Raw genomic sequence first — 72,089 nt, forward strand, 5'->3', positions numbered from 1 at the left:
GTGTTTACTTGGGACCAAGCAGCTGTGGGAAGCAGGTGGCAGAGATTCGTCCGGACCAGGGGCCAGGCAGGACCAGAGAAACTTTTGGCTACATTTGGCCACCCAATGTGGGGCAAGAGTTTCCACCTAAAACCTGAGAGAACTTAAAAAGAAATTCTAAAACTGAGCTAAGAACAGCTTCCTAGTTCTTATGTCTCATGTGGGCTGTAGTACAGAGACAGCGTGGTACAGAGACACCGTGGTACAGAGACACTGCAGCATTCGAGCTTGAGCACAGCATGGCAGATTCAGAGATGTCTCCAAACCATGCAGCACACTGCATGGTGGATTTAGTTTTTGCTAGTACAGACAAAAAAAAATATTTCTGGGCTACACACTGCTTGATGGAAGCATAGACCCACTGCTTCCCAGAGTTGGCGGTGAGCATGGTTCTCAGAGCTGGCAGTAAATGTACCTCTGCCCTGTTGTGTCCCAACAGGGCAGAATCAACAGCCTAAGTCGCCACACAGCTTAACAGTTTAAAATCTCTCCTAGGCAGAAAAGGATTATAGATTCACAATAACACAGATTCAGACAGAATAAAACTCTAAATGGTTTACAGTATATGTAAAAGGTATGTAAGCTTGAGAGAGAGAAGAGAAAGGATATACATAGTCATAACAATAAAATAAAGTCTTAATGTAGAGATGGAAATTACGCAGAGTCTGGATTGTGTTGTCTTTGGGATTTTTAACTGGAGAGAGACATTTGATTGTAAAGGCTGCTGAGTTAAACCAATATATATATATTTTAAAGGTACTTTGACTGCAAAATTTGGGTTTAAGGATATGTTGCTTTGGAAAGGAGGCTCTGCTTTTGTTTCCACAGGAAGCAAGAGGCTGTGGATTTGTTCCAGGTTAAGATGGACCAGATTTGATCAAGTGAGACCTCCTGAACCTTGACAGATGGTATCTATCAACAAAGGTTATAGCTGGTCTTCCCAGGACTTAACCACTATCTTGAAATTTCTCAGGATCCCCATAAGATTAAAAGCACCTCCAAACAGCAGGAAGTAGCCTAGAGGACTACACCCACATTCCCCCCCAAAAATGGATTATGGATATTTGTCATTGTTTAGGGGGTTGGTTACAAATTGTTATTGGTAATAGTCAATCTCTTTTTAAAAGAAGAAAGGGATATATGATATAAAAATGTAGGATATAGATATAACATAGGATAAAAGGGTAGATTATTGAATTTACTTTTAAAAAGCAAAAAAATTTTTTTTGAGACAGGGTTTCTCTGTATAGTTTTGGAGCCTGTCCTGGAACTTGTTCTGTAGACCAGTCAGGCCTTGAACTCACAGAGATCCACCTGCCTCTGCCTCCTGAGTGCTGGGATTAAAGGCATGCACCACCACTGCCCAGCTTCATTGGAAATATTTTACATTGCTATAGATTTTAGTTTATTAATACAAATTTAATGTCAATTTTGCTATACTGAATGTATATTTCTACTCTTATTTAAGGTATTATGTTTATGCAACTCATTTAAAATTGTAATATATAATCAAGAAATACAGATTAATAATTAGTCATCTATGATAATTAAACTCATAGTCATGTTAGTTAAGTTTTTTAGGTATACAAAGGTATATTTCAATTAGGTAGGTAATCTTCAAACACTTCAAAGACCTACAGAATATGGCATTTAAAATGTTTTAAGAACTTAGACTTTTCTGGACATTGAGACATGTCTGCTTCTGGCAGCACCAATCTACTTCAGAGAAGATGATGGGCATCGAAGAAACTCCACATGTAGTTTACTTTCTTTATGGAAAAAGTTAGCCATTTGGGCAAGAAACTCCTTTTTCCTCAGCTTCTTGACAGGATGCTGTAAAAACTGGACATGCAGGACCCATAGGAAAGTGACCACTGAACTTTGCAAGGCGAGATGGTCCTTCAGGTTCCTGCTTTGCAGAAGAAACTGCCAGACATTCTACAGGACACAGGGAGAAGTGATTGATGAACTTTGCCAGAATGGGTGGAACAGTCCCTAAAATTTCCTGCTTCACTGAAAGCTATGCCAGAGACTCTGAAGATAGATACTCCAACGTTACAGAGGAACTTTGGATGACTGTCCAGGTAGCCATATGTCTCTGTCATTTCTAGAATTATGGAAGTTGCTTGCAATGCAGACCCTGTTTACTCAGGTAATATATCCTTCTGGGATCTTTGATAGAGTTGAAGACTAGATAGTTATAGTTTTCCTTAGTCATGATAAAAAAATAAATTAGATATAAAACTTTAGACTCACAAAAATAAGGATAGATGATAAAATATTTTCTTTAATTTTGCCAAATACAAATAGACTAGATACTGTAAGTGTAATTCTTGCTTGATAACTGTTTTTGTTATATATAATTTTACTGTGTTAAAGTTAAAACCTTCCTTTTGGATTAGACAGAAAAGAGGAAGTGCTGTGGGATGTCTTTCTGTATGCTGTGAATATGTGTGCCTCCCATTAGATAATAAATAAAGCTGTTTTGGCCTATGGCAAGAAAGCTTACAGCCAGGTAGGTGATCCAAACAGAGACACAGAGAGAAGAAGAATGGAGTCAGGAGACTCAAGCCTGCCTCCAAAGGAGCAACAAGATGACAGGAGACTGGTAACGCCACAGCCACATGGCAACATATAGATTAATAGGAATGGGTTAATTTAAGATGAAAGAGCCAACTAGCAAGAAGCTAAAGCCACAGGCCATACAGTTTGTAATTAATATAAGTCTCTGAGTGATTATAAGTGGCTCCAGGACTTCAGGGCCAGGTGGGATTGGAGAAACTTCTGACTAGAGTGTATCACTGAGGACGGCCAAGGCAGAAACTGAAGCAGAATCCATGGAGGCACGCTGCTTACCTGCTTGCTCCTCGTGGCTAGCTCAGCCTGCTTTCTTATCTAACAACCTGCCCTTGGTAGCACCTCTCTGCCCCCCGGCTGAGCCCAATCACATCAATAATTAAACAAGAAAAAGACCTGTAGACTTACAGGCAATCTGATGTAGCATTTTCTCAATTGAGGGTCCTCTTCCCAAATAACTCTAGCTGTGTCAAGCTGACAAGAAACCAACCCAGACAACTCTGAAGAGGAGACGGGGCTGTGGTGGTGCAGCTGCAGTGAGGAGGAGGCTAAAGAGTTCCTGAGAGCAACAGGCAGAGATGACAAAGGATGGAGGAAGTATACATGTGGTAGTTTGAATGTATTTGGCCCCCATAAGCTCATGGGGAATGTCATTATCAGGAGATGAGGCCTTGTTGGAAGAAGTGTGGTCCTTTTGGAGGAGGCTGGATGACATATGCCTTTAATCCAGACCTTGAGGCAGGAGGGCATACCTCTAATCTGGCCCACACCTTCTGGAGGAAGTGTGTCTGCTTTAGAACAATCTTTGTACACTGTAAATATGTATTACTCTCATTGGTTAATAAAGAACTGACTGGCCCATAGCTGGGCAGGAGAGTCAGACTAGGGGAATTCTTGGAAGAAGAAGGGTAGAATCAGAGAGCTGCCAGCCAGACACAGAGGAAGCAGGATGTGTACGAAATGAGGTAGCAAGCCATGAGCCATGTGGTAGAACTTAGTTAAGACATATGGGTTAATTTAAGTTGTAAGAGCTAATTAGTAATAAGCCTGAGCTATCAGCCGAGCATTTATAATTTATATTAAGTGTCTGTATTGGCTATTTGGGAACTGGTGAGTGGGAAAGAAAAGTCCATCCACATGTGTCACTTTGAGGTTTCATATATTCAGGATACTGCCCAGTGACTCAATCGACTTCCTGTTGCCTGCAAGATGTAGGACACTTGGTTATTTCTCCAGCACCATGCCTGCCTGCATGCCACCATGCTCTCCACCATGAGGGACTAAACCTCTGAACTGGAATTGAGCCACCACAATTAAATGTTTCTTTTATAAGAGTTGCCATGGTCATGGTATCTCTTCACAGCAATGAAAACCCTAACTAAGACCATACAGAAGACGAAAAGTTGAGTTGCTGAAGATGAGAGGTTGGGAGTCCTGGTCACCAGAAGAGTTCCAGGCAGCTGGCAAACCTTAAGACTGAGGAGACCCATATCAAAGGCTTAGGAACCGTAACACTGGCTGCTGGGGACTGACTGTTGCTGCTGCTGCAAACCAAGGGCTTCATTAGATACTGAGTACATGGCCTTTGACAATCAAAACGCAGAGCATTAAGCCTCCAACATGAGCAACCAGGGCTCTCAGTCTCAGACATATAGTGCCTGGCTCTAGAAATAAGTCTCTAGTTCTCAGAACTCGGCGGTTTATGTCTCTGAGTCTGGCAGGCTAGCCCACCAGCCTTTGATATTCAATGGCCTGGGACTACCAACATTGGAAATACCATTCCTTGCTTTTGCCTGAGCAAAGGACCCCAGCCAGCTTCTGATAACAGAACAACATGGAAACTGTGTACATTTTATTAAAGTTGAAAATAAGCGATTCAACGAACATACATGAAATTATCCTAATTTTGAAGTTCTTCCCTCTGTATAGGTGCTTTCCTGGTTTCAGTTTTCTTATCTATAAATGAAAATATCTACCTTCGAAACAGTTGTATGGTTTGGGTTAGCAGTTTCACATTCGTTAGTGTAGATATGAGTCATCTGGAATGCTGCCAAAGGGGGATTTCGCTACAGTTTGTCTGAGATGGACCCAAGAGCCTGCTTACTCAGGTGCTCCTAGATATTGGTGGTGCTGATGTTAGATCATGCTTTGACTAGCAAGGGACTGAGGACAACATTTGAAAGATCTCAGCACAAATGCCCCATTGTTTCTAGTGGACCTACTGTGTAGACAAACCTTTCTCAGAAAACTGCTGATAGAGGTCCACTCACATGGACTTTAACCCATGCCTGTCTCTCCACTTTATCTTAACTTCTTTCTGTTCAAGCACTTCGTTTTGTTTTGTTTTGTTTTTTAAATCTAGCAATAGGTATCTGTGCTTCCGTTGTTTGTCTTTCTTTCTTTTTTTTTTTCCGAGACAGGGTTTCTCCGTGTAGCTTTGCACTTTTCCTGGAACTCACTTGGTAGCCCAGGCTGGCCTCGAACTCACAGAGATCCACCTGGCTCTGCCTCCCGAGTGCTGGGATTAAAGGCGTGTGCCACCACCGCCTGGCTTGTCTTTCTTTTTAAGAGTTATTTACTTACTTATTTAGTGTGTGTACATGTGTACCTCTGCCTTCAAAGGCCAGAGTAGCGTGGCAGATCTTTTGGACCTGAAGTTAACAGTGTTTGTGAGCTGCCCAGTGTGGGTGCTGGGATGCAAATCCCATGCTCTGAAAGAGCAATAAGTGCTCTCAACCACTGGGCCATCTCTCCAGCCTCGAGGTTTACCTTTTTTAACCATAATAATTAATATACTATAAGTATATTAAAGTATATGATGAATAATAATATATAAACACATCTATAAAACCACCATCAAACTCTAAATAATTAACAGCTTTCACCACCAACACTTCCTCCTGCTTCTGATGTTCCTTCTGTCCCCTGGAACACCCACCTGTTTTCTGTCACTACAGACTAGTGTATCATTTGTAAGTTCTATATAAGCAAACTCATACAGAGTACATTATTCCATCTGGCTTCTTCCAGAATTATTAATTTGATTCATGCTCTTGCATCAATTTTTCTTGTTTGTTCTTAATAGTATTCCATTGACAGATCTACACCACTGTGTATCTATCCATTCACCTGTTGGTGGCTGTCTGGATTATTTCTGGTTTACAGCTTTTACAAAGCTCCGGTGAACATTCATGTACAAGTCATTGTATAACATATGCTTTTGTTTTCTTCCTGGAAAACACCTGAGTGCAGAGACTAGGTCTTATGGTCCATTGTGTTTAATTAAAAAGAAACAACAACCTTTTCCAGACTGACGTACGTTGCTCTGTTTGTAAGGACATTTTGTCTGTATGCTTGTATGTGCACCATGTGCATGCCTGTTGGATCCTCTGAAACTGGGATTAAGAGTTGAGAACTACCATACGGGTGCTAGAAATTGAACCCCAGTCCTCTGCAAGAGTGACTATTGCTGTTAACCACTGACCCATCTCTCTAGCTTCCAAACTTTGTTGTTTTCAATAAAATTATTATGTTGTTTTCCAAAGTACTTATACCATTTACACTGCTACCAGGAATACATAAAAATTCTAGTTCTTTTGAAATAATTCTTGCCAATATTTACCATTTTGAAGTATTGACTGCAAAAACCTTTTTAGGCAATCACATAGAAGAAAAAAAGAAAGAAAGAAAGAAAGAAAAGCCACCAGTTCACCAGTTAATTAGTCTCCTGGGAGATAATACTATTAAATTGTCATGTTTATAGATTTCAAAGTTGGTCCCCTTGGACACACAGGGCTCTTTTCTTTTCTTTTTTCTTTTATTTATTTGTTGACTGAGGGGTGTGTGTGTGTGTGTGTGTGTGTGTGTGTGTGTGTGTGTGTAGAGGTCAGAGGACAACTTGCAGAGCTGGTTCTCTCCATTCACCATGTGGGTCCCAGGGATTGAAGTTGGGTTGTCAGGTTTGATGGCAACCTCACCAGCACTCTTAATATTTAAACAATTGTTTTCTTTTCCTTTCATTATTATCCAGATATGTCATAAATGGCAGTTCGAGAAAACACAGAAGTCCCCACATGCAAAAAACTGAAAATACTTCTCCATCTTCTGGCTCTTCCTTGAGATGAGACCTTCTTGTCTAGACTGGTCTCGAACTTGTGGCCTGAGCAATCCTTCTCTCAGCTTCCCCAGTACCCGGTCTGGAGTGTGTACCCGATCTCAGCTTCCCCACTGTGGCTTCTTTCTTTCTGATTTTAAATTGGGTTTATACGTGAATAGAAAAGACCCTACCTTTAATGATATAGTAAACTAGGAACAAAACAAAACAAAAGCCCTGTAGTTTTCTATTTTCCTAAAGCATTTTTCTAGTACAATTCAACACTAACTGTGTTTAGTATAATTTAACATTAATATTTCAGGTCTTAAATGTGTTAAAGAGTTTTTTTTTAACTAAACGGAAGAAAGTATCTTAATTCATGCCTTTATGCTTAACAATTATTCTTATATTTCAGAGTTACAGAAAGGGATGAGAAAATAACATTAATAATTATGATCCTTAAACATTACTGGATAAAAATACTATGTAGGCACTGTAGGAGTGGATATCTGTTTATTATCTCATTAAGGTCCGTGGAGAATATTCTGTTTTCTCTAGTTTAGACACGGGCTCCAAACTAGAGATTGTTAATAGCTTTAAAAACATGTCAAAGAAACCCAGAAATTATGTTGTTGTGCTCCTTGGGGAAGCCCAGCCCAAAGTCGCTACGGTGATTTCCAAGATCTCCCTCCATGTCACTATGCTCCACTTCCGCTTCCTACTGTTCACTAACGCTGCCATGAACTTGGCTACTTGTGGGGGTAGTGTCTCCAGAACCCCGGCGGTCACTGCTTTTCTCTGTCACGAGCTTCTGGCCAGGAGTTTAACTTCCTTGATGGACCCTCAGCTGATGTTATACACATTCTGAATAAAACTGCCTTTGTCTTCCAAGCGGATAAAGCAGGAACCCCAGGGTTATGCCTCTCTCCCCTATCCAGAAAAATAATTTATTCGTGGATTCACATCACTTGTTCAGTTAGTTTACCAATGGCACTGTTCTAGTGCGGTACTATTAAGAGAATGGTCTGGAAACTCAGAGCTGTAAGCCGTTGTCTTTTCCCCACACCCACAAACGGAACAGAAATTTACCTAAATTTAGCAAGCGTGCCCGAGGAAGTTCTCCACCCAAAGCTCTCAAAAGAGAAACCTTCGAGAAGGGAGAAGGGAGCAAGATTCGCCGAGCTACCCTTAGGGCAGGAGGGTCCTTGCACAGGGAATCCTGAAACCGCCTTCTTATTCCTGGGTTGGGGTTATAATCCAAGGTCTGAGTTCTGCCAGTTAATGCTCTTAATTGTTCTGGCTTTACTTTTCAAGAATGAAAACTTCAGGTCCTAAGCCCTTCTCTGACTGGCATTAGAACGAATGGAGGTCCTTCCTAGGATGAAGGACCAGGTACACCAAGCTCAGAAGCGCCCCTGATCGCAGGGTACGGAGGGTCCCGCCCAGGCTGTTCCAAGCACCACGGGACTTTATAAGAACATGAAACTGAAAATAGGAAAGTCCCTTTTTAACCTAGTTCAGCGTCACCATCTAGGAGACTGGTGACGGCCTCCCGATCTGGATCCCGATTGGCTGCCAGAGTGGGGACTATAAGAGTGCGCCCAGCCCCGGCCGTACTCATTTCGCTCCGACCGGCGCGCAACGATGGCTCGCTCTGTGGCCGTGGTCTTTCTGATGCTTGCCTCACTGGCCTGCTTGGATGCCATCCAGCGTGAGTGTCTCTTCCTCCTCTCCCGGCGTTAATTCTGATTTCTCCTTAGTTCTCCTTCCCGACGGGATTGGCCAGGGCTGGGTCTCCCGGGGAAGAGGTGAGAGTCCCGCCGCCCCCTCTTGCTGCTTCCAGGCAGCAGTGTAGACGCGGTTTGCGACTGTGTAGACGGACTGTCAGCGCTGGAGGTGGGGAAAGCTTCTCTCCTGCTCTTTGCTTGCCGGAGTCCCGCTGGACTCTCCCAGCGCGGGAGAGTGGGTCTGCTCCGAAGGTGCGGAGAAGAGGGCCTTGAACTAGACCCGGGGAACCCAGGAAGTCAGACCGCCGCCGCCCAGCTGCCTTTGCACTTTCTGAGCGCCTGGGGTCCAATGGAGCCAAAGTCTAGAGAAATGGGCGTGGGTCCTAGGCTCTGCTGTTTCCAAAGTTTTTCCGACCGTTAATTTACCTTGTCTCATTAATGCTTTTAGTAATCATCATAAAGGCGGCGGGGTATGACAGTTTACTGTAATGCTGAGGACGCTGCGTGGTTTATAACTTGGAAACTGAGCCTATGATGTAAACATTATGGTTCCTTTTGTCTCTCAGATGGGGAACCCGAGGCATTGGGATTTTAAGTAACTTATTCACACAAGGATTAATGGCAGTCGGGATTGGAATTGAGGCCGATTTTGCCATTTGGGGTAAAAGTAGGCCTTTTGGATGTAACCCCATTTGTTTCTAGAAGTGCCCCTGGCCTTCCGGGATCATAGTCTGTAAAGCAGGCTGGGCTGTCTTGGGCCCTTGGTACTTCTCACAGGCTTTCCTTTTTGGCACGCCGCCTGGTTCTGTTTTACAAGATAGAGCATCTACTTTCGGTTTCGGAAACTGCAAGTTTGTCGAAGTCAGGGAAGTTGTGAATTCTGGGGCAAAGATAATTCAGTATAGTTACCAAGACTCTTAAGGATAAATAATTCAAGAAGTCATAGAGGTAGAAAAGTGGCGGAGCCCAGATTCAAACCTGGCCCAACACTTGTCTAAATTGTGTAAGAAGGGATCATTCTTTCCCAGAGGATTCCAGGCAGGATGAACCTGGCCTCTGAACTCTGTGGCATTTAATGTTCTTGTTACTAAAACCTCAAATGCAAGGAGCTTTCTGGCGTATCTTCACTTTAACTTTACAGGAGAAAAAACCCAAGGCTTCATTGAAACCTTAACTGTAGTTCTTGACCGAGCTAGTAACCTTTCCTCCAGTGCTTCTAGATACATAGAGTTGGCCAGAGCTGGCCGCAGTTCCCAGATGCCTTTCCTTCTCCCTACCGTCTTCTACATGAGAATAAGTAGCTGCCCTTTAGAGACCATGTACCCTGAATATATGTGTATTTGGAAGTATATTATAAGCCAGGTGTGGCGACTCATGCCTGTAATCTCAGCCCTGGAGAGGCTGAGACAAGAGTTTGAGGCCAGTCTGCAGACATAGCAAAACTTTATCTCAGATAGATGGATGGATGGATGGATGGATGGATGGATGGATGGATGGATGGATGGGGAAAACACAAGAGAGCCAATGAATTGGCTCAGCAGAGACACTAAGCCTGAGTTTGAGCTCAGATGCCACTTGGTGGGTGGAGAGAACTGACTCTTAAATCCACACAAGAGCTATGGTGCTCATATACGCATGCACACACGCATGCAGGCCTCTATATTGTGAGGTAATTATTCCCAACATGTTTAGTTAGGGCAGCCATTTGAAAGCGCTGACTAGAAATACTATCCTACTCCTGCATACATTGCTCCACTTAGTTCTAGCGGAGTATATTCTTTCTCATTCGTCACAGCCCTCACTTCTCCCTACTGGGTTTATCTGTCCTAACCCAACCACTTAAAAGTTTTGCTAGCTCCTGTCGCTATTTAGATGTTGTTTGTTTTCTAGTTCATGAAACCAGAGCTTTGCTTTGGCCTGTTAACTCTGGGCTGGAACAGAAAGATTGTACCTGGCAGGATTGGACCCTGGAATGACTTGCATAGGAACCGAAGGAGGGAGGAAATAATACTAACCCTGCCACCTGAGGGGCAAGGCTCAGCTTTCAGCTCTGTAGCAGACAATACATGTTAGGAAGTCTAGGGGGGAACATTAAGTAAAAAGGAAGGGGATAAAAATAAGAAAGAAAGTGATTGGGGCTGGCACAGCATACAAGGATGTGGGTACTATGATACGGATACTGCATAGGGTGTGCGGAATGAGACATGAGATTTGGAAAGTAGGTGGGCCATGACATTAATTAAGGGAAGGGATGGATATAGTTCTTGAGAGCCTCCAATGAAAGCTTCTTAAAAATCCAGCAGTCTCTAGTGACAGAAGACACTGCTTACAAGCCAGGTAGGGAAAACCAAAGGCCTGTGTACAGGATTTCGAGGAAAAGATACTAAGTCATGATGTGGTTCTCAAAATGTAGGTAGCCGTTTGGGGAAGCAGAAGATCACCTGTCCAGAGCAGAAATGGAAGTGGGAGAACTAGCTGACCAAGTGTGACATGGGGCATGGTGCAGACTGTGATGCAGTTAGCTCCAAGGAAAAAGCCCCAGCAGTTGTCATTTGTCTTTCTCTGTGACCCTTAGGTGCCCCACATGTGCAAGTATACACCCGCCACCCGCCAGAGGATGGCAAACCGAACTTCCTGAACTGCTACGTGTCGCAGTTTCACCCACCCCACATTAACATCGAGCTGCTGAAGAACGGAGAGAAGATAGAAAAAGTGGAGTACACAGATCTGTCCTTCAACAAGGACTGGTCCTTCTATCTCCTGGCTCATACTGAATTCACACCCACTGCGACTGATAAGTACGCCTGCAGAGTTTCACACACCACTCTGAAAGAGCCCAAGGTTGTCACCTGGGGTGAGTCTTCAAGTTCTTCCTTAGTTTCTGAAAGCTCTATCTGTGTCAAGTCACAGCCTAAAACTGCTTTGCTATTTCAAAAATCTGCACACTGAGATTGTTAGGGAATGCCCCCAAAGCACTGATCAGTGGAGCCTTCTGAGTAGTTCGCTGCTGTGAGAGCAGGGAACAGCAGCATCTATTGTCCCAGACTTCTTCCTGTGGCTTCCTCCAGTTTTCCTGGCAGCCTGATGCACACCAAGTGCCAAAGAGCATGTCGGGAAGGCACAGGTCTTGGCTTGCAATCCCTGCCCTCATGTATCTACAATTCTGGATGTTCCAGTACCTTGGCTAGGTACTGGAGATTGTAGACAGGGGTGGGTCTCTGGGTAGTTCTCAACAAGTTCTCAAGGCTAGCAACAACAACCTATTTATTCTACTGGTCTTATTGTAACACTTTGGGATGTCTGTTAGTACTTAGTAGAATAAAAGTAAAAATATTTTTCCCCATTTTCTTTTTTCATAGATCGAAACCTGTGATTAAGCATCATGGAGGTAAGTTTCTTGACCTTAAGAAATGGGCCTTTGGGGGTAAAGCACATGCCTAGCATGCATAAGGCCTTGAGTTCAGGGTAGCTTGTCAGTAGCCACAGAAGAATCCTTTGGGGTTACATTCCTTTATCCTGTGGATTGGCAGGAAGGAGGCACGTAACTACAGGTCTGGCTCTGCCACCATCACTAACCCTCTAAAGGGAGCACTGGGCCTGCTAGTATGTGGTCAAGAGAGACGGGCAGGGTTTGGTTGTTCTTCTGTTTTCTCCTTGGACAATGAACCACTTGCTTTCTTCGTGTGGCAGTGGCCTTGCTCTTCAGCCAGAAGAGTGGGGTGACAGAGTTTCATCACCCCTCAGTCTCTTGTTCTGTTTCATTTGGTAGGCACTAGGTTTACCTTCTAGAGGCTTCCAGACCACTCTAGGAAAGAAATGGATATAGAATATTAATATTGTAAGTCCATGTAAAGGCACCATCATAGCTGTCTGAGAAGGAAGTCTAGAAGCACAAGACAGGAGAGCTCAGGCTTCTGTGTTAGATGTGGTCTAGTGGTAGCAAATCCAGATTTTCAGTGAAATCCTACTGTCCAGGGACCTTGGGGCCCAAATCTCATTCGATCTTGTATGATTTTATTTCTAGGAAAGGGGGATGGATTTGAGAGAGAGTATTAGAGAGGATGGGTAATCTGAGCAGGCAGTCACCAGATGGTGGAGCCAGGACCCACTTCCTTTAAGAAGGTGGTTACACTCAGATGCCAGACCCACTGGTGGTGAGGTCTGTAATGCGAATGAAGTAAATGCTCTAACTTCCTCCTTCCCTCCTCCCTCCCTTCTCTTCCCTTTTTCTTTTTAGGTCTGAAGATGCTTCATTTGGACCAGTTTAACTCCAAGTATTTCTCAGTTTTTAATATGCTGTACAATTTATACACACAGTGAGGAATAGTAATGACACATCATCTTCTTTGTAACTTTGAATTCTGCATGTTTTCCAAAAAAAATTTGAAGACTAACACCCTAGATATCTGAAATAATAAAGCATCAATGAGTATTTTGATCAGAAACAAACCATTGATAATTTGAAAGAAAAAAAAAGTGCTAGTAAATGTAATTAAAAATAATAGTTGATCATATATCAAACCCTTTGTACATCTTATTAGTTGGATGGAGTTATTCATCTTTGGTCTATCACAACCTAAGTGATTTTTTTTTTTTAATTTAAGAAACCTGAGATATTTTCTTTTTGGTAAAGCACACAGGCCCATCTAAAGTCTGTGCCTAACAATCCTCTCCCCCAAACCCATGGGTTACTTCCTCTTTGTTATTTTTACTCAAAAATAAAGAAAAAAAGAAGGACGTTTGCTAGACATTGCCAGAGTGTTACACGAAGTGGTTTCTAGGTATCCTTAAATGTCTGCAAATGCGCATGTGGCTTTTATCACCTGAAGAGCCAGTGGTGTCTTCAGAGGTTCTCATAGAAGCAGGCTCCTGAACCAGGAGATGAACATGACTAAGAAAGGGCTCCAAAGCAAAACAGTAGGAGTGTGGTTGGTGACAGGGAATCGGAAGGAACTGAGAGGGGAGTAGGGATTTCAGAAGTGCCGGTCCCACAGGGAGCTCTAGAGCAAAAACCACATCTTAAAGTTTGTCTTGGCAATGTGGACAAGCCTGTTGCTGGTTCTACAGGACTGTGTGGTAGGATGAAAGCCCAGATATGGTGGTGTGCCAGTACCGGCATGCAAAGGCTGAGGACTGACAGGCTCGTACTGAAGGATGTAGGTGGGGCCACAGTGGCTACTGTGTTTCCTGTTCAATTCTGGTGTGCCTACAGCACACCCAGTCTGAAAGCCCCACCACCAGTTCAAAGTTTCTAAGGGCTAGTGTTAAAGTGGAAATGCTGATAGAACTAAGTTTGAATCCTAATACAAAGTTACTATAAAATTCTGACTTGAGCTTTTAATTTTGATACAATTTAGTTGTATCCCCAAAGGTCCTTTTGTGGTTGGACTTCTAAGAGGTGGGGTCTAGTGGGAGGTCCTGTGGTACTCAGGTCTTTTTGAGTTCTGAAAGGGTTATTATAAAGGCAGCAAACCTAGCCCCTTCTGTTCCTTCTGCTGGTCTAACGCATAATCACGTGCTTACTCCTGATGCATTTTTCCCTTGCTGTTGGCATGAAGGAGGAAACTTTGGCATAGAGTCTGTGCTAATCATTTAAATTTTGAAATTTCAAAACTGTAAGTTAAATAAATCTTATTAAGTAGCTTGTGTCAAGTATTTTGTTATAACAATTAATTACTGGTTTAGAGTCACCATAACCCCAAAGTGGGATAATTAGTCCTGTATCACAAAGCTTATTCATTTATTCACTCAATTGTTATTTTAAATTTAGAATTATTCATTTATTTTTATGTGTATGATACATGTACATAAGTATACCACATGTATGCTTGGTGCCTATGAAGTTCAGAAGAGGCTGTTAGATCCCCTGGAACTAGTTATGAATGAATGTGAGCCACCATGTGGGTGCTGGGAACTAAACCCTGGGTCTCTGGAAGAGCAGCTAGCACTCTTAACTGCTAAGCCTTTTAATTTTTTTGTATGTATACGTTTGTGCATACATGCATGCATGCATATGTGTGTGTATTTGGAGGCCAGAAATGCTTCTTGTTGAATATCTTCAATTGCTATTACTCTCCACCTGATATTTTGAGACAGAGTCTCTTTGAACCTCAAATTTGGAGATTTAGCTGGCCAGCAAGCCTTAGGGATTGTGGTGGGTTGAAAGAAAATGCCCCCATAGGCTCATAGGGACTGGCACTATTAGTAGGTGTGGCACTGCTGGAGAAAGTGTGTCTTTGTCTCTTCCTGCTGGCCGCAGATCCAGATGTAGAACTCCCAGTTACCTCTCCAACACCATGTCTCCCTGCATGCAGCCATGTTCCTGCCATGATGATAATGGACTAAACCTCTGATTGTAGGCCAGCCCTAATGAAATGTTTTCCTTTATAAGAGTTTCCGTGGTCATGGTGTCTCTTCACAGCAATAGAAACCCTAACTAAGACAGGGATCCTCTAGTTTCCACCTCCCCAGCGCGGGGATTACAGGCACATATCACCGCTCCCAACTTTTACATGAGTACTGAGGATTGAACCCAGGTCCCAAGGTCTAAAAACTGAGGCATCTTCCACGTCCCCAATAAATGATTTTTATGGGAGGTAAATGGGCCCAGAAGACAGCAATCTGGGACAAAGTTCCTTGGGGTTCTAGATGTAGAGTTTGAGTCTCAGTCTCCTGTTTAATCTTGCTTGGTTAGTGAAATTTCAGTAAGGTTCAAGATGGTTGTGTTACTACTGGGCTTCAGCAGGGTAAGGGAACTTCATGGGAAGCTCTTCCTTCACCGAGACATCCCAAGGTCTGAGCCCAGCCGAAGCTGTTCAAGAACAAGACTGCAGTGGCAGCCTGGGAACTCAGCCGAAGGGAAGGAGTTTGGGCTAGCACCCCCAAAGGCTGCTTTGTCCAGCAGCCAGGAGCTCAAGAAGAAGCTGGGGGACGGACTTGGGAGAAAGAACCCCACCCTCCACCCTGCCAAGACACCTTAAAAGAAACTTTTTTAAAATTTATTGTGTGTGTGTGTGTGTTTGTGTGTGTGTGTGTGTGTGTGTGTGTGTGTGTGTGTGTGTGTGTGTGTACATGTGAAGGCTAGTCCTCTTGGAGGCCAGAGACGAGCTGGAATTACAGACTTAGATGCTGGAAACCAAACTTTGCTTGAAACTGCTTGAATCATTCCCCACAAGATACCTTAAAATAACCTCAGGGCAGGCTGCAGATGGAGACGTGGACCCTTCCCAACTGTTCTAGTGGAATTTTTTTGGCACCTCAGGGTGCAAGAAAGACTATCTTTCCAACTTCCTGTCCCCAAGTCCTGTGTCTACTGGTTAAACCTTGAGCAGTAAACCTGGCTTTCGTGTGTGTGTGTGTGTGTGTGTGTGTGTGTGTGTGTGTGTGTGTGTGTGTGTATGGCTTCTCTAGCACCACATTCTGCCATATTGCTTTGAGCCTCAACAATGGCTCTGATTCTATCAGTTCTGTGATGCTTTTCTGAAATGGTGACAATCTAGGTAAAATTCCTAAAACAAACAAACAAAAATCCCAAATTACACCTTTTGAGTTGCCTTGTACCTATTCAGCTGTTTTAGCCAGGCATAGCAAAAAAGCGGTCCACAAAATTTCAAGAAATGAAACAATTTAAAAACACAACCTTTTTTACATGTGATTGTAAACCCAAATTATAAAGACTTGAGTATCTCGTAGGCTGCAACCTCTGACCCTCAGTTTCTGGACACTACAAGTAACATCACCTTCGGAGCAAGCATAAAGTGTGACTGGACAGCTGGATTGCTGATCTAATCTCTGGGCGGATGGGGACGGAGAACAACTGCCCTTCCCCTTTCCTGTAAAGGGCTTTGGTGAAAGAGGAAACCAAGAGGGAGGAGGCAGGGAAGTCCTTTTTCTAACCAACGGGCGCTTTTTGCCTACAGCCTGGTGGGCGACGTGGCAACCTGCGCTAAGTGCGCAGTTCACAAAGAGTAAAAAAGTGTTTCAGGAGGCAGTGGCAGCAGGGATGAGGACGAGAAGCAAGAGTGGAATTCCAGAAGGAATTTGCCCTACTTTGTGACCTCTGCTCTGTAACCTGGGGTGTCCCTGTGACAGCTGTCTTCCTGTTTATCTACATCTACACAGCCTTGTGCGGTCTTCCTGCCCAGCCAGTGTCACAAACTCAGCGCATGCGCAAGTGCATGCTTCTAGTTCTCCCGCCCAATAGCTACCCAGGCAGGAATTCTTGAGACAGGAAGGACAAAAGACATAGATTCCACATCAGCTGCTGGATTCCTAGGTAGAGACCAGGTGATGGGCTCTGCTTTCTAGGGCTGCCCAGCCTCACTTAGAGGCCTCTCCTTCCCTGGTTGGAGAGGTAAAGTGTAGCTATGGTCTGTGATCATGAGACCAGAGTGGAGAGGAGAGAGCCGGCCAGAGTCATGAGTCTCAGTAGGATTGCCTGGATCAAAAGGTTGGTGATCATGACGGAGTGCTAGGCACTGCACCCATCCCTGGGCTCCACCAATTTCCTTCTTAGGCTTCCAATTGTCTACCAGGTTCCACTGTTTATACCCAAATCCCTACAGTAACACTGTATTGTGCAGTATTTCTGCCACTGTGTTTGAGACATATTGTTGGTTGTTTTGTACTCTTACTCCTTTGGCTCTTTGGGGGACCCACTATCCAGCTCCCAAATAAATCACACATGGAAGGTTATTCTTTCTTATAAATGCCAGGCCTTAGCTTGGCTAATTTCTAGCCAGCTTTTCTTAACTTTAAATTACCCTGGCTACCTTTTGCCTCTGGTTTTTTTTAATTAAATTTTTTTTTCATTTTATATACCAATTACAGTTCCCCCTCCTTCCCCTTCTCCCACTTCTCCTACCTTCTCACTATCACATCCCCCACCCACTCCTCCTCATAGGGGGTAAGCCCTCCCTTGGGGAGTCAACACAGGCTGGCATACCAAGTTGGGGTAGGACTAAGCCCCTCCCTCCTACATCAAGGCTGAACAAGATATCCCACCATAGGGAACGGGCTCTAAAAAGCCAGCTCATGTACCAGGGATAAGACCCTGGTCCCACTGCCAGTGGCCCTACAAACAGATCAAGCCACACATCTGTCACCCACATTCAGAGGGCCTAGTTTGGTCCCATGCAGGTTCCCCAGCTGTCAGCCCAGAATCCGTGAGATCCCACTAGCTCAGGTTAGCTGTCTCTGTGGATTTCCCCATCATGACCTTGACCCACCTTGCTCCTATAATCCCTCCTCCCTCTCTTCAACTGAACTCCAGGAGTTCGGCCCAGTGCTTGGCTGTGAGTCTCTGCATCTGCTTCCATCAGTTATTGGATGTAGGTTCTATGATGACAAATAGGGTAGTTACCAATCTGATCACAGGAGTGGGCCAGTTCAGGGACCCTCTCCAATACTGCTAGGAGTCTTAGCTGGGGTCATCCTTGTGAGTTCCTGGGGATTTTCCTAGCACCAGGTTCCTCCCTAACTCCATAATGGCTCCCTCTGTCAAGATATCTCCTTCACGGCTCTCTCTCTGTTCCTCACCCAACTCAGCCATCTCCAATCACTCGTGTTCCCATCCCCCATCCCCTCCCCTCCACCGTCTACCCCACTCCTAGTTTACCCAGGAGATCTTAACTATTTCCCCTTCCTGGGGCAATTCATGTGTCCCTCTTAGGGTCCTCCTTGTTACCTAGTTTCTCTGGAGCTGTGGGCTGTGGTCTGGTTATCCTTTGCTTTGCATCTAATATCCACTTATGAGTACATACTGTGTTTGTCTTTCTAGGTCTGGATTACTTCACTCAGGATATTTTTTCTAGTTCCATCCATTTGCCTACAAATTTCATGATGTCATTGTTTTCTACCACTGAGTAATACTCCATTGTGTATGTACCACATTTTCTTTATCCATTCTTTGGCTGAGGGGCATCTAGGTTGTTTCCAGGTTCTGGCTATTACAAATAATGCTGCTATGAACATAGTTGAGCAAGTGTCCTTGTGGTATGGTTGAGCATCTTTTGAGTATATGCCCAAGAGTGGTATTGCTGGGTCCTGAGGTTAAGTTGCCTCTCAATTTTCTGAGAAACCGCCATACCGATTTCCAGAGTGGCTGGACAAGATTGCACTCCCACCAGCAGTGGAGAAGTATTCCCCTTATTCCACTTCCTCCCCAACATAAGCAGTCATCAGTGTTTTTGATCTTAGCCATTCTGACAGGTGTAAGATAGTGCCTCAGAGTCATTTTAATTTGCATTTCCCTGATGGCTAAGGATGTTAAGCAATTCTTAAATGTCTTTCAGCCATTTGAGATTCTTTTGTTGAGAATTCTGTTTAAATCTGTACCTCATTTTTAAATTGGATTATTTGGTATTTTGATGTCTAGTTTCTTGAGTTCTTTATATATTTTGGAGATCAGCCCTCTGTCAGATGTGGGGTTGGTAAAGATCTTTTCCCATTCTGTAGGCTGCCATTTTGTCTTATTTATTGTGTCCTTTGCCTTACAGAAGCTTCTCAGTTTCAGGAGGTCCCATTTATTATTGCTCTCAGTGTCTGTGCTACTGGTGTTATATTTAGGAAGTGGTTGCTGTGGATATCGCTCTATATAAATAAAACACCGATTGGCCAGTGACCAGGCAGGAAGTATAGGCGGGACAAGGAGAGAGGAGAATTGAGGAAGGAGGAAGGAAAGAGGAGACTGCCTGGAGCCGCTGCCAGGACAAGGAAGATGTAAAGTACCGGTAAGCCACGAGCCACGTGGCAAAGTAAAGATTAATAGAAATGGGCTAAACATAAGAGTAAGAGCTAGGCCGGGCGGTGGTGGTGCACGCCTTTAATCCCAGCACTCGGGAGGCAGGGCCAGGCGGATCTCTGTGAGTTCGAGGCCAGCCTGGGCTACCAAGTGAGTTCCAGGAAAGGCGCAAAGCTACTCAGAGAAACCCTGTCTCGAAAAACCAAAAAAAAAAAAAAAAGAGTAAGAGCTAGACAATGATAGGCTTGAGCTAATGGCCAAGCAGTTTAAATGATGTAAGAGTCTGTGTGTTTATTTTATAAGTGGGCTCTGGGACTGGTGGGACTTGGAGGCGGGAGCTGGAGAGAAATTCTCCATCAACAAGTGGTCTCCTGTGCCATGCATTCAAGCTACTTTCCATTTTCTCTTCTATCAGGTTCAGTATAACTGGATTTATGTTGAGGTCTTTGATCCATTTGGACTTGAGTTTTGTGCATCATGACAAATATGAATCTATTTGCATTCTTCTACATGCCAACATCCAGTTATGCCAGCACCACTTGTTAAAGATGCTTTTTTTTTTTCCATTGTACAATTTTGACTTCTTTGTCAAAAATCAGGTGTTCATAGGTGTGTGGATTAATGTCAGGGTCTTCAATTCGATTCCATTGATCCATGTGTCTGTTTTTATTACTATAGCTCTATATTAGAGCTTGAAGTCAGGGATGGTGATGCCTCTGGAAGTTACTTTATTGTACAGAATTGTTTGGCTATCCTTTTTTTTTCTATATGAAGTTGAGTATTGTTCTTTTGAGGTCTGTGAAGAATTGTGTTGGGATTTTGATGGGAATTACATTTAATCTGTAGATGGCTTTTGGTAAGATTGCCATTTTTACTATGTTGACCCTACCTATCCAAGAGCATGGGAAATCTTTCCATTTTCTGGTATCTTCTTCAATTTCTTTCTTCAAAGACTTAAAGTTCTTGTTATACATGTCTTTCACTTGTTTGGTTAGAGTTACTTGAAGATATGTTATTTATGGCTATTGTAAAGGGTGATGTTTTTCTGACTTTTTTCTCAGCCTGTTTATCATTTGTATATAGGAGGGCTACTAATTTTTTTGAGTTATTCTTATATCCTGCCACATTCCTGAAGGTGTTTATCAGCTGTACGAGTTCCCTGGTAGAATTTTGGGGGTCATTAAAGGTATACTATCATATCATCTGCAAATAGTTAAAGTTTGACTTCTTCCTTTCCAGTTTGTATCCCCTTGATCTCCTTTTGTTGTCTTATTGCTCTAGCTAGAACTTTGAGTACTATATTGAATAGATATGGAGAGAGTGGACAGCCTTGTCTTGTTCCTGATTTTAGTGGAATTGCTTTGAGTTTCTCTCCATTAGTTTGATGTTGGCTGTTGGGTTGCTGTATATTGCCTTTATAATGTTTAGGTATGTCTCTTGTATCCCTGATCTCTTCAAGACCTTTATCATGAAGGGGTGTTGGATTTTTGTGGAAGGCTTTTTCAGCATCTAATGATGATGAATCATGTGGTTTTTTTCTTTCAGTTTGTTTATATGGTGGATTACATTGACAGATTTTCATATGTTGAACCATCCCTGCATCTCTGGAATGAAGACTACTTGATCATGGTGGATGATTTTTTTTGATGTGTTCTTGGATTTGGTTTGCCATTATTTTATTGAGTATTTTTGCATCAGTGTACATAGGGAGATTGGTCTATAATTTTCTTTCTTAGCTGTGTCTTTGTGTGGTTTGGGTATCAGGGTAACTGTAGCCTTATAAAAAGAGTTTGACAATGTTCCTTCTGTTTCTATTGTGTGGAACAATTTGAGGAGTATTGGTATTAATTCTTCTTTGAAATTCTAGTACAGTTCTGTGCTGAAACCATCTGGCCCTGGATTTTTTTTTTTTTTTTGATAACTGCTTCTATTTCCTTAGCGGTTATGGTATATTTGAATTGTTTATCTTATCTTGCTTTAATTTTGGTATATGGTACCTATCAAGAAAATGGTCCATTTCTTTTAGATTTTCCAATTTTGTGGAGTACAGGTTTATGAATTATGATTCTCTGGATTTCCTTACTATCTGTTGTTATATCCCCCTTTTCATTTCTGATTTTGTTGATTTTGATATTCTCTCTCTGCCTTTTGGTTAGTTTGGATAAGGGTTTGCCTATCTTGTTGATTTTCTCAAAGAACCAACGCTGTTTCATTGATTCTTTGTATTGCTCTGTTTCTATTTCATTGATTTCAGCCCTCAATTTGATTATTTCCTGTCATCCACTCCTACTAGGTGAGTTTGCTTCTTTTTGTTCTAGAGCTCTCAAGTGTGCTGTTAATTTGCTAGTGTGAGATTTCTTTATGTAGTCACTTAATGCTATGAATTTTCCTCTTAGCATTGCTTTCATAGTGTCCCATAAGTTTGGGTATGTTGTACATTCATTTTCATTGAATTCTAGAAAGTCTTTAATTTCTTTCTTATTTCTTCCTTGACCCAGTGATGATTCAATTGAGCATTGTTCAGTTTCCATGAGTTTGTAGGCTTTTTGCAATTTGTGTTGTTGAATTCTAACTTTAAGCCATGGTGATCCAATAAGATACAGGTGATTATTCCAATATTTTTGTATCTGTTGAGATTTGCTTTGTTACCGAGTATGTGGTCAGTTTTAGAGAAGATTCCATAAAGTGCTGAGAAGAAGATACTTTTTTTGTGTGTTTGGGTAAAATGTTCTATAGATGTCTGTTAGGTCCATTTGAGCCATAACATGTTAGTTCCCTTATTTCTCTGTTAAGTTTCTGTCTGGCAGACTAGTCCAGTGGTGAAAGTGGGCTAGTGTGTGGGGTTTGAAGTATAATTAAGCTTTAGTAATATTTCTCTTATAAATGTAGGTGCCCTTGTATTTGGGGCATAGATGTTCAGAATTGAGACTTTATCTTGATGGATTTTTTCTGTGATGAATATGAAATGTCCTTCTCCATCTCTTTTGAGTAATTTTAGTTTGAAGTCTGTTTTGTTAGATATTAGGATAGTTACACCAGCTTGTTTCTTAGGTCCATTCGATTGGAAAATCTTTTCCCAATCCTTTACTCTGAGGTAATGTCTGTCTTTGAGGTTGAGGTGTGTTTCTTGCATGCAGCAGAAGGATGGATCCTGTTTTCGTACTTATTCTGTTAGCCTGTGTCTTTTTATAGGTGAATTGAGTCCATCGACATTGAGATATTAATGACCAGTGATTGTTAATTCCTGTTATTTTTGGTTTTGTTGTTGTTGTTGGTAGTGTGTGTGTGTTTCCCTTCTTTGGTGTTTGTTGGTGTGAAGTTATTTATTGCCTGTGCTTTTGTGGGTGTAGCTAACTTCCTTGGTTTGGAGTTTTCCTTTTAGTACTTTTTGTAGAGCTAGATTTGTGGGTATGTATTGTCTGGTTTTGTCATGGAATATCTTTTCTCCATCTATGGTGATTGAAAGTTTTGCTGGGTATAGTAGCCTGGGCTGGCATCAGTGATCTCTTAGTGTCTGCAAAATATCTGTCCAGGACCTTCTGGCTTTCAGAGTTTCCATTGAAGTCAGTTGTAATTCTGATAGGTCTGCCTTTATATGTTACTTGGCCTTTTTCCTTTGCTGCTCTTAATATTCTTAATTCTGTATGTTTAGTGTTTTGATTATTATGTGGTGAGGGGACTTTTTTTCTGGCCCAGTTTATTTAGTGTTCTGTTAGTTTCTTGTACCTTCATAGGCATGTCCTTCTTTAGGTTGGGAAAGTTTTCTTATATGATTTTGTTGAATATATTTTCTATGCCTTTGAGCTGGAATTCTTCTCCTTCTTCTATCCCTATTATTGTTAGGTTTGGTCTTTTCATAGTGTCCCAGATTTCCTGGATGTTTTGTTATAAGAATTTGCTGGATTTTTTTTAACACTTTCTTTGACTGATGAATCTATTTCGTCTATCGTATCTTCAATGCCTGAGATTCTCTCTTCCATCTCTTGTATTCTGTTGGTTATGCTTGTATCTGTAGTTCCACTTCATTTACTCAGATTTTCCTTTTCCAGAATTCCCTCGGTTTATCTTTTCTTTATTGTGTCTATTTCAATTTTCAAGTCTTGAACTGTTTCCTTCACTAGTTTGATTGTTTTTTTCTTGGCTTTCTTTAAGGGATTTAATGATTTCTTCCAATTTTTGTTTGGCTTTTCCTCCATTTTTTTAAAGGAATTTTTAATTTCCTCTTTAAGGACCTCTGTCATCTTCATAAAGTTATTTTTAAGGTTACTTTCTTCTGGTTCATCTGCATTGGGTTATTCAGGTCTTGCTGTTGTAGAACCACTAGTTTCTGGTGGTACCATATTGCTCTTTATGTTGTTGAATGTATTCTTACACTGCCATATACCCATTTCTCCCTCCAATCCACACAGGTGGAGCCTGTGCCTCTTGGAGTCCCTCTTCCTCCAATCAGTGCAGGTGGGGTCTGCAGCTCTGGTGGTTGCTGGTGCCTCAGGGAATGGTTGAGGTGGGGGGAAGGATACTGCTGCCTAGTTTCTGGGGTTGTGATGTGTGTGGGAGGAGCACTATATGTGTCCCTGGGGCCTAGGGGCTAGAGAGCTGGACTGCCCAGCTGGGAGCTCAGAGACTCACCTCTTCTTCCATTTGGTGGAGGTGGGGCATGTGGCTCCAGTGGGGGTGGTGGTTAGGGAGGGGGCAGGGGAGGATGCTGCTGCTTGGTCTCTGGTGTTATGATAGGTGGGGGAGGAGCACAATATATGGCCCTGGGGCCTAGGGGCTAGAGAGCTGGGCTGTCGCCTCTGGGCTTTTTCTTTATTTCTGTTTATCTTTCTTTACTTCTTACTCTGTGGCTTGCTATGTAACTGGGTGGCTGTCCCCTGACGTCCTCCTCATTTTCTTGCTCCCTGATCTCCTTTCTCTCTTTCCATTTATTCTCTTTGCCTGCCAGCCCTGCCTATCCTTCTTCCTGCCTTGCTATTGGCCATTTAGCTTTTTATTAGACTAATCAGGTGTTTTAGACAGGCACAGTAACAGAGCTTCAGAGTTACACAAATGCAACATAAAGGAATACAACACATCTTTGCATAATTAAATATTCCACAGAATAAACAAATGTAATACATCTTAAAATAATACTTTACAACAGAGATATAATCCACAAACCACACAATTAGTACATTTAAAATACACAATTCATTGAGGCTTAGTATATTCACAAGGCTATGTATATCCATCATCATGATTTTAGAACATTTTCTTTTCTTCTCTGTTTTTTGAGGTAAGAGTCTCACTCACTGTGGTAGCACAGGCTGGCCTTGAATCCATTAGAGATCCACCTGCCTCTGCCTCCTGAGTGCTGAGATAAAAGGTATGTGCCACCATGTCCAACAATTTTGGAACATGGTTATCACCTTCCCATGAAAACCCTATCCCAGTTAGCAGGCTCTCCTCCTTCTTCCTCAACCCTCTAGCCCTAGAAAACCAATAACTTTTCAGTCTTTGTAAATTTGCCTATTCTTGATATTCCTTTTATTTTATTAAAATTGTTTTATTTCCTTGGGCATGTGGGCATGTGTACATGTGGAAGTCACAGGACATCTTGATGGAGCCAACTCTCTCTTGTCACCATGTAGGATCTAGAACTCAGATGGTCAGTAGCCAGACTTGGCAGTAGTAACTCTACCCACTGAATGACCTCACTTGCCCTTTGGAGATTGTAATGCCCACACTCCACCCATTTTGCTACAAGGTCTTGCTATGAAGTTCAGGCTTTCCTTGAACTCTTAGCAGTCCTCCTGCCTCAGCCTGTAAATGCTAGGATTAAAGTGTGCAGCACCATGCCCAGGTTGAAACCAAGTCCTCTATAACTAATGTTCAAATTTCATCTCATTTCCTAGAACAAAATTTTGGACAAAACTCTTTAAAAACTCCTAGTAGAGAATTCTGGGCTAGTATTGCAATTAAATTGCTACCAATCCACGGAAATAGCTTAATGATTATAGGAATTTATTGGGGTATTAACTCACAACAAGAATAAAGGATATGGTCTCAGAGGAGGGGTGGGGTGCAGTCCAACTCAGTTCTCAGGAGCTCTGCTTTGATCCATAGCACCAGACCATGAGGTAACAAAGAGAAGAGAGAGCACGTACATGTATCCCAGGTCTTAAGGGGTCCCCATCAGGCCAGGCCCCAGAGGGGGCAGGTACCTAGCAGCTACCCGCTGCCTCACTAGGGGCGATGCTTCAGGGTAAGGCACAGACAACCACCCCTACACATCTCCTCGTCTTGTCTAAGGAAGAAAGTTCTAACTTAACACAAAACTATATACAATAGGAATAATTATCAAAGAGAAATAAAGGATAATGACATAAACAAATAGAACTACAACCAACAAGAACAACATGAAACAAGAGACACATACTAAAATCCAGAGAAGTCTGGAGCATAGGTAAATGGCATGTTACAGAGATTATTCCAAAAGATGTCCTATCTAATCTAAATCTAATGCTTAATATGTTCTAGCTAAGATACAAGAAGATTGTAACTGTAACTGTTAGTCTTCAATCCCATCAAAGACCTGAGAAGGAATATAATAATACCTGAGAAAACAGGAGAGTGGATGCAAGCAACTTTCGGGAATCTTGTGAGAGTAGACAGAGACAACTGGCAGCCTGGACAGTTACCTAAAGTTTCTCAGCATAGTTGGTGCATTCAAATTGGCTAAAGGCCTAGAGTATCTGACAGACCATTTTCAGAAGCAGGAATTTTGAAAGATCATCTTACCCTGTCTTGGCAGAGTTCAGTAATCACTTTTCCTTGTGTCCCGTTCATCCAGAAAGGACAGCATTTGTACTGTCAGCAGTTGAGGCAAGAGCAGTTCTTTGCCCAGGAGGCCATTTTTTGCCAAGAAGAAGAAAAGCTTCCAAATGGAAATGTCTTAGAAGCCCAACAGTCTCTCGAGATCAAATCAGTGCTGCCAGGAGCAATCATGTCTCACATCAACAGAATTCTAAGTTATTTAAATGCCATAGTCTCTAGATCTACCAAGTGTTTGAAGATTACCTGTCCATCTGACTTATGTATCTGTAAATCTGGACAACCTAAATAATATAACTATAGAGATGACAAACATAGGTGATTATAAATCTGTAAGTCTTATCTATCTAATAACCTAAGGACTAAAGCTTCATGTAAACAAGGTAAACAGTCTGTAGGCAAATGTATGGTAAAAGGACAATGACCTCAAAATTGTGACAATACACAAAATATCTTAAACAAAGGTAGAAATGTATAGTGTAATATGCAATATGACAACAATCTTAAATATGTATCAATATATAAAATATCCTAAACAGAGGTAGAACATACATATAGTATGACAAATATTTTACATTTGTATCAATATACAAAATATTTCAAATAAGAGTAGAAATATATGTACATTATAACAATTATAGTTCTGTATTTATATCAATATACTAATTATCTTAAATAGGAATATAAAAATAGTTTACATTTGTATCAATATACAAAAATCCATAACAGTGCAAATTATCTAAGGCTGATATTTTACTAAATTAGTTTACTAGTATATTCAATAATTTACCTTAATATCCTATACCTATCCATCCCCCCCCTTTTTTTTCTTTAAGGAGAATACTGAGTCCAATATTATCCTGTAAAGACAGAAAATAGAACCCTGCCCAAACCCTTGTTTGTTAAATTTTTATTACAACTTGTAGAGATGTCACATCAGTGGATGAGCTTTTACTTCTTCTCATCAAGGGGTTTGTCCTGTTCAAATTGAATTTTCATTGATTTTGTTGGTATTCATAGCTTTTCTTCTCCTGCAGAAACAAAAGCAAAATCCCTTCCCCAACATAGGACATATTCTGGTTTCCATTCTGAGGTCAACACATTTTTGAAGTAAACTGGTTGGTTTAGCTCAGAAGGTTTTTTTGTTGTCCAATGTCTCTCCACAGCTGTTGTCCCTTTCTCATCAGCATTGAGAAAATTCAAGGTTATAAATCATTATGCAATCTATTTCTAGGAGTCATTGTTACCTGTTGCTGTTTATTTAGCATATCCTTTAAAGTTTGATTGGATCTTTCTATGACTGCTTGGCCTGTGGGATTGTGTGGTATACCTGTAACATACTTTATATTGTAATAAGCAAAAAACTGTCTCATTTTATTTGAGACAAATGCTGGGGCATTGTCAGTCTTAATTTGTACTAGTATTCCCATGATGGCCATAACTTCTAATAGGTGTGTAATCACAGAACCAGCCCTTTTCAGAACTCATAGGAGTTGCCCATTGAAATCCTGAACAGGTGTAAATGGTATGGTGTACATATTTTAATCTTCTAAACTCTGTGAAATGAAACACATCCATATGCCAAATCTCATTTATTTGTATACCTTTTGGATTGTTTCCTGTGTGTAATGGAGTTTGGTTATAGAACAAACAAGTAGGACATTTTCTTTTTTTTTCGAGACAGGGTTTCTCTGTGTAGCTTTGCGCCTTTTCCTGGAACTCACTTGGTAGCCCAGGCTGGTCTCGAACTCCCAGAGATCCACCTGGCTCTGCCTCCCGAGTGCTGGGATTAAAGGCATGCGCCACCACCGCCCGGCTAAGTAGGACATTTTCTTACAATTCCCTTGGCTTGTTGCCCAGTGATGGAGAAATTTTTCTTCAAACCCTTGCTATTTACATGGTGTTTCTTATGAAATTCTTAGTCTTCTAGCACGTTACTTATTAGTAACTCATCAATCTCATCATTACCTTGTGCTAGAGGTCCTGGCAGACCTGTATGGGATCTGATGTGTGTTTTATATATATAGGATGTTCCCTATTTCTAATGATTTCCTGTAATTGTATGAATAGTGAAGTTAATTCTGTATTATCAGGAATAAATTCAGCAGTTTCAATATGTAAAAGGTCTTCCTATGAAGTTCAGGCTTGCCTTGAACTCTTAGCAGTCCTCCTGCCTCAGCCTGCAAATGTTGGGTGGGATTAAAGTGTGCAGCACCATGCCCAGGTTGAAACCAAGTCTCTCTATAGCTAATGCTCAAATTTCATCTCATTTCCTAGAACAAAATTTTGGACAAGACTCTTTAAAAACCCATATTAGAAAAATCTGGGCTAGTGAAGCAGCAAATATACTATATATTTCTTCTTAATAGAAACTCAGACACATGGAGAGCTTTCTAACAATTTATCGTCTCTGTCTGTGTACACATGTTTGTTGCCAGCATGTGTATGTACCATGTATGTGTACCACAAGCATGCAATGTCTTCAGAGGCCTAAGAGAGGATAGGATCCTCTGAAACTGAAGTTAAAGCAGATTGGGAACTGCCATGTGAGAACTCAAGAAGAACAGCCAGTACTCATAACCACTGAACCATCTTTCCAGGCCCTAAAGAGCCTTTAGATCTCTCTCTTTTTTTTTAAAGGACACACTTTCATGTAGCCCAAGCAGGCTTTGAACTCCTTGTTCTCCTGTCTCTGCCTGCTCAGTGGTGGGATAACAGGTATGTACTATCAGTCACTTCTCTCCTCCTGCCTTGTGGGACCCAGGGATCAAACTCAGATCATCAGGTGCTATGGAATCTCGTTCTGTATGCTGTGGATGTGTTGCTCTGATTATTGGTTGATAAATAAAATGTTGATTGACCAGTAGCCAGGCAGGAAGTATAGGCAGGGTAAGCATACGAAAATTCTAGGAAGAGGAAGGCTGAGTCAGGAGTCGCCTGCCAGATACAGAGGAAGCAAGATGACAAGGCAGAACTGAGAAAAGGTACCAAGCCATGTGGCTAAACATAGATAAGAATTATGGGTTAATTTAAGTGTAAGAGTTAGATAGTAATAAGCCTGAGCTAATGGCCAAGCACTTATAATTAATATAAGCCTCTGTGTGTTTTCTTGGGGACACGAATGGGAGAGATTTGTCCCAACTGCTGGAAGGCTGGGACACAGGAAAACTTCCAGCTATAATCAGGGTTAGCAGCAAATGCCTTTACCCATTGAGCCATCTTGCCTATCTTATATAGCAATAAAAATAAAATGTTATATAGACTATTTTGCTAATATTTAAATAGTCTGTACTCTTCTTCATGTAAATGTTTCTTGGGTTCACCTTCTCACCACTGCCACCAGGACATGGAATGGGGGAGAGGCACAGTTTCAAGAGTAATGGTCTCCAAAATTTGTTTAAAAGCATAATTAAATTTTTGAGTATGCATTTTCCATATATCTATATCTATATCTATATCTATATCTATATCTATATCTATATCTATATCTATATCTATATCTATATCTATCTTATGCTACTTTCAATCTTATTTTTTTAGCTTTAAAATTACATTTATTGCTTGGCAGTGGTAACACACTCCTTTAATCCCAGTACTTGAGAGGCAGAAGCAGGCGGATCTCTGTGAGTTTGAGGCCAGCCTGGTATACAAAGTGAGTTCCAGGACAGCCAGGACTGTTATACAGAGAAACCCCATCTCGGGGGGGGGGGGGGGGGGGGGGGGGAATTACATTTGTTTATTTAGTGTTTGTGTGAACATGTGTGTGGAGGCCAGAGGACAAGTAGGATGCTATTCCTCAGGAGCCATTCACTATTTTTATTTTGTTTCTGCACTATTTGCTTTGTGTGTGTGTGTGTGTGTGTGTGTGTGTGTGTGTGTGTGTGTGTATGTGGATGCACACGCCACAACATGTATGTGGAGGGCAGAAGACAATTTGAGGGAGTCAGTTCTCTCCTTCTACCATGTGGATCCAGGGGATGAAACTCAGGCTGTCTTGATGTCACAACACTTGGGAGACTGAGACAGGAAAGAAGGTAAGTTCCAGGCCAGGCTGGGCTACATGAATGAGGCTCTGTCTCAAAATACAAAACCAAAAAAGATCACACTGAGCTGACTTTGCCTTGTGAGAGCACAGAGAATGTGGAGGTGGGGATGGGACTGGAATTGGAATCTAAGCCAAATATTCCAGAAGCTCTGAGCTCTAAATTCTGATGTAAACCAGCTGGGATTGACAACAGTTATGAGATGCAGAGGCCCTTAATGTTGGCATTAAACTTTGGCACAGATGTCTTACCGAATCAAAAAACTGTAATAAATACAAGAATGTATGTACTCTGGCAGCCCCATGGATGAATTCCAGACAACCCTGAGAGTTCTCCTCCATCTAAAGAAAGATGCTAACTCTTGGCATGGCCTTGGGTGGATAACTGATAGGACTCTGTGGTAGTAAAGGATGTGGCTTAACCTATGAACATCTTTAGCCTGGAGTAGTTAACTCACTTAACTCACCAAGATTTCAATAAGTCACACATTACCTGATTGTACTGAGTGTCTGATTTGCGTGGGAAGGCTCTTAAGAGTCATATGGATGGAATGTAGTCATAGAGCTAAAGGTATAAATTCAGTGGCAGAGTGTTAGCCTAGTTTGCCCAGCCTGCGGCTCAGTCAATCCTCAGCAATCACAGAAACACTACCGAATGTGGTCATATCTTCCATAGTTGGTCCCTTGTGAATTTCTCTTAAACAATACTTAAATTGTACTGATTTGTTTGGAGAAAAAAAAATCAACCATCATCAGCACTATTGTATTTACATGTGCTTGGTGCTTAGGACAAATAAACCGTCTGGCTTGAGGTGGCTTTCCCATATCATTGTGTGAGAACCATGAGCTGTTAGATCTAAGGCAGTTCTGACAGTTATTTTTAAACCAACACACTGTACCCCTCTCTCTTTTGGGACAGAGTGTCACTATGTAGTTCTGGCTGGTTTGGATCTCACAGATTAAAGGCATGTGACACCATGCCCAGGAACTTTCTCTTTTGTTATGGTGTGACTGTTCCCTAAGGTTGAGACTTAGGGAACTGTCCCCTCCACTCTATGACTGCATTCCATTCACCTGACTCTTAAGTGCCTTCCCACGCAAATCAGACACTCAGGTAATGTGTGACTTATTGGAATCTCGGTGAGTTAAGTCAACTACTCCAGGCTGAAGATGTTCACAAGTGAAGCCAGACCCTTTATTTCCCCAGAATTCTATAGAGTTAGCATCTTTCTTTAGATGCAGACAACTCTCAGGGTTGTCTGGAATTGATCCATGGGGCTGAAAGAGTATATACATTCTTGTATTTATACATGTTGAAATTTAATCCTCATTGTAAGGCTTAAGAGGGTGGAAACTTTCTAGCTATGGTGTGCAGAAGTAAGGCCTTTCAGTAATTAAGAGTAGCTATAAGCCAGGCAGTGATGGCTCATGCCTTTAATCCCAGCACTCCAGAGTCTGTAAGTTTGAGGCCAGCCTGGTTTACAGAGGGAGTTCCACGACAGCCAGGGCTATAGAGAAACCCTGTCTTGAAAAATAAAAAATAAAAAAAAAAGAAAGAAAAGAAAAAGAAAAAAAGAGTAGATGTAAAACTAAGCATCAAATTTGTTTCTGTTTAGAGCAAGGGAAACTTTATTTTTGTTAGTGGGCCAGGCAGGGCACTCTCTGCATTTCCTGATTATACTGGAGTGGAAGTCAGTTCTTTCTGACTACTTCTACCGGAGGGTGAAGTACATGGTATGCAGGTAAGTACCATGACTAGTGGCCTTTGAGGCCAGCCTGCTCAGTTGCTATGCACACTGGAACTTACAATAGTGGTTTTACATTCTCTGACCTCTGACATGCCAGGACAGGGAGGAACTACTTTACCTTGGTTGTACAGGTTGTCTGTGTTCTAACAATTGGGTCAGCTAACCAACTTAGCATGTTCCTATGAACAAACAGCAGACTGGCTGGCTCTCAGGCCTTGAGAAGCATATTTACTCTTTTACAGATTATCATGTAGCTCTCACAAAGCAACCTGTACCTCGGGATGGGTGAGGTGTGATTTCTGCAGTGCTCTTTCCCTTTCTCTAATAAAATGTGCAGGGAAGCACTCTTATTCCTTACAGTACACACAGCAGCATTTTCTCCACATGCAAGCTCAGGTGAACCAGTAAGGCAGTGCCTGTACCTGCACGTCTGTCTCCCATTGCACTCTGGTTGCTTATTTTTGTTTGTTTGTTGGAGACAGGGTCTCAATATGTCACTCAGACTGACCACAAATTCACTCTGTAGCCTTAGCTGGCCTTGAATTAGTGGTGATTCTCCTACTTCAGTCTTCTGAGTTCTGGGACTACAGCCTCTGTCACCACTGAATTCTTTAGGATGTTGCCCATATCCCAGACCTTGTTTGTTTGGCTTGGTACAGGATGTGCAAGATGAATATGACATACCCAGAAATGTCCAACCTTTTGATACTGCAACATGACCTTTGTCATCTACAAATGTGTTGTGTCACATTCATAGTTTTCTTGGGACACATGTGACCTGTGGGCTGCAATTAAGCACTTAACTCCTACTATTAAAATGTTTATACTGGAATAGTCAAAGAGTTTTATTAAGTAGGCTCTCAATGGCACTAGCATCCTAATGATGTCTCTAAGCCAGTAGTGTCCTCTCAGTGATAGCAAGGAGCAACAGCAGCACCCTCTGTCCTGGACTTCTTTCCTGTGGTCTCCTCCAGCTCTCCTGGCAGTCTAAAACACACTAAGCACCAAGGAGCAGCACGTCAGGGAGGCCTTGGCCTGCATGTAATCTCTGCACTTCTGTACCTATAACCCTGGACTGCTCCAGTACTGTCTAGGTTTAGCTCTGAGGCTCACAGGAAGGTATGGGTCTCACTGGGCAGTAGGGTTTTGGGGGAGCAGTTTATTTTGTGTGTATGAACATGCACATGGAGGAAGCATGTATGTGTAGGTCAGAGGATATCCTCGGGTGTTGATCCATGCCTTCACCTAGGTTGAGACAGGTTCTCTTTTTCTGTAGGTTAGCTAGCCTGTAAGTTTCTGGGGATTCTCTTGGCTCCACTTCCCATCTTATGGTAGGAACATTGAGATTATAAATGAGCTGCTGCATTTGGCTGTAAGTGGGTTCTGGGGATTCAAACTCAGGTCCTTAACCTTGAAGGGCAAGCACTCTTCACTGAGCCACCTCCCTAGATTTTGTTCCTTTTTAAAAAAAAAGCAAGGTCTCATGTACCATATAACTGAGGTTGGCCTTAACTCACTATGATTCTCCTGCCTCTAACTCCCAAGGGCTGGTTATAGGCATGATCCACCAGGCCCAGCTTTTCACTCCGTATTTCTAAAAATGTGTTCAAAGTTAGGAGCAGCAGCTTTACTACTAATAGTTTTGAATATTTATTAGTACACAGTTTTGTGAGGTAAGGACTTTTAAGACAAGTCTCACTTTGTCCCAGGCTAGCCATGAACTGATTGATTTTCCTGCTTGTCACTCAAGTGCTGGTTTTCTGGGTGTACACTATCATGCCTAGCAGCCCACAGCAGTGCAACCTTGTGCATCTTCCCTGCATCTTTAATTTCATAGTTCAGTGCCACAGTGTCATGCAGGTAGATTTCTGACTTGAGAAAATGTGGGGTTTTGTTGTACTGTTCAATGACATGATAACCCTGTGGTATGGAAGACATTAATCAGGTAGTATCTGAGAGATCATCCCTTCCTCTTATTTTTCAGTATATGAAAAGTTCCTGTGGCTTATATGCCTTTCTTCTGAGGCATGCAAAGACACGAGGCCCCAGGTGTGGCTCTACCAGCCTCACTGATTCTCTACAGCGAAGACAGAGAAACTGACAGTGTGGTGTCACCATGTCCCTTGGCTTTCCTGATAGGAGAGTGCTTTTAGTGAACGAACCACTCTCTTCCTTTTTTCTGAACAAACTACAAGAGCAGCAGTTGTTCAATCATTCAACCGGAAAGAAGGCTTGGGGTAGGGCAGTAATTAGGGTGCTTGTCTAGCAGGTACAAGGTACTGAGTTAACCATAGCACCAAATATACAAACCAAACATACATGCAGGGCATTTAATCCCAGCACTTGGGAGGCAGAGGCAGGCAGATCTCCATGAGTTTGAGGCCAGCCTGGTCTACACAGTGAGTTCCAGAACAGCCAGGGCTATGTAAAGAGCCACTGCTTCTAAAACCAAAAACCAAAACAAATACAAAACAACAACAACAACCAAACCAAAACAACCCCCCCCCCCCAATATAGTAAAACTAAACAAGCAAACAGGAAGGAGAGGGCCTAGGCCATTGACAGGTGCCTCTCATTTGTCCATTCACTCACTTAGCCAGCGTTAATTACATATTGATAGTGTGGTAAGCCTGGGGGCCTAAGAAGATAGTCCTTCCTTTCAAGAAGCTCACAGTTTCTTGGGAAAGAGATATGAAAACAAATAGGATTTATGAAAGAAACAACACAGTATAATCAGAGCTATGATAGAAACAGCTGCAAAGTGCGACTGCATAAAGAGTTAGCTCTGACTTCTCACTAACTCTCTTGGCAGAGAGCGCCCCCTAGCAGAAGGGACAGCCTGTGCAAAGTCAGAGAAACAAGGCCTATGCCGTCAGTTCCTAACTCTGGCAACAGAGTGGTGCATGGATAGCAGACAGGCACTACCCACTCCAGACAATATATTGGGTTGGAATTACTGTAAGCAAAACAGCAAACCTGTTGGCTCCGAGATAGTTCTTTATATGCCCTGGATGAGCATGGTCTAGGTAGGGATCTCTAAGCTAAAAGTGCTAGAGAAAGCTGTGTGAAAGCATCTTACCCTGCCTCCTTAGGGCCTGACCCCAAGCCCTGCTACTCACTCAGGTGTGCTTCAATAGATGGTGAGAGGAAGGCGAGAGGGAGGCAGCTACCCTCCACGGTCCAGTGTGCCTTGGGCTGCCAGGCCCAGGTGGGCTGAAGTGCTGTCTCCTGAGTCAGGAGTAGTGCTGCTGCTGCTGCTGCTGCTGCTGCTGCTGCTGCTGCTGCTGCTGCTGCTGTTTGTTTTCTCTTTCTAGAGCAGCCTCGTTTGGAAGCGAGATCTGTAAACCTTAACATTACATTACCAGGGCTGGAGAGATGGCTCAGCAGTTAAGAGCATGGACTTGGCCTGCAGAGGACCAGAGTTTGGTTCCCAGCACCCGCGTCAGGTGGTTTACAACTACCTGTAACTCCAGCTCCAGGGAATTTGATCCCTCTTCTGGCCTCTGTGGATATCTCCACACATGTGGCACACACACACAAGATTAAATATTAAAAAATTAGATTACCACCTGAAATTTAAAAGAACCCTGCCCCAAATAAAATAAAATAAAAGGGGTTGATAGGCCATTCCAATCCAATCAGAGTTTCTCTTTCTCGAAAGCGAATATGATCAAAGCAACTGACAAACTGTCACGGAACCCGCCAGACCTCTCTTTGGCCTTCCTCTCTTCTCCAGCTCCTGAACTCTCCCTCCTCCTCTCATGGGTCCCAAGTCCATTCCTAGCAAACTAACAGGCCCAGGACTACTGGGCGGCAGCCATCCTGGGCCCACTGAGCAAAGCCAAGTTGCCTGTCTCTGCCACCTGGTGGCCTGATGACCAAGCTTCATGGAGGTAAGTTACTCTCCAACAGCCCTGCAGGTTTTCTGGACACAGTGTGGAAAACAAGATCACAGGAACCGGGTATGGACTGTGGATCAAAAGAGGAAATCAAGGAAACGTTTAACATATAGCGTTAGCCTTCTGTGCTCTCTCTAGACCTCTGGAAAAACAGAAATTAAAGAGATGGGTAAGAAAGTAAGGAAGCCCACCAGAACTTCTGAAAATAATTCAAATAAACATTATATAAAAGTTTACCCTCTTTATTAATAACTTTATTATCTTTGGATGAAAAATTACAATGTTTTTTCATACTATCACATTTGGTGTGTTATTTTTAAAACAGAGAAGTTGAATATCTTTAAAATTACATTAGTGTATTTTGTGTACATGTGTCGTTGTGCATGCCATAGCATGTGTGGAGGTCAGAGGACAATTTGCAGGAGTCAGTTCACTCCTTCCTCTCAGGGATCAAACTTGGGTCATCAGGCTTGGAGGCAAGCATCTCTACCTGCTGAGTCATCTCCCCAGCCCAGTTAAAGGTTTTAAATAGAATTCCTTGTTCTAAGACACCTTAAAACAAAAGTAAAAGAAGTCAGTCTTCTAAACTTTTGTGTTGTCAGAAAGACTAAAGAAAACAATAATTTACCATAGGAGGGAAAGCCCACTAAAGCTCATAGAAATCCCAACACACAGCCCCTGATGCTGACTTATCATTTCCCCCCAGTTTTTACTTAGGAAACTTACTGTTTGGTGTTCTGATTTAGTAGGTTGTGTTTTGAGTTGGGATCTCTTTATGCAGATTGGTCTGAAACTCAAGATCTTCCTGCCTCCACCTCCCAAATGTTGGAATTACAGGCCCATGCCACCAGAACCAGCTTGACATTGAAGTCTGTTGTATATAGTTCTTCACTGTGATGATCAGGCTCTCACCTCCTCTACTGCAGGACCTTGAGGTTTGCTCATGCTCTTCTTTGTCCTTAGCTACTGAAGCAAACTGAGCAACAAATATTTTGTTTACATTTTTTGTAGGCAAAAAATCCCAAATGCTATTGCCTTTCATACTATACTCTGATCCCCTTAAAGCCAAAGTCAGGGGGACAAATACTCTTCCTTAATAGTGAAATAAAGATTGCATGACAGTGAACTTACTGTTACTTCCACTATTCAGGCAGAGGCTGGAAATAGTGAAGGACATGAAACCTTTGAGAAGTCAGCAAGGTTTGAGTCTTCCCTCCTCCTGTGTACAAGGCCAATTCAGGACGCAGTGGTTTTCCAGTTTAGGCAGAGCTGGCTGTGCCATATTGCTTGTTTCTAGATTTGTGAGTTCTGGGATCTGAAGTCTGGTCCTCTGATACAGCAGTAGATGCTCTTAGCCACTGAGCCATCTTTCCAGCCCTTCTCTCTGTAATGTCTTCTTGTCTTTATCAATGAACTGATTTTACCTGCCTCCCTCCATTTCTTCTGCTTTTTGTTTCAACTGTATCTGCCAGATCCTGCCTCTCTTTCTCTTTTTCCCCCTCTCCCAACCCGACCCCCTCTCTGTCAGGTCTCTCAGGCTGTCCTGGAATTCACTATATGGACCAGGCTGGCTTTGAACTCATGTCCCATGTGCTGGGACTAAGGGTATGCTCCTCTAGGCCTGGGCAGATCCTGTTTCTTTAATGATTTTCTGTGTTCCACATGACATCTCACAGTGATCTTGTTCCTATTGTCTGTCTTCTGATCCTTTTGTTTTCAGACTAGAATTCATGAGAGGCTCTGGTTTGCAATAGGTAACAACTGGGATTGCGAGACAGACTATGAAATGGTCCAGAAGCCCATCTGTGGTCTGGGGAAGGAAGAGGAAGCCACACGGTGTGTGTGGCTTGGACTTTAGCATGGAGTGTGGGGATGGCAGCTATTTTAATGAACACATTTAGTAGACCCTGAAGAAAAATCTTAGTTTAAAAAGTCAAGTGTGCAAAGAATAACACATAGGATTGTTTATAACATTGCTAAATGTTGACTTTGATTTCCCTTCCTATGGGCTTCAAAGGAGCTCAATTTATATTCTTTGAGTAACAGCATCCACACAAATTATGGCTGACCTTTCATGATTCATTGTCAAGATGGTCTATTACATTGAAATCCATCCCCTCCCATCTGCCCCATTCTCTCCTAAACACATATACATGTGTGTACACACATGCATATCTTTCCCTAAACATATAGAAATGTTGGAAAAAGTGCTAGTGACAAGATTTTGTTTTTGAATGGTGAAATAATAAAAACAATGATTTCCCCTTCAAAAGAACCCCTTATTCTTTGTAAAGTCAAAGTTGTAAAGAGGGAACCAGATGTGCTGGTGTACATGTAATCCCTGCACTTGGAAGGGGAAAGGCAGGAAGATTTTTGAGTTTGAGGGAAGCCAGGCTATATATTGAGACCCTGTCCCAAACAAACAAAAACCTCAAGGAGAATGAAAAACACAAGAAAAGCAAACAGAACAAAAACAAACAAACAAAAAACCCCAAAAGCAAAAAACCAGACAACCTCTTTACAATTAAGCTAAGACATTCAGAAGCTTTGGGTACTAGCCTGGTAGGAAAACTACAGACTACAGTAAAAACCAAACAGAGAGTGAGAGGGGACTAGGAATGTAAACCTGCATAAAGACAGTGACGTAGTTTCCCAAAGGAAGTGCGGCATCCGACTCTCCAACACCCACAACAATGAGAACAGACAAGTGGCTGAAGCCAGAGCTCTCCTAGATGCACTTGTCACAAAGATTTAAGGCTGAGGAAGGCAGAGTCCATCTGATGGTGAGGTGGAGTGGAGGGATGCTGCACAATAAACAAGCCCGCAGGACCGGTTCATTGTGGGGAGAACTCATGTGCATGTTGTTTCAAGAAGAAAACAACCTCAAACGTAGGGACCTGCCACCCCTTTCATACAAGTCTTTTCTCAATAGCTAACTCAGGAAGAACTCATCTCACTCAAAGTACTTAAAGAAACAAAGAAATTGGGCTGGAGCAATGGCCTGGTACAAGGAGCTGAGCTGGATGTTAGGAGCCAAGCATGGGGGTGCATGCTTGTAGCCCCAGTTTTAGAAAGGCAGAGACAAGAAGCTCTGGGAATCACTGACTAGCCTGGCTAGCCTGACTGGTGAGCTCCAGGACAATGACACACTATCTCAAAGGACATAGACTGTATTCCTGAGGATGACACTCAAAGTTATCTTCCAGGCCTTCCCCTACATAAAAAAGAAACAAAAAGTTAGTGGTAACTATAAAGTAAGAAAGGGATAAAATTGTCCATAACAAAGAGAGAGCGCCATGGCACCAGAAAACATGAACAAGAAGAAAATGGAAAGGACAGTGAGGCTCTCCAATGCCCGTCTAGGAGCTGTTTAGGAAAAGAACTAGAAGCATAGTGTGGTGGTTCATGCCTGTTATCAGTCATCAGGAGGTCGAGGTAGTAGCCTTGCCAATGACACACAGATACAGTGGAGGATAGAACAGAGCCGGCACTGTGTGCTTATGAATAGCATCAGCCTCACAGGCAGGGACTGAAACAACTTTTGGTGGCTCTTTATCAAATAACAGCATGTCTTGTATGGCAAAACTACAACATTTTGCAAAGCAGGATATTGTTCAGTATAAAAATTCAGGCTCTGGAACAAATATCTTTCATTTAAAAAAACTAACATGTAATATAAAATTAACTATTTAAAAATGTACAATCCAGTAGCATTTAGTACATTTACAATGCTGTACAACAGCTACTTCTATTTCCAAATGTTTTTGTCATCCCCAAAGGAAATCTCTTTTCCATTAAGCAGTTACTCCCCACTTTTCCTTCTCCCATATGCCCTAGCACTAATCTTTCTGTCTCTTAGGATTTACCTATGTTGAATATTTTATATGAACAAAATCATAAAATGTGATCTTTTGTGTAGGCTTTATTTGTTCTGGGGTTAGGCTAGGCAAGTACTCTAACCACTGAGCAACATTCAGTCCAGCATAATGATATAGTGTGTGCATGTGATATATATACATGTATGTTAGTGTACATATGCATAAGCATGTATGTGGAGACCAGTGGAGGAAGTTGTGTGTCTTCTTCCATCGTTTTCTTCCTTATTCTCCTGAGATGGGGTCTCCCACTGCTTTCTGGCTAGGCTGGTGGCCAGCAAGCCCCAGAGATATCCCTGTCTCCACCCTTGCCAACACTGAGGTTACAGGAATACACGACCATACCTGGTTTTTTATATTGGTGTAGGAAATCTGAACTCAGGTCTGTATACTTATGCAGCAAGTACTCTAACTGAGCTGTCTTTACAGTCTGTAAATTTTATTTTTCTTTCTTTTTTTTTTTGAGACAGGCTCTCACTATATAGCTCTATATTGCTGTCTTAGAACTCAATATGTAGAACTCAATATGTCTTAGACTCAATATGCTGGCCTCTAATTCATAGAGATCTACCTCCTGGGTGTTGGGATTAAAGGCATGTGCCACCATGCACATCTCTATGTTCAACTTTTTGAGGAAGTATACAAATGGCTGCATTATTTGACATTCTCATTAACAATGTCCTTAGAAAATGTGTATGGGTGTTTTGCTTGCATATATCTGTGTACCTCATGTATTACTGGAGCCACTGGAGCCAGAAGGCAGCATCTGGAACTAGAGTTTTAGATGGTTGTGAGCAGCCATGTGGGTGCTAAGAATGGAATCCAATTCCTCTGGAAGAGCATAAAGTGTTTTTAACTTCTGAGCCATCTCTCCAGCCCCCAGCAATGTACCTTTTAAAATTATATCAATCTTAGTGTGAAATTATATTTCATTGTGAGATATAGTGAGAATAATGAATTAAAATTTCTCATGTGGATTTTCATAATGGCTAAAGGTATTGAACATCTTCTAGTGTGTTTGTTAGCCGCCTGTCCTATTTGGACAGATGCTTATTCAACTTTCTGTCCATTAAAAAGTGGTTGCTGCCGGGCGGTGGTGGCGCACGCCTGTAATCCCAGCACTTGGGAGGCAGAGCCAGGCGGATCTCTGTGAGTTCGAGGCCAGCCTGGTCTCCAAAGCGAGTTCCAGGAAAGGCGCAAAGCTACACAGAGAAACCCTGTCTCGAAAAACCAAAAAAAAAAAAAAAAAAAAAAAAAAAAGTGGTTGCTAATCTTTTTGTGTTTTGAGATTCTAGATTTTTATTCTGGATTCTAGACCCTTACAAGGACTAGAGTTTGCAAATAACTTCTTCATGTAATTTGTCTTTTACTTTTGAAAGGAGAAATAAGAACAGTTTTTCTTATTTACCTAGCTTTAATATCAGGGGAATGCTAACTTCATATAAAGGGTCAAGAAGTACCACCCTATTCTGGGAGAATTTGAGAAAGATTAATATTAATCTGTTAACTGTTTGATAAAATTAACAAGTGAAGTCATCTGGTCCTGGGTTTTACTTTGTTGATTAATTTATTTACTTGTTACAGGGATGTTCAGGTTTTCTATTTCTTCTTGAGTTAGTTTTAATAGTTGATATGTTTCTAGGACCATTCCTATTTCATCTAGGTTACACATTTGTTGTCATATAATTGTGCATAATAGTCTAAGATTTTTATTTATGTGAGGCCTGTAATAAATAAAATCATTTCAAATCTTAGTGATTTGATTCTTTTTTTAATTATTAATTTAGCTAATCAATTTTAGCTTCTCCACCCACTAAAAGCACTACTTTTATTTTAGGCCCTGGCTAGCCATGGGCAATGCTCCTGCCTCAACATCCTAAATGTGAGATTACAGATGTGCACCCTCATGCTTGGCAAAGCTAACAAGCTGCACTTTTGATTTCACTGATTCTATTGTTCTCTATTTCACTTATCTCCACTCTATGTTTTCTTCCTTCTGCTATCTTCAGATTTAGTTTGCTCTTTCTCCCTACTTGTTCTTTAAGGGAAATTTGGGCCATTTATTGTGAATTTATTTATGTATTTACCTACTGACTTACTCTTGTGGTGCTGAGGGATCAAACCTAGGGTCTGGGGCATGCTGAGCACATGCTCAACCACTGACTTATGTTCCCAGCCCTTTTTTTTTTTTTTGGTTTTTCGAGACAGGGTTTCTCTGTGTAGCTTTGCGCCTTTCCTGGAACTCACTTGGCAGCCCAGGCTGGCCTCGAACTCACAGAGATCCGCCTGGCTCTGCCTCCCGAGTGCTGGGATTAAAGGCATGCGCCACCACCGCCCAGCGTTCCCAACCCTTTTAAGAGGTCCCAGACAGGATCCCTTCATGTTGTCCAGGCTGGACTCAAATTTCTAGGCTCAAGCAATCCTTCTGTCTCAGATTCCCAAGTAACTGGAAATATAGGCACATGTCAGGGTACTAAGCTCTCTTTCTCAATTTTTTAAAGTTTTATTGTTGATGCTGCTGGTTCTAGGAATTGAACCAAGGGCCTTTATATGCTAAGGAAGCATTCTACTACTTACTGAGTGCCACTCCATTTTAGTTTTTCAATGTCAGTGTTTACAACTATACATTTCCCAGATATTATTGCTTTTTATTATAAGTTTTGGTATGTTGTATTTTTTTATTCATTCATCTCAAAATATTCCCTAACTTTACCTCTTTCTTTGATCCATTGATTAATTAAGAGTGTGTTGTTTAATCTTTACATAATTGTGAATTTTCCACTTTGCTTATTATTGATTTCTAGTTCCATTCTATAGTATCTGAGAAGACACTTTGTTTTAGTCACTGTTCTATTGCTGTGGAGAGACACCATTACCATGACAACTCTTATAAAAGAAAGCATTTAATTGGGTCTTGCTTACATTCTGAGGTTTAGTCCATTATCATCATGCTGGGAAGCATGGCAGCATATAGGCAGACATAGTGCTGGAGAGGTAGCTCAGAGTTGTACATCCAGATCTGCAGACAGCAGGTGGTGGGTGAGGGGGCTCAGCCTAGCTTGGGCCCTTGAAACCTCAAAGCTAATCCCCAGTGACACACCTCCTCCAACAAGGTTACACCTCCTAATCCTTGTCAAGTAGGCCACTCCCTAATGACCAAGCATTCAAATCCATGAGCCTATGTGGGGCCAATCTTATTCAAAACATCACACACTTCATATGACTTTAATCCTTTTAAATGCATTGAGATTTGTCTTGTGACTTAACATATGGTTTTAGAGACTGTTCCATGCACATTTGAAAATAGTGTATATTCTGATGTCAATGGAATCATAAGTGTGTTTTCAGGATGCCCCAGACACTGCATTTCTAGGTATGTGTGATCCATAGGAAATAAAAATAACCAATGAAACAGAAACCGGAAATAAAAATTTCAATGCATAATTGGAGAAGGTTGGTAAAGAGAGGAATGTACAACAAAATATGTATCTTTGATAGAGTACTTTCTTCTGCTTTGGGTCTGTATTAAAACTTGAAATAGTGCCACAAACTATGACATTAGAAAACATTAAATTCACTGTATTGTTTTATTTTTTATTTATTTAATTATTTCAAATTATGTGTAGATGGGTTTGTTCAAATGAGTGCCATTCCTGTGAAGGCTAGAAAGGGTGTTGGGTTTCCAGAAACTGAAGTTACAGGTCATTTCGAGTGGGTGCTGGGAACTGAACTTGGGTCCTCTGCAAGAGCAGTATGTGTCCTTAACTGCTGAGTCATCTCTCCAGCCTCCATTGGATTATTTTCAAAGAAGAGATTATGATGTTTTAGCTGAATCAATTCTCAGCTCCTTTAGGAATGGAGTTCTGCATCCTTGTGTATTGAAATGGGCAGTAAGAGAACCTTAATTGAATTATTCTTTCCCAAAGGTATCCTCCAGGCCCCCCTCCAACTTCGATCCAGGCACCTATGTTGAAGTGAATGATCCAACCACCCACACACCCTCAAAAGTGGTGATACAAGATATTACTATGGAGCTACACTGCCCACTGTGTAATGACTGGTTCCGTGATCCGCTGATGCTGAGCTGTGGCCACAACTTCTGCCAAGCCTGTATCCAAAACTACTGGAAACTGCATGCAAAGGAAACATTCTGTCCTGAGTGTACGATGCTATGCCAGTATAGCAACTGTACATTCAACCTTGTGCTGGAGAAGCTGGTAGAGAAGATTAAGAAGTTACCCCTGCTCAAGGGCCATCCACAGTGCCCAGAGCATGGAGAAAACCTGAAACTGTTCAGTAAGCCAGATGGGAAACTGATCTGCTTTCAATGCAAGGATGCACGGTTGTCTATGGGGCAGTCTAAGGATTTCCTGCAAATCTCTGATGCTGTCCATTTCTTTACGGTGTGTGAGACCTGGGCTGTGAGCAATCCCTTAGGAAAACTCTTTTGGAGGGCTTCTTCTTTCTTCTGATCTCATCCCTTTCTTTATTCAAATAATGAGAAAGTTCAGAGTCCTCAGAAATACAACATGCCTTGCAAAGTTCTTCCTCTAGAGATGCTACATGTAGGAAAGGCACTATAAAGGACTGTATGACTCCTTCAGTCACACACTGGGTAAAGCATGAACAGAAGAGTGTTCCTGCTATAAAAGTTGTAAACTTCGATGGAGTTTCAATGAGTACAATAGAAACAGTATATGATAATGTATTATTGAGAACTAAGTTTTGTCACATTTGTAATTCCCAAGTGTTTAGGATTTCTGAGAGGGGGGGGATGTACAATGAAGGAAAGGTGTGAGACTAGAACTGGGAAATCATTTGGATTTGGCTGGGCAGAAGGAAGAAAGAAATGTTCCAATGGGAACGGCCTAAGTAAAGGTGTCCAGATGTAGAGTTACAGTAGCCTCCTCAAATCCCTGTATCTAGACAATAAGATGTCAAAACTGAACTGTTTCTGTTGCTTATTTTAGTCACAAATTTTGTTTTGGTGGTGCTGGGGATTGAGCCCAGGGCACAGTATAAGCAAAACAAGTATTATGCTATTGAGTTAACCCTGAGCCTTTGTCACAGTTCTCAAAAGAGGCAGGAATTACGACACAGTGGAAGGGTAAGATGTCTTTGTTGCAAGAGTTTACTTGAGTGAACACAGACTTATTAGAGAAAAATGAGAGAGGACCCCAGAGAGTGGGAGGGACTCTAAAGAAGGAACACCTCGAGCTTATTTATTTCTTGGCACACCATGTCTTTGTAGATGTCTTTCCCACCATCCTTCCGTGTGTGTGTGTGTGTGTGTGTGTGTGTGTGTGTGTGTGTGTGTGTGTGTGAGAGAGAGAGAGAGAGAGAGAGAGAGAGAGAGAGAGGTGGGGGAGACATACAAACATACACAGAAAGACAGAGAGAAAGATTGAGAGAGTTCTTTTCTTCCATGACGTGGTTCCTGGAGACTGAACTCAGGTAGATAAGCTTAGCAATGAGTGCCTTTACCCACACGACCACCTCACCCATCCCAGCAATGAGCTAACTTTAAAATTAATAGTTCCTTGCCGGGCGGTGGTGGTGCACGCCTTTAAACCTAGCACTTGGGAGGGAGAGGCAGGCCGATCTCTGTGAGTTCGAGGCCAGCCTGGGCTACAGAGTGAGTTCCAGGAAAGGCGCAAAGCTACACAGAGAAACCCTGTCTCGAAAAACCAAAAAGAAATAAAAACTAAAAAAATTAATAGTTCCTTACATTAAAATGTCTATGTTCAAACAAATACTGGTGTGCCTTCTACCCCCTGGCAGAATCTCTTCTGGAGCCAGGACTAGACTCCCCATCCTGCCATTTATTTAGCCTGTCCTGTTCAACCCCTGTCCTGTTCCTGTCTCCCTGTGCTATTAGCACAGCTCTTTTCCCATTCTACAGAGGTCTCTCTATGCTGTAGGCATGTGTGTGCATGCATGGGAAGGCCAGAGGAAAATTTTAGGCTGTACCTTAAGTACTTGGCCACCTTGTTTTTTGAGACAGGTTTTCTCACAAAGACCTGGGGTTGCAGATTAGGCTAGGCCAGCTATTTGGCCAGCAAATCCCAGGGATCTTTCTGTCTCCATCTCCCCAGCACTGGACTTAAGTGTGTGCCACCATGCCCAGCCCTTTACATAAATGCTGGGGATCAAACTCAGGTCCTCACATTTGTGTGGTAGGCACTTTACTAACTGAGCCATCATCTCCCCAGCCCCTGGGGACCTGCGTGGTTTTCTTTACCTCCCAAATTGCTGTAGGTTAATTCTATTTGGTATTTCTAGGAGGAGCTTGCCATCTATCAGAACCAACTTCAGACAACCCTGAAGGAGCTTCAGTCTCTCAGAACTATGCAGAAAGATGCTATTGCTGCTTACAAGGTGAGGGGCAGGGGAAAGTGCTTATGAAGCAGAGCTGGGATAATCCCTTCCTAGAACTCCAGCTATATCAATATACTAAATGGCACCTGGGTTATAGAATTAGTGCTATTTCATTGCAGGGTAGGAAAAAATGTATGGTGGGAAAAGTTCCCAATATTTGATAATTGAACAGATTAGCTTTTGTCCTAACATGCTGGGTCTTTTGATGGTTAAGTCACTAGGTGAACAACGTGGTATTGAGATCTTCTTGTTCTGTCCTTTCACCTATGGCAAAATAAGGACTTTACCAATAAAACCTACCAAAGACGGCCATGTCCAAAGAAATACTTTTATTTCCTTTGAGTTTATAACCAGGTACCTCTGACCTATGGACTCTCAGATTACATTTTCCTCCATCTGATTTATCTTCCTTAACTGCTCCCAAACTCTGTAAAGCTGTTGCCTATACATGCCTATCCACTTTAGACTTCACAGGAGTGCTAAACAATACTAATAGGAAAGATTCAGCAAATCAGTATCTAGGTTGGGAGCTAAATTGAAACTTTGGTTTCTTCATTAATTACTCTGTAAAGGAGAGCCATCTTTGACATTTGGCATCTAGAAAAATATGTAGCCTCAGAGAGAGAGAGAGAGAGAGAGAGAGAGAGAGAGAGAGAGAGAGAGAGAGAGAGAGAGATGGAGTTAAGGATATTTCCAGAGAATTTTGTTACTGTTTCCTAGTTCAGATACTACAGTCAATATGAATTCAACAAATATTTATTGAATGGGTCAAAGCATTAGACTCCCACACTAGAATCTGAGTTTGGGAGACAGGTATTACATAATGCTAACTATACCAATAAAATAACAATAATGACTAGCACTACATGATATGAAAATATAGTAATGAAGAGAACTATAGGGGAGAACCTAATTTAGGTGGAGGAGGAATATGCTCTGAAGAAGTCACTTGAGCGGGAGATGTACTCAAACTTGCCTAGCTAGCATACATGAGGCCCTGGGTTTTATCACCAATATCACATAAACTGGGCACAGTGGCACACACTTGTAATTCCAGCACTCAGGAGGTAGAAGAAGGGGAATCAGAAGTTCAAGGTCATCTTTGGCTACATACCAAGTTCTAGACTTGGGATACATGAGATCCACTCTCAATTTTTTTTTTTTTTTTTTTTTTTTTTTTTTAAGGACTGAAGGATGAGTAACTTAATCAAATGAACTGGGTGAAAGGAATATGAGCTAAAGGGCCTGGAGAAGAGTGTTGTAGGCATAGGAAAATATACAAGGAGAAGTCCAGAAACAGGAGGTTAAACAGAAGAAAGTCCAATAAAGCTAGAGCACGCTAAGCAAGGCAATACTGAAGAGGCAGATATGGCCCAGTCAGGCATGTCTTTGTACGGAAGACATTAAGTATTTTGAATACTTGATCCTGATGACAACAGAAATAAAGAGTTGTAATAAGGACACAGTTTCATCTCATTTTGAAAATGTCTGATTGCTGTGTGGAAAATGAGTTAGAGAGACAATGACAAAATCATATGGTTAGAAAACTGTTGCAGGTTAGTTTGTCAAGAACAGTGGCATGTGACTGGACTAAAGAGCAGGAAACACAGAGATAAACAAAAGCATATGGTGTAGGGAGGACACTATATAGATATGGTGATTGATTAGATAAGAAGAGTGAATAGCAATATCAGATAAGCATTTGGGTTTAGGAATCTGGAGCCCAAAAGCTGGAGAAAAGCTGTCAGCATTAGATGCTACTTAAAGCTGCAGGAGGGATTGCCTAAAAGTGTAGAATGAACTTAGGACAGAATACTAACTAATTTTGAGTTTAGGACAGAATACTAACTAATTTTAATATTTAAATTGTGGTTAGAGGAAATGGGAAATCATGAAAAAGGTGAAAGGGAAACTGGAAACACATGGGTTAGAAGAACAGTTAAGACCATTTTAAGAGTGTGCTAATGATTGTCCATGGAATCTAAGCTACGTAAGACAGGCCATGAAGATAGAAGTTTATTAACAGAAACAGAGGTGGGTCAATGATTACAAACTTACTTTGTTGTTTTCTTTTCTTTTCTTTTTAGTTTTTCGAGACAGGGTTTCTCTGTGTAGTTTTGGTGCCTGTCCTGGATCTCACTTTGTAGACCAGGCTGGCCTTGAACTCACAGAGATCTGCCTGGTTCTGCCTCCCGAGTGCTGGGATTAAAGGTGTGTGCCACCACCGCCCGGCACTTTGTTGTTTTCTTAAGATAGAGTCTCTCCATGTAGCCCTGGCTGCCCTGGAACTCACTATGTAGACAAGGCTAGCCTCAAACTCATAGAGATCTGCCTGCCTCTGCTCCCCTGTCCCCTCCACCAAGTGCTGGGATTAGAGCCATGTATCTCCATGCCCAGGTTGAATACAAACTTTCATTGAGATTCAACAGTGCTGCAGTAGGGAGCAAGTGAACTTGGAGCAAAAAGTCACTTTGGAGATGATACATTTTCTGGGAATGATAAAATTCCATGTGTGGTTGGGACTAAGTGGAGAAAGCTCTAAGTCATTAGAAAAGAAGACAACGAGGAACTGAGAAGCCAGGATATAGAGACTTCACCAGGGAGGAAGCTGTGGTCTCGGGCTCTCTCTCTCTCTCTCTCTCTCTCTCTCTCTCTCTCTCTCTCTCACACACACACACACACACACACACACACACACACACACACACACACACACAAGCTGCAAGTGTAGTAATTACCAATTTCAGCACTTTGTACATTGTTCGTATCCTGTTTCTTTCATGCTGTCCTGGCAGCAAGAGTAGTTTTGGTTTTGAAAGGGCAGTTCTCCCAGGTTCCTTATGGCCCTAGTTTAACAGCATCATTTAGTAGATAGTTTGCCAGTCTAGGAAGGTATTGTTAGTATTAATTTGAGAATGTTTAGCTAAGTGGTGGGGGTGCGTGCCTTTAATCCTAGCATTCCAGAGGCAGAGGCAGGCAGATCTCTGAATTTGAGGCCTGCCTGGTCTACAGAGTTACTTCCAAGGCAGCTAAAGCTACACAGAGAAACCCTGTCTCGAAAAAGAACAACAACAACAACAACAATCTTTTTAGAATGTTTGATTGACTCCACAACATTACTTAATAGAGCAATGGTTATTATCCAAGCACTGAGAGAAAAAATGAAAACAAAACCTTTCCTCTTACACCATTAAACTAGCTGGGAAAGAAGGAATAAGTCTCCCAAGGGGCTCTGTTTAGTAGGATTGAATATTGATGCTAAGCAGCCATTTGTATGGAATTTTCCAAGGTGTGTTGTGTGGTGTGAGTACCTGTCTCTAAGTGCTAGTCTCAGTAGTAATCGTGGTGATGATTATGGAGGTTTCCAGGACAACAAGATACAACTGCAACAACACCTTTCCTTGGAGTTTCTCAAGCTGCATCAGTTCCTGCACAACAAAGAAAAGGACATTCTAAATGACCTCCGCGATGAGGGGAAAGTCTTGAATGAGGAGATGGAGCTGAATCTGAACCAGATTCAGGAACAGTGTCTTCTCGCCAAAGACATGCTGATAAACATTCAGACACGGATGGAACAGCAGAATCCCTTCAACTTCCTCAAAGTGAGATTCCACAGCAATTTAATTATGGGTACACTTGAAGGAGGGAAGAGGGCCTGGGGTTGGTTGGGGAGGGAAGGAAAGCATAGCCTAACCAAACTCAACCGAACTGAACTGAACCCAATCCACTGCAGTGCTTTGCAGATCCTTTGGGGAAAATGTAGGCTGCTTTTGTTCTATGTTCAGAGGAAAGCTGTGCTTTCATCTTCCTATGAAACATTAGTACAATTTCAGCCATAAAGCTATATGGATCAATATTTTTATTTTCCCATAAAGAACATTGAAGCTTTATTTTTCAAAAGTATGTTTCTGATAGCCTTTATTGAGTTTTGGGCTTACAGAAATAATGAACTGAACTATTTAAAAATCTTTTTGTCAAAATGCTACCTGAAGTCTCACCTCTAAGCAACACTGGTGATCATTTCAGGACTCAAAAGTTTAGTTACCCTTGGCACTGGAATTGCCTCTGATCTTTTCTTGTGGGAGTATTTGGAAGTTCTCACTTTAAAAAAAGTTGACCTTGACTATGGACGTACTGGCTCCATATAATTCCTACCAGAGTTGGAATTATAGAAATCAGGAGGTTAGCAAATGGGAGGTCAGTTTCTCACGGGTTAGATTGGGGTGCTGATTAGGAAAAGCCTGTGGAGGATGAAAACTGTTGTTGGAGATGGACTGAGCACCACCACCTGCACAGGAAGCCAGTATTGATGAAACCTGGATGGTAATCAGAATAACTAGACAGATTTCTAGAGATGATAAACAGGCATCTGACTGCTCTATTTCTCCTTTTCTCTTTTAGGACATCACAAAGCTCATAGATAGGTAAGTGCTTCTCCATGGCACTCTATCCCCTTCCTTCTGGCCCTGGAGGATGTCTAAAAAATAAACTGTTTGTGTCCCTTACAGCGTGGCGCAAGGAATGAGGGCATTCTTACCCAGGAAGCTTATCTCCAAAAAGCTGAACCCAGGCCGCTTCAAAGGTCCCATCCAATATATGATCTGGAGGGAAATGCAGTCTGTTCTCTGTCCAGGTATAGTGGGAAGTAGCTACTCATTGCTATGGCCCTTAATCTACATTTTATCTATGGGGTCTCTGCTGTGGCCCAAGTTAGTTCTTTAGCTTGAGGCAAGATGTAGATGGTCTTGGGTGGAGTTTAAGATTTATTTATTAATGCATTTTATGTATGTGAGTGCTCTGTTTGCATGTACACCTAAATGCCATAGAGGGCATCAGATCTCATTGTAGATGGTTGTAAGCCACCATGTGGTTGCTGGGAATTGGACTCAGGACCTCTGGAAGAGCAGCCAGTGCTCTTAACCACTGAGCCATCTCTCCAGCCCTTGGGTGGAGTTTAATCAAGAAGACTTTTTCTTTTTCTCCTGCTGCTATAATCTAAGAATATATGTCTTTGAACTAACAATACATAAGAGTCTGATATTAGAATTACTCCTCAGCCTATGATTTTGTTTGATCTAGAATATGCAGAAACAGCCACAATTTTATCCTGTTTTGTTACATCAGCTATAAGAATCTTTGGAGTATCTCTGCTTTGAAGGCATTTCCCACACATACTCCTTGTATATATTTAGAGTCTTTATAGGTCTTTTAGTGCTTTATAGTCATAGCATAGAGCACAACATGTAAAAGAGTGTTAAAGATTATCAGTGCTTCAGAAAAAAAAACCCAGTTCTTCAGAAGAAAACAATATCTAATTTCAGTAGACACGTCTGTCTAATGAGCACATTTTTGTGTTCTTGCAAATATCAAAGGACTAAACAGGACAAAATAACACAAGTGGTATTTCATAAAAAAGAAATAATATTCTAGATATAATATGTATAGAAATAAAATTTTAGATAGCTTCTGCAAAATTTATATACATATTATTATTGTTTGTTATTAGCCTACTTAAAATCATAAATATATCCTTGTCACATTTTCCAAGTGACTAACATGGAAAGAAAACAACTCCACTGAAGTATAGTTAATAGAGCAGAATCTGCCAATTTTACCTAAATATACCTAGTGTACAAGTTGTTGAGTTTTAACAAACATGTAACTGTCTCTGTGATCAAGATAGGCGGGGGCTGGGGAGATGGTTTAGTGGATGAAGTGCTTGCTGAACAAACAAGAGGGCCTGAGTTTGAATCCCTAGCACCTATGTAGAAAGTGAGGCATGGTGGCAAACAACTGTAACTCCATCACTGGGGAGGAGTCGGGGAAAATGTAGATCTTAGGAGGCTTGCTGGGCAGCCAGTCTAGTTGAAAGACTGAGTTCCAGATTTCAGTGAGAGACCTGTCTCACCAAATAAGATGGAGAGTGATTGAGGAAACACCCAAAGTAGATCTCTGATCTCCACATGCACATGTACGTCCATGCATAGGTATACTTGTGTACACAAACACATACAGGAACATACACACACACTCACACACACAGGCATGTCTTTCTGCAATCAGTTCTTTCTGTATAGCTCTAGCCCTTAATGCTTGTTGATCTGCTTTATTTCATTTTGCATGTGTCTTTTCAAACTTTTGATTTAATGTAAATCACACATTCCAGTAGGATTTAGATTAGTGTCTAGATTTAGTACTTACCACAGCACTTCCTTTGATTCACCTATGTAGTTGCACATAGCAATAAATTTGTTTAACGGACACATCATAATGTGTTTATCTATTCTTCAACTGATGAACATTTGGGTAGATTACACTTAAGGGCTATTAAGAATAAAGTTGTATGGGTCTGTTTACACATCTTTGAGGAGAAGACCTAGTGGTGGGGTTGAAGACGTTCATTTAACTTTATGAGACACTGTCAACCCCTTTTCTCTCAAGTGGAGGAATCATTTTACATTTCCTCCTGCATGGATGACAAGACCATTTTTCCTATATTCTTGATAAAACCCGATATTGTTAATCTTTCTAATTTTAACTATTTAACCTTAAGTATAGTAACATTTCATCATTGTTTTAATGTATACATCTCTAATGTCTAATACTGTTGAACATCTCTCCACGTGGTTCTCTGCCATTCATTCCTATGCCTTGTTGGTGAGATATATTCAATCTTTTGACCACACTTTTGTTGGACTGTTTTTTTTTATTTTTTTTAAAGATTTATTTATTTATTATGTATACAGTGTTCTGTCTACATGTATGCCTGCAGGCCAGAAGAGGGCACCAGATCTCATTATAGATGGTTGTGAGCCATCATGTGGTTGCTGGGAATTGAACTCAGAACCTCTGGAAGAGCAGCCAGTGCTCTTAACCTCTGAGCCATCTCTCCAGCCCGGACTGTTTTAACATTAAATTATAAAGGGACAAGTCCTTTATCACTCATGTTTGTTAAGAAGAATTTAAAGAAAGAAAACAAAACAAAACTGTGTGTCTGTGTATGAATTTGTTCCCCTGAGTGTGGCTGTCAACAGATGCCAGTAAAAGGTATTGGATCTCCTGGTACTGGAGTCACAGGCAGTTGTGAGCTGTTTGATGTGGGTCCTGGGAACAGAACTCCTCTGCAAAGTGCTCTTAACTTTTGAGTCATTTCTCCAGTCACAAATTGCTTTTTTGATGGTTCCTTTTTTTTTTTAACTTAAGTTTTTTGAGATAGAGTCTTATGTAGCCCAGGTTGACTGAGAGTTCTGTGTGGCCAAGGATGACCTTGAGCTCCCCATACTGTTGTTTCTACCTCCCAAGTGTTAGGATTATAGGCATGCACCTGATAGAAAACATTAAACAGCAATAACAACAACAAAACCAGGATCTCATTATATTGTTCAGGCTGGCTTTGAAATTAGGATCTTTCTGTCTCAACCTCCTAGGTACCAGAATTATAGGTATGTGTTACAGCTCCAAATGAATTTTAATTGACACATGGTAACTGTATGTATTTATAGGATGCAATATAATATTCAACACATGTATGCAACATATAATAATTAAATCATGATAATTAGTATTTATATTTCCTCAATAAATAAAGCCTGGGGATATAGCTCAGTAACAGAATGCTGGCCTCACATATACAGTGCCTTGGGCTCAATCTCCAGCACTGGCAACAAAACATACATATATATATATATGATTACCATATTGTGTATAAAACTCTGAAATTAACATCTATCTCACCATATTTTGGTATCTGTTATCCAATATCATTCTACCCCCATCCCTCCCTGTCCTTTCTAGCCTCCAGTGATCACTAGTCTATTTCTATGAGGCAAACTTTCTTAGTTTTTACATATTTTAAAAAATCTTCATCTGTCATGGAATTTTAATATTATAGAATACAATATAAATTAATTACTTACAAATGTGGAATTAAAGATTGTTTACAAAGTATAAGCCTGGTTTTGTAATTACCAGTTTAAAATGACATAAAGTTACTTTGTTAGATTGCCATAAAAATTTCTAAATGTTTGCTTTCATTGTATTATCTTGTCCCAGGCTGGTAACCACATAATCTGTAGACTCCATTCCAAAGAGCAGTGATACATACCACCCTAGAGCTCCAATGTCTCACTGCATGTTAAACCAAATATAGTCTTCACCAGGTATCTCAGTCTGCCCTAGCTCTAACAGAGAGTCTCTCATACACAAGCAACTAATTGCATTTAAATTTACCCTCCCCGCTCTCTGCTTACCCAAAGTATACATCTCCCATGTTATAGACCAGTTGAGACACTCTCCTTAGTAAGGTTTCCTAGGACAACTTCACCTATTTTTACCACTTTGGTGTTAGTCAAGATTCACATTATTTGTATTGTTTCCTTCAGTAGAACATAAATTACTTCAGAGCAAAGTCTGATTTTATCGCTAATATAAAAAGTCTAGAAATAGCAACATGGATACCAAGCAATAGAAAGTATATGAGAAACTTCCTGACTAAGGGTTTATGTATATTGAGATGAAAACACAAATATCTATGTTAGCATTATTTCTTACTATGGAAAATTACATTCACTTCCTTCCCCCTCTTCCCTGCTATCTCATTTTCTTACTAGGCCTATCTCAATTAACTCTGGATCCTAAAACAGCTCATCCAAATCTGGTGCTATCCGATAGCAGGACCAGTGTGTGTCATGGTGATGTTAAGCAGGTAATGCCTGATGATCCAGAGAGGTTTGATTCAAGTGTGGCTGTACTGGGCTCAAAAGGCTTCACCTCTGGAAAGTGGTATTGGGAAGTAGAAGTAGCAAAGAAGACAAAATGGACAGTTGGAGTCGTCAGAGAATCCATCATTCGGAAGGGGAGCTGCCCTCTGACTCCTGAGCAAGGATTCTGGCTTTTAAGACTAAGGAACCAAACTGATCTAAAGGCTCTGGATTTGCCTTCTTGTAGTCTGAAAGAGGGTAACCTCAACAGGGTGGGCATATACCTGGATTATGAGGGAGGGCAGGTGTCCTTCTATAACGCTGCAACCATGAGTCATCTTTATACCTTCAGTAGTCTTTTCATGGAGACACTTTTCCCCTACTTCTGTCCGTGCCTTAATGATGGTGGAGAGAATAAAGAACCATTGCACATCGTACATCCACAGTAATTTGTCATACTGTTGTATAAATTCAGAGCGTTATTAAAGTGTTGAAATAGTTTACCAATTTCACTGGATTCTCTTTCCAATTTATGGGGAACTCTGAAACAATGAAAGCAGGATTCACAAATTGACTTACATTTCAGTTCCCTACATGGATTTTGCTGGAGCCTTTCAAAATAACACTCTACTTCTGTGGGGTCTTCTAGGACACAGGGAGCTTCCCTGAGTATGATCCTCATGTCTTGTTTCTGGAGCAAACTGCAGCTTGATTTTGTAATGCTTGGAAACTCTTCTCGAATGTGCTGCCAGCATACTGAGTCTAGAGGATGGATGTTCACATCTGTACTCTTCTTCCCGTTGAATTAGCTTTTGTCAGTGCTGGGATTTAATTCTAAAAAATTCACCTCATTTCTTTTCCAAAACATGTTGCTGTAAATGTAAAAATTTGCTCCAGAGACTTGAAGTAGAAAATGGCCTGAATTAGCATATAATCATGTCTTCCTGCATGCACTCAACATACTTTTTTGTCTAGCAAATCTTTGGCTCTTTCCCCTCTTTTCAGTTCTTTTTTTCCTGAGTTATTAGTGAGAGTTGCCTGTTTCCCCTAGATCAAAATACATCCATATTCCCATCTGCTTTTGACTCTGTCCTTCTTCATCAGTCCTGTCTATATTTTTAATCAACAGCATTTTTCATCCTTCTCTCTTCAACTTGTTCAATGTCTAGCTTGTTCCTTCTTTCTAGGTTTAGAGTTCTTGATATCCACAGTACTCTTGATGAAATGGCCCTAGTTCCCCTCCTTGGAATTCCCGATCTAAAGTTGCTTTCCTATACAACACATACACATTTATAATAGATGAGTTAGGTAACTAGCATGACATAATTAAAAGGATATATTGAAAACTTACTATTTTTCTAAACAAAATCTTATTTTTTTTTAAATTATGTGTATGCATGTGTATCTGAGTGTGTGCCACATGGATGCAGGTGCCTGTGGAATACAAAAGAGGATGTCGCATCCCTTGGAGCTGGAGTTATAGGTAGTTGTGAGCTGCCTGATGTGGGTGCTGGAACCCAACTTGGGTTCTCTGAAAGAGCAGTGCATGCTCTTAATTACAGAGCCATTTGTCCAGCCTCTTACTATCCTCTTACTATTCACCTCAACCAGAATGTGATGAGGACTCATCTTGAGCCTGGAACTTTGCTTGATGTTGTCACTGTCTCCCCTCTCCTCCCCTATCAACTAAATACTTTCTTAATTACTTCTAAAAACACACAATAATTAAGGCAGGTGATAGATATGTAGAGGTCTTCTGAGAATAATAATAAAAAAGACTAATTAACTAATAACTTAGCTTTAGAACCCAAACAGCAACGAAACATTGGTGGCTCCTGGGTGCCTCTCTCAGTTTTCAGGTATTCACTACTCTATGCTTTGTACTAAAACATAAGGTATGGGGCTGCAGAGATGGCTCAGCAGTTAAGAGCACTTACTACTCTTGCAGAAGATCCAGGTTCAGTTCCCAGCACTCACAGGGCTGCTTATAAATACCTATAATTTCAGTTTCAGGAATCTGATGCTTTCTTCTGATTTCCTCAGGTTCCTGCATGTGGTATGCATGCATACTGAGACACACACGCATACCCATAATGAATAAATAAATATGTTTTATATAAAAATTCTTTTAAAATATAAACTATAGCTGGTTTTTCTATACATGTATTATTTTATCTTTTCTATATTAAATATCCGTGTATTCCTAAAATATATATTTTCATTTTATCACTTCTTCTGAACTTGAAAATAAATGGTATGGTGTTGTATATCTTCCTGGGCTTTTTGAAAATTCAAAATTATGATGTACTAGTATTCTTTCCCTTATCCATGGTTTCATGTTCCACAGTTAAAATTACCTACAGTCAACCACAGTCTGAAAATACCAATGGGAAACTCCAGACATAAATGATTGATTAATTTAAAATTGTGGTTCTGAGCACTGGGGTGCAACTCAGTGGTAAAGACTTCTTATCATGTTGGAGGGTTTGGGTTCAATCCCTAGGACTTCATAAACAAACAAATAAATCAAACATGCAGTTCTTAGTAGTATGATGAAATCTTATGCCCTCCTCCCCCTCCCCCTTAGGATCGATAGAGTAGCATATCCACAATGTATATACTAACTGCCTCATGGCAGTTGAGAGAAAACACACTAACTTTTGTTCAATATATTCTTATAATTGTTCTATTTTGTTATTAATTGTTAATGTCTAACCATGCCTTATTTATAAATTAAAATTTGTCACAGTGATATCTGTGTAGTGGTGGAAAGTATTATAGTATATATAGGGCCTAGTATTAGTAGCTTCTGGCATCCATTTGGGATGTTGAAAAGCATCCTCTGTGCTTAAGGACTATTGTATTTCATTGTATGAAAATACAGTATAATTCAGGATCACTAGCAGGTAAAGACAGTTGCTGCCAAGCCTGATGACCTGAGTTTGATCCCTAGGGCCCACATGATGGAAGGAAAGAACTGACTCCCTCAAGTTGTCCTCTGACCTCCACATCCAAACCATGTCACCCCTCAAATAAAGAAATAAACATAATTTAGAAATTTAAATACCCAGCGTATAGTGATTGTTTCCATTGTTCCTTTTTGTTATTGCTGCTGTTAGCAATTAAGCTGCCATAATATGTGTACATGGGAACAAGAGTTTCCCCGGGTGTATAGCTGATGAATGCTGGTTGACATTAGACACATAACTTTAAGTAACACTGGACTGTTGATCAAAGTGAGAGTATAGATTTACATTCTCACTAGCAGCGACAGGAGGAATTCCTATGACTCTGCCTTTGCCAATCCATTTTTTTTATTAATAAGTTCAGTATGTAATGGTATCTCATTGTGGTTTTAATTTGCATTTCCCTAACTACATGTGATTAGGCATATTTTCATGTGTTTATTGGTCATTTGCGGGTCTTTTATAAAAAGTCTATTCAGATGTTTGCTGAATTTTCTTAATTGGGTCATTTCTCTTTTATTGTTTCATAGGGTTACTTATATATTCTGGACACTAATCCTTTCTTGATTATTTGCACTGCAGGTACCTTCCCTATTTTGTGACTTGTATATATTCACTCTAATTATGGTGACTTTGGTGAAGAGAATTTTCATGGAGTCAAATTTATGTAATTTTTTTTCTGTCATGGTTAACACTATGTCTCAATTAAAAAAAATCCTTTGCCTGGGGCCAAAAATATTCTCTCGTGTTCTATGTGTCTTGAGGTTTTGCCTTTCATATTTAAGTGCTCAATGACTCAAACAAACAGAAAATGACAAGTATGACTTTACATGTGTCTAATTAAAAGTAGTGCAGTACAAGACCTGCACACAAATAAAAATTTAACATATAAGAATTAATTGATAGATCCATAAGATTTTTACATGGCTTCCCTACTAATTGACAGAGAATCAGACAATATGAGTAGTTTGACCCAATAAACATATATACAGAACACATATATACAGAACACCTAAGAGCATTCTTTTTAAAGATATAACCTCATGGGCTATACACTGCCATTATAAAGTAAACGCTAACAAACTTCAAGATTTGATCAAACAGACCAGTAATTTATTTTAATGCAGTTAAGCCATGAGTAAATATATTAGAATTAGAAAATCATATGTATTTGGAAATTTTAAAATATATCAGTGTGTATAGCTATGCCTGCCTGTAATCTTCACATTTGGGGGTTGAAGCATAAGATCACAAGTCTGAGGCTTGCTTGTAAATAATATGGAGACTCTCTCAAAAACAAACAAACAAACAAAAAAGACAAATAACCCACTTTACAAAATGTTCTACTGAAATCTGAGAATAATTTGAACCAAGCAATAAATAAGAAGTGACATCTCAAAAAACCTGTGACCCTCAGTTTAAGAGGAACGCCCTAGCCTGGCCTTCTAGGCTGAGAATTTGGTGTCTGGGTGTGTTCTGTGCTGACCCTGAGTCCCTTTCACTGAGTTCCATCCTCAACAATATATAAACTGGACATAGTGACCCAGGCCTGCGATCACAATACTCTGAAGGTGGAGGAAAGAGAACCGGAAATTCAAGGCCATATTCAGTTGAAGTTCAAGACCAGCTTAGGTTATAATGGACTGTCTCAAAATGACAAAAATTATAAGTGAGTAGCAAGACAGCGCTGCTGCTGAAAGCTCTTGCTACTAAGCTTGATCACTTAAGTTCAATCCCTGGAACCCACATGGTGGAAGTAAAGAACCAGCTCTTGAGAGTTGTCCTCTGACCTGTACACACACACACACACACACACACACCCCACACCACATACTCCCCAAAATAAATATAAACAAAATGATATCATCACTACATTTAAAAATAATTCTTAGGGTGGGAGAGATGGCTCAGGGTTTAAGAGCACTGACTACTCTTCCAGAGGACCCATGTTCCAGAGGACCTGGTGTTCAATTCCCACCACCCACTCACAATGGCCTGTAACTCCAGTTCAGTGTCTTCTTCTTGCCTTGGGCAGTTTATAGGTGCATCAGCATCCTACTACATAGCAAAGTCCAAGCCATCCTGGATTATATGAAACGTTCTAAAACATTATATATATATAATAAAAATAATATATAAAATATTTTATATATATAACATACATAACACACACACACTTTACTCAGTGTTTAAAACTCACCAGGTCCAGCGAACTTCGCCCTCCGTGGCTATTCTCTCAAGTATGGGAGTTAGCGTCTCTTTGTCTGCTTCCCGAGGCCTTTCCCGCCCTTTCCTTTTGGGAACCAATCATCAAGCTTGGTTTCGGACCAATCAGCGGTCTCGGCTCTAGGCCCCGCCCAGGCGCCCTGGAGGCAGGCGGCGCCATGTTCCAGGGGCAGCGTGGTTGGTTCTGCCGCAGCGTCAGTCAGGACTTGAGGCAGTTCTGGGGTAGGAAGGTGGGCGGGGCACAGTGTGACCCCGGGAAGCCCTCCTCCCCGACCGGGGTTGGGGGTGCTTGCCCTGCCCGGCGCTCACGCGTGCTCTTGCCTCCACAGTGGACGAAGGCGGGACCGTCAGCGATGCCCAGGCCGCCGACTTCCTGTTCAGCTGTGATGCCTCGCACCCGGACACGCTGAGGTACCCCAGGGCCACCCGCTAGAGCCACACATAGAAGTGGCAGTCCAGTTATCCCCACTGGGGAACAGCAAGTTTGCAGCCCTCGTTATGAGGGATGCCATTCTCCTTTCTTTCCTTCCGCCCTCGCCTTCTACCTGTCCCTCCGGTCTCTAACGGAATCCTGGTTTTGAATGTCCAGCTGTCACGTGAAAGTTGCAGGTTCCAACCAGGTATCACCTCTACACCGGAGTACGTCCTGAGTTCTGCAAGCTGAAAATCTACCCCCCCCCCACCCTTTTTTTGTCTATTTTCTCTGAGACGGGCTCTTGCAATGTAGCCCAGGCTAGCCTTGCACCTCATGCTCTTCCTGTCTTGGCATACTAAGTCCCAAGATTTCAGGCACGTGTCCAGACTGGACTTTCTGGCATCTTAACCAACTGCTCTTACCACGAATGAATTGGTACCTAATACCATAGAACAGGCTCCAGTAACAGTACTTCCTCCTCATTGCTGCTTTTACAAGTACTGTAATTACCCCTTGCCAGGACTGTCACAGGAACTTCCTAAGGGACTACTCTGCCTCCATGTGTGCCCTGCCATCTCCTTTCATAACTGCTTTTAAGTACTGAACGGAGATTTGCTCCTGGCCTGCCCTCGCCCCACTACCTACAGATTGAGATTTAGCTAAAGCCTCTTTTAATTTTCCATGTCTTTTGTAGTCTAGTCAACATTAAGTGTCGTTATTGTTCCTTCATGTATGTCTTTTATTCCTAATGTCTTTCCTCTCTCCCTCTTTTCACAGGCCTAGAAAAGATGTTTTCTGTATGTGAAAGCTTCTCTAACTGCATGCCCACTCTACCTCAGATTTAATTGATTTCTTTTCATGGCAGTAACTATGAGTAACACTCCTTGGGCTGCTGGCTTGTCCACTGTTGATGGCCAGCTGACTACTGTTTTAGGTCTTTTGTAAATTTATATAATCATTTACCCACTCTAAAGCTGAGATTGGCCTACACGTAGGTCCTCAAACTAATAGACCTGAAATTTATTCATTCTTGCCAGGAAAAAAGGACCATCATAAATGTATTCTTTAATGTTAGCAGTAATCCTACTTGAAGTCATTTGTTTTTCTTTTGGAAGGTTGAATGCATTCCTGTCTATTTCATAACCTAGACGATTTCCTTTCTTCTAGAATATATCAGAGCATTGAGTACATAGAAGATAATGCTACAGTTTTTCATGCCTACTATCTTTCGGCGGTAGCTAACACTGAGATGAAAAACTCAGTGGCCTTGGGCCATTTTGTTCTTCCTCCTGCATGTCTGCAAAAAGGTTAGCAAAAATCATAAACCTATCTGTTTGCCAAATCCAGCCAATCCCTTTTAGGATAACCAAATTTAATTTTGCCAACCTCCGTTCTCAATTGGATGTTTTGTGTGTGTGTGTGTGTGTGTGTGTGTGTGTGTGTGTGTGTGTGTGTGTATGTTTTGCTTTTTGGGGTTTTTTTTGTTTTTATTTTTGACAATGTCTCACTCTGTATCCCAGTCTCCTGAGTTCTGGGATTGTAGGTGTGAACCACTATACCCACAGAAATGTTTGAATCATTTAATATAGGTAGAATAAGTATGGACTTGGGAAGAGACACCTTGAGGGAGTATTCTGGCTTTCTTTATTTACACACTCATTGAGTTCTCTTTGTTTACCAGGTCACAACCCAGGTGCTTGCATTCAATGGTGACTAAGACAGAGTCAGATATTACCCCAAAAGTCAAGTGCTTACTAGCCGGGATCCAACACTTAGTTTGTTTTTATGGAGGTTTTTGTTTTGTTTTGTTTTGTTTTGTTTTTGTTCTATTTGTTTGTTTTGAGGCAGGGTCTCACTTTGTAGTCCTGGTGGGCCTAGAACTCACTCTGTAGCCCAGGCTGGCCTCGAACTCACACAGATCCACCTGCCTCTGCCCCCCAAGTGCTGGGATTAAAGATGTGCACCACCATGCCCAGCAGTTTTGTGATCTAACATGCTATTGACTTCCTCCAAGTGATTTTGAGGATAGAATGAGATAATAGATTAAGGTATACCACATGTGGTGAGTACTTAATAAATGTGTTGTTTGCTAGTGTTGACTCTCTTCATCCTAATTTTTGTTTAAATATTTGTTATAATAGTAAATTCATATTTGTATTTTTCATTATACTTTTGAAAATACTTTCACATTATCTCAACAACTGAAGGAAAAGTCAGTAAACTGCTTTTGAGATTGGTCCTTTCAGTTTTCCCTGCTTGGAACATGGTCTTAGCATGTTTGTCCAAAGCTTAACCTTGGTTATCTACCTAACCTTCTAGCTCTCATTTTTGTAGGTCTTTCCTTAGTTACTCAATTCTTGTTTAAATTATTCTGTGTGTAGGTGTTTTGCCTGCATGTATGTCGGTGCCCCGCAGTGGTGCCTGGTACCTGTGCTGGCCAGAAGAGGGCATCAGATCCCCAGGATCCTTAGAAACCCACAGACTGGTTTCTTGTAACTAGTGTTCCTGCACAACCTAATTATAACATTAAATTGTCTAAGTGGTTATGCAAATAAACTAATGACTTATGGCAAAATTGATTCGTTAAAAATAACTATCTCGGAGGGAAGAGGGGTATCTGTGGTTGTTATGTAAAATGAATAAAAAATTTCTTAATAATAAAAAAAGAGAAAAAAATTTTCTCTCTCTCTTCATCCCTTTCTATCTAAACCTCTCTTTTTCATTCTTGAGATTGGGTCTTGTTATGTCACGCTGGCTGACCTAGTACTAATTTTGTAGCCCAGGCTAGTTTCAAATTCATGGCTATCCTCCTGTCTCAGCCTCATGGGTGCCAGGATTATAGATAGGTACTATCATGTCCAGCAACTTTTTAAAAATTCTGAGATAAGTTTTTGCTATGTAGCCCTGACTGACCTCAAACTCTCTTCAAAAACCATATGTGCCGGGCGGTGGTGGCGCACGCCTTTAATCCCAGCACTCGGGAGGCAGAGGCAGGTGGATCTTTGTGAGTTCGAGGTCAGCCTGGTCTACAGAGCAAGATCCAGGAAAAGGTGCAAAGCTACACAGAGAAACCCTGTCTCAAAAAACCAAAAAAAAAAAAAAAAAAAAAAAAAAACATATGTGCCAAAAAGCTGCCTTCAAGGAGCTTGTTATAATTGTATCATTAACCTTATTTTAAACTATAACTCCTATTTTATCTCTGAGTTTAACATCTATTAACATATATTTAAGTCTTTAAAAAATCTGTTTGAGCAGGCTGTGGTGGCACACGCCTTTAATCCCAGCACTCAGGAGGCAGAGCCAGGTGGATCTCTGTGAGTTCAAGGCCAACCTGGTCTACAGAGTGAGATCCAGGACAGGCACCAAAACTACACAGAGAAACCCTGTCTCGAAACAAACAAACAAACAAACAAACAAACAAACAAACAAAAAAATCCGTTTGAAATGAAAACATACTCCTTAAAAAAAAAGGTATATCACTATCTTAGTTACTTTTCCATTACTGTGATAAAACACCACAACTAAGGCAACTTATAAAAGGAAGCGTTTATTTGGGACCTACAGTTAACAAAGGTATAGGAGTCCATGACCATCATAGTGGGGAGCGTGGCAGCAGGCAGGCAGGCATATGGCTCTCGAGCAGCGCTGACAGCTCACATCTGGATCCACAAACAGGAAGCAGAGACCACTGAGAGTGGCACAGTCCCTTGAAACCTCACATCCATTGCCAGTAACATACTTCGCCAATGAGGATCCTCCCTTACCAGTTTCACCAGTAACATACTTCTTCCAGTGAGGATCTATTCCAAACAGTTCCACCAACTGGGGTCCAAACATTCAAACATGAGCCTGTGGGGCCATTCTCATTCAAACCACTTAGAGCAGTATGGCCTAGTAGATGTGTAATATGCCACTGTGAACTATGTGAGTTTAAAAAGTTTTAGTAGCCGTATTAAAAATATGTAGGCAAAATTAATTTTAAGATTATATTTTATTAACCTAATATTGAAAAGATTATCATTTCAATATGTAATCAGTATGAAAATTATTAAAATATTTTATATTCTTTCTGATACCAGGTATTCAAAATCTAGTTCTTATTTTACACTTACACCATACCTCAATTTGACTAAGCATACATTTACATTGCTTCCATATTGGTCAGCAAAAGTCTAGTGTAATTAGACCCTTTTGTCCTCCAGTGGGCTGTTGTGGAGAATTTTGAGATTATTATTATTATTATTATTATTATTATTATTATTATTATTATTTTGGTTTTTCGAGACAGGGTTTCTCTGTGTAGCTTTACGCCTTTCCTGGAACTCACTTTGGAGACCAGGCTGGCCTCGAACTCACAGAGATCCACCTGCCTCTGCCTCCGAGTGCTGGGATTAAAGGCGTGCACCACCACCGCCCCCCCAAATTTTGAGATTATTAAGATAATAAAAGTCACCAGACACACTGAATTTTATAGAATTCCTGTCTACTAGACATTGCTTATCTATAAATTTATTATAATGTATTAAATTAATAAATTATATTCTTTTTATTTATAATTTATTATAAATTATAATTATATTTATAATTTACTAAATATAAATAAATTATATTTATTCAATTTATTCTTGAGAAACCCAGCTCTACACACTCAACAATTTTATGTATTTTATTGTGATAGTTGTCTTGTTTATTAATACTTGGCATAATGGAGACACATATCTAATGAAGTAATATATGCTAGTAGAAAAAGTAAGGGCAGGGAAATGGCTCAGTGGGTAAGAGAATTTGTCTAGCATAAGGACCTGAATTTGAATTCCTAACATCCATATGAAAAGGTAGGCATGGTCATGAGTGCCTGTAACCCCAGCAGTTGGAGGATGGGGACAGAGAGATCCCAGGAGCTGGCCAGCCAGTCCAGCTGAACCAACGAGCTTCCAGTTCAGTGACAGACCCTGTCTGAAGGCAATAAGGCAGAGGAAAATACTCAGTGCTCTCCTCTGGCCTCTGCATGCTATATACAGGTATAGACATCTGCATGTCCGTATGCATGCAACCACATATACTTGCACAACAAACACACATGCACACCCCATACCAAGAAGAAGTCTAGAATAGTCATTAGCATAGTGTACTGGAATCATCTGGAGAGTGGATTGGAAATTTTAACTCCTGGGCTTTTCAGTGCCTTGGTTCAGTAGGAATCTGGTTATTTTGATTCAAGTAGAATAAAAAAAGAGATTATTTTGATTCAAGTAGAATAAACATAACCTACAAGTTTCAAACATTATGCAAAATCCAGAAATTAGTTTAAAAATATTGAACTTGTTTTTCTCACCACAGAAATAAGAAGAAAAATTGGTAGTTTTATTTGGGAACAAGATGAAAATGTTCTGATAGAAAAGGTAAGAGGAAATTAAAATACTTGATTGGGATGTGCAGTTTCAAAAATTTTGAAGGCAGTATAATTTGTGATATGTGCATCAATGAACCAGATTAAGGAATGGAAAGAGCATGTTTTTGTTGAGTGTTATCTGGTTTGACATGGTTTTTACATAGTGCAATGCAATGGTAAAACAATTATTTTGTATAAATGAACTATTCTTACAAGAAACTCAAGTGCAGGCTTAGCATGCAGGAAGCCTTGGGTTTAGTCCTCAGTCCAGCATAAAAACCAGACATGGTGCCATACACATGTAATCCTAACATTTGGGAGATAGGGCAGGAGGATTAGAAGTTCAAGAAAGCCAGTCAAAATAAGATAGAAAGAAAACGAAGAAAAGAAACGGGGGTTGAGGTAGAACACAGTGGCAGAATGCCTCCTTAGCACACCATTCCTCTGGTTCAATTCCTAGTACTGGAAAAATAAATAAGACACTGGTTTCTTTAGTCAGTACTATAGAGTAACAATAAGTGCCTGGTATTTGCTGGTGTAGATTCTGATGAATTCTCGGGCTGTATCTATCACTTGTTAAATGTTTTGAGGAATATTCCTTAATAGATATGCAATACTGCATTTTAGTTTTTGTCATTTTACTCAAATTTGTCTGTATTTTGACTTCAAAATCCTTATGCAATAGACAAATATGGATAATTTCAGTATCAAAGAAGACAGTAATCGATAATGATACATTATATAAAAAGGAATCAATTAGTTCATAGTGATAATCCAAAGGCAGAAAGAAAAAATGACAGGGAAAGAAAAGAAAGAAGAAGAAAGTGGTATAAATAAAACTTTTCATTATAGCAATAGCAGCTAATAGAGGCAGAAAGGATGATAAAATAGAGAATCCTTCCCTGGGCCAGCAAGATGGCTCAGTGAGTCAAAGTTCTTGCTGCACAAGCCTGATGACCTGGGGAGGTTCCATAGAGGAGGGAGAGAACCAACGCCAGCAAGTTGTCCTCTGACCTCCATAGGCATGCTGTACCATATTGGGTGCCTTGTCCCCACCACACACACACACACACACACACACACACACACACACACAATTAAAATAAAAAATATGCATTCTGTAACTGCCAATATAATAATTGATTTAGAAAGAGCCATTAATAGATGCAAAAACTATGATCCCGAATTATCACCCACAGATTACTTACTAATTACCAAGGCAAGCAATATCTGCAAATGGACAGATCTGGAAGATACCACTTTAACCAAATGATCAAATTGGTGTCACTAATACTGTAATAACCTCTAATTATTCTTAGTCTGTTGTGTTGTAATAAGTACACAATATTGTCTATGCTGTATTCTTAATCAAAAGCTTAATCGAGATCCAATTATGAATTAATCACATGAATCCAGGAAGTGACTATGCCACAGTCAGTCAGTTGGCCTGACCTCTATAGCGATTGTCACACAGAAGGCAAAAGGATTGTTCTAAATTGAGATACAACAGCCAAATGTGATATATAAACCTTGATCAGATTCTATGTATAGATATTTTTAACATAAAAGAAGCATTTTTAACATGACATGGTGGCACTGGCTTTTAATCCTAGCACTTGGGAGGCAGAGGCAAGCAGAGCTCTGTGAGTTCCAGGCTAGCCAGGGCTTCACAGTGAGACCCTGTCTCAAAACAACAAAAAAGGCATTTTGAGAGCAAGTGGGAAAACTGATTGATGGGATATTAGATAATAATGATTTGTTAAATTTTCTTAAGTATGCTAATGGTATTTATAAAGATAAAATATATTTATGGGAAAATTCTTGCTAGATCTTAAGAAATAGAAATGTTATATTTTCAAATGGTCTCACAAAACTGAAAAAGAGCACACTCAAAGTAGCAAAAATATCTCTAAGTGCAAGGTATTGTACTATTTTATTTTTAAAAACTTATCAGTATGTTATTTTTTCAGACTGAAAAATAGAAAATATCTATATTTCCACAGCCAAGTAATTAATTTATATACTTCATATTCTTTTCATTAATTAAAACTCTATTTATTTCTTTGTGTGTATGCACATGCCATTATACACATGTAGCTGTCAGAGGACAACTTGGGGAAGCTGGCCTTCTTCCTTCACCCTGTGGGTTATCAGGATTGGCAGCAAGCACTCTTGATTTCTGAGCTGTCTCACCAGCCCCACTAATTTGTTTTTATTTCTGAGTGTCATCATTTGGAAATCATAGTCTCTTCAGGACCTTAGGCTTGGAGGTGATAAGTTCTGAAAATATCTAATCTCAGATTTGTCAGTGTTTCTATACAAGTGATGATGAGTTTTAAAAATTAGTTGCCAATTGTTCAGTATACTAGTACTATGGGACTTAAAAGGAACCTAAAGATCATTTAATTTTATAAATAAAAATGCTGACATAAACAGAAGAGGGAAAAAAATCTGTCTTAGTACATGTTACCATATATTAGCACAATGAAACCAAATTTTCTTAGCCTCCACCTAATCTAATGTCATTTCTGTTAAAAGTTAGTATAAGGCTGGAGGGATGGCTCAGGGGACCAGAATTCAGTTCACCACTGAACTCCCAACATCTACATCAGGTGCCTATAACTGTAGCTCCAGGGGTTTTAATGAGCCCTTCTGGCCTCTGTGGGCACTTGCATTCATGTGACATACATTTACACAGACACACAGGCAGACAGATAAATAAAAATAAAAATATTAATAACATACGTCTATTGATTATTGGCTAGACATTATTATTTGATAAAAGATCTTGTCAATTCCTTTAAAGTAGTTATCAATGTTGAATATTAGCTAATTATGATACTGTAACCACATAATATATAAGTAGAAAGTTATGATTTCAAATGAAAATAACAAGGATAAATCTGGAAAGTAATTTGGAGCATTATTATTGCTTAGGGAAAATTTACTATCTAAATATGGAATTTCTAATGACATTCTGTTAAATGCATTAGGTATAAGCATCTGAGTCATTTTTACACGTGTTTTGGAAAAGCATAATATACTTTTAGTTTTGTTACAACTTCAGAGTAAACATATCTCTGTTACCATCACTTTAAAATGGAAACAATTCATTCAGCTCTTTTTTTTATTGATTTGTAAGTAGGAGAATCCTGAAGTCAAGGATTTTAAGAAGTCTTTAAGTTTGTAATGTTTGATTTTTTTTCCTTTCTTTCTTCCTTCCTTTCTGTATTCTTCTTCTTCCCTCAAACAAAGTTCAGTTACTTGCTACAACTATAGCTGGTATTTAAATTCTGGTTTTCCTTCTTTGTACTCTTCTAAAAGCATGATTATATGAGTATATATACAAAATTTCATAAGCTTCCCTACCAGGTTACAATGACTAGAACTAAAAAAATAAATTTAAATAGCCTTTGATTATATTTTAATTTAGTTTAAAAATTAATGATTAGATAATTAGTGTGCTAAATTTTACAAATGTGATTTCTTTTGCTGTTTGCAGCATGACAGAATACCATCAAATGAGAGGGAAAGCAGTGAGCCAACCACAGAACACAAGAAAGAGTGGTCTGAAAGGTAGGGAGTTACTGTGCTTCAGTGCTGTTCAAACCTAATGGAGAAATCTTTGAGCTTGATTGTGGATTTATTTTAGTTTCACAGTTCCTCTGAGATTAATATTATCATTATCACCATTCCCATTTATAGAAAAAGAGATCTAAGATAAAAAAGATTAATTTGTCCGAAGTTGTACGAACTTTAATTAGAAAGAGTAGAAGTGAGGCTGGAGAGATGGCTCCATGGTTGAGAGCACTTACTGCTCTTACAGAGTGCCGGGATTTGATTCCAGCACCCACATGGTGGCTCACAACCATCAGTTACCCCAGTTCCAGGGGGTACGACACTCTCTTGTGACCTCTGAGAGCACCAGGCACACATGTGGTGCACATGCAGGCAAGACACTCATGCACATAAAACAAAAACAAATAAATACATAACAAAATATGGTGATGAACTCTTGATGATGTCACCTAATATCAACCTTGGGCCTCCACATGCATGTTCATATATGTGCGCACTCACACTAGCACCCATACAAATATGCATGCATACATGACAAAAATGCCAGGCATGGTACTACTAGGCTACATAGGAAGACTCTGTCACATTTTAAAAAAACAAAGACCAATTATGTGAATATGCCCTAGGTTTCTGCCTTTTTTTTTCTTTTCCTTTTGTTTTTTTCAAGACAGAGTTTCACTGTCACTGTGTAGCCCTGGCTGTCCTGGAACTCACTCTGTAGGCCAGGCTGGCCTTGAACTCGCAGAGATCTGCCTGCCTCTGCCTTCCAAGTGCTGGGATTAAAGGTGTGCATCACCACTGCTGGGCTTTGCCTTTTATTTTTCAATTTTCCTTTTTTAATTAGGAATTTCATAGTGCATATAATGAATTTTGATCAAACCCACCCCCAACCCCTCCTCTAATTCTTTAACTCCCCTCTTTCCCTCAATTTCATGTATTCTCTCTCTGAGTAGTCTTGGCTGTTCTGGAACTCACTATGTAGAGCAAGTTGGCTTCAAACTCACAGAGATCCACCTGCCTCTGCCTTCTGAGTGCTGGGATTAGAGATGTGCGCCATCACTGCCTGGTGCTTCTTGCTTTAAAAACCCACTGGGTCTACTTAGTGCTGCCTCTATGTGCATGAGTATTGGACCATCTACAGGAGCATGAGCAGCCTTTCAAGGGTTGCATCCCCGAAGAAAACTTATTCTCACTCTTGTAGCAGCTCTCTATGGCCAACAACTTCTCAGCTAGAGTTGAGGCTTCATGAGCCCCTCCTCTACCCATGCTGGGATGTTGGCTGGCTTGATCTTGTGTAGTCCTATGCATGTTGTCATAGCCACTGTGAGTTCATGTGTTCAGTAGCCCTGTCATGTTATGCTAGAGAACTCCACTACATCTGTAGAGCCATTTCTTTGTGGAACCACCAGATGGTGGAATATGAACATAAATAAAATATACCCTAAAATACATGTATGAAGCATTACTTACTAAATGACAGCGAGCACATACTAAAAGGAATGCTATTATTGAACAATTGCTAAGTATTTGTGAGACAAGCAATTTACAATATTTCATTTGATTCTCACCACTTAGATATGCAATCAGTCCCATTCATTTTACAGTTGAGAAAACAGATCTGAAGAGCTAAGTAATTTATTCAGTTTTATTCAGAAAGCACAGCTGAATTTGAAACCATGTGGAGTCCAAACTTTTAACCATTGTGCTATTTTCCTTTCCCCAAATATTCCTCAAATTCTAAAGCCACGTGCATTTTAACTTTTTGTTGTTGTTTTAAATTATTTAAAAATAAATATAATAGGCTGAGGATGTAGCTCAGTGTTATAGGGTTACCTAGTGTGCATGGAGCTCTGGGTGTGATCCCTAACACTGCATAAACCAGCACCCTGGAGGTGAACACAGTATTAGAAGTTCAAAGTTATCCTCAGCTACATAGCTAGTTTGAGGCCAACCTGGGCTTTATGAAACCCTATTTCAAAAATGCCAAAATTTAAAAAATGCAAATCCATGCAAATTCATGAAAATAAGACATACAGAAAAGAATAAAGGAAATTTAAATCAGAAATAATTCTACCACTGAATAGTATATATATATATCTCTTCTCTTACAATAAGACACAATTTCTAGAGCTGAGGTCATCTTGAAGTCCCTTGACTTTGCATTTAATATTCTATCAACTCTTTCCCAAAGGGGTTGTCTTAGCATTTTCATTGCTGTGTAGAGACACCATGACCATGACAACTGTTAGAAGGAAAATATTTAATTGAGGAGTTCACTTATAGTTTCAGAAGTTCTGTCCCTTATCATGGTGGGGAGCATGGTGGTATGCAGTTAGACGTGGTGCTGGCTACATCTTGGCTTGCAGGCAACAGGAAGTCAACTGACAAACTGGGCAGTATCCTGAGCATAGGAAACCTCAAAGCCCACATGCACAGTGACACACTTACTCCAACAACACCATACCACTCCAATAAAGCCATACCTCCTAATAGTGCCACTCCCTGTGAGATTATCGAGACCAGTTAAATTCAAACTACCACACAGGCAGTGGCAGTGCATGCCTTTAATCTCAGTACTTGGGAGGCAGGGGCAGGCAGATCTCTGTGAGTTCGATGCCAGCTTGGTCTACAGAGCGAATTCCAGAACATTCAGGGCTATGCAGAGAAACTATTTTGAACCCTCCCCCCACAAAAAGGAGGGGGACCCATCTAGGCTTGTGTGATAACACAGAGCTTGTCAATTCTTTGCTTCAGAGGACAGACTATAGGGGAGGTGTGGGCTGATTTCTTCTAGGCTGCCATCTGGTCTTAAATAGGCAGGCTCATGATCTAAGGTAAACCTTATTTATTTAAGTTACTTAAAAATCTCACTGTATTTCA

The 72,089-nt window shown here is 40.8% G+C and overlaps 3 protein-coding genes across 3 annotated transcripts in view; all 3 read left to right on the forward strand.

Moving 5' to 3' along the window:
* The first annotated feature begins 8,289 nt into the window (after window positions 1–8,289).
* B2m (beta-2-microglobulin) lies at window positions 8,290–14,077 on the forward strand. The gene is made up of 4 exons (XM_052725400.1): window positions 8,290–8,420; window positions 11,012–11,290; window positions 11,796–11,824; window positions 12,674–14,077. The coding sequence occupies exons 1-3, from the start codon at window positions 8,354–8,356 to the stop codon at window positions 11,807–11,809; spliced, it is 360 nt and encodes a 119-aa protein (XP_052581360.1). The 5' UTR covers window positions 8,290–8,353; the 3' UTR covers window positions 11,810–11,824; window positions 12,674–14,077.
* A 24,898-nt stretch (window positions 14,078–38,975) lies between these two features.
* Window positions 38,976–55,080, forward strand: Trim69 (tripartite motif containing 69). The gene is made up of 7 exons (XM_052723700.1): window positions 38,976–39,017; window positions 43,481–43,957; window positions 45,837–45,932; window positions 49,301–49,534; window positions 50,334–50,356; window positions 50,441–50,565; window positions 54,542–55,080. Exons 1-7 carry the CDS (start codon window positions 38,976–38,978, stop codon window positions 55,078–55,080), a joined length of 1,536 nt encoding a protein of 511 aa, XP_052579660.1.
* A 4,901-nt stretch (window positions 55,081–59,981) lies between these two features.
* Terb2 (telomere repeat binding bouquet formation protein 2) overlaps window positions 59,982–72,089 on the forward strand; it is a 20,584-nt gene continuing 8,476 nt past the window's right edge. The window contains exons 1-5 of the mRNA XM_052722808.1: window positions 59,982–60,045; window positions 60,153–60,234; window positions 61,406–61,545; window positions 65,579–65,640; window positions 69,133–69,206. Of these exons, the coding sequence (XP_052578768.1) occupies window positions 59,982–60,045; window positions 60,153–60,234; window positions 61,406–61,545; window positions 65,579–65,640; window positions 69,133–69,206 (422 nt within the window). The remainder of the gene's footprint in view (window positions 60,046–60,152; window positions 60,235–61,405; window positions 61,546–65,578; window positions 65,641–69,132; window positions 69,207–72,089) is intronic.

Source organism: Peromyscus californicus, unplaced genomic scaffold, assembly GCF_007827085.1.
Source record: "Peromyscus californicus insignis strain IS unplaced genomic scaffold, ASM782708v3 Scaffold_7__1_contigs__length_154581171, whole genome shotgun sequence".
Taxonomy (NCBI): domain Eukaryota; kingdom Metazoa; phylum Chordata; class Mammalia; order Rodentia; family Cricetidae; genus Peromyscus; species Peromyscus californicus.

What these genes read in the sequence shown, in the direction of transcription:
- B2m (XM_052725400.1), top strand. Translation starts at nt 8,354, where the DNA reads ATGGCTCGCTCTGTGGCCGTGGTCTTTCTGATGCTTGCCTCACTGGCC. An exon ending in CTGCTTGGATGCCATCCAGC is followed by an intron (nt 8,421 to 11,011) that starts GTGAGTGTCTCT and finishes TGTGACCCTTAG; the next exon opens with GTGCCCCACATGTGCAAGTA.
- Trim69 (XM_052723700.1), top strand. Translation starts at nt 38,976, where the DNA reads ATGGCACCAGAAAACATGAACAAGAAGAAAATGGAAAGGACA. An exon ending in ATGCTATTGCTGCTTACAAG is followed by an intron (nt 45,933 to 49,300) that starts GTGAGGGGCAGG and finishes GGAGGTTTCCAG; the next exon opens with GACAACAAGATACAACTGCA. An exon ending in ATCACAAAGCTCATAGATAG is followed by an intron (nt 50,357 to 50,440) that starts GTAAGTGCTTCT and finishes TGTCCCTTACAG; the next exon opens with CGTGGCGCAAGGAATGAGGG.